General features: G+C 40.3%; 2 long non-coding RNA genes across 2 annotated transcripts; both read left to right on the top strand.

Annotated features, from left to right (window-relative positions):
- Positions 1-21,393: 21,393 nt before the first annotated feature.
- On the top strand, positions 21,394-24,668 carry LOC134163396 (uncharacterized). Its single transcript, XR_009964720.1, has 4 exons — positions 21,394-21,498; positions 21,910-22,057; positions 22,635-22,783; positions 24,464-24,668. It is a non-coding gene; the product is annotated as an uncharacterized LOC134163396 (long non-coding RNA).
- A 24,114-nt stretch (positions 24,669-48,782) lies between these two features.
- LOC134163444 (uncharacterized) lies at positions 48,783-51,885 on the top strand. The gene is made up of 2 exons (XR_009964738.1): positions 48,783-48,941; positions 51,389-51,885. It is a non-coding gene; the product is annotated as an uncharacterized LOC134163444 (long non-coding RNA).
- The last annotated feature ends 20,204 nt before the right edge of the window (positions 51,886-72,089 follow it).

The raw sequence follows: 72,089 nt of genomic DNA, 5'->3' as shown, positions 1-72,089 counted from the left end.
ACATTACACAGTGTGTGTGTGGGGTCTCCATCACTGGAAGTACTCAGAATGCCTCTGGACATGCTCCAGAGCAACCTGCTGTAACCGACCCTGCTTGAATAGACGGATCAGACTAGGCTGTCTCCAAAGGTCTCTTCCAACCCTATGATCCTCTTATCCAGTGGGCATTTTTCATACAGCTGGAAATACATCTCATAGTATGGTGTATCTTTTCCACAAAAGACAAGCATTCTTCTAAGGAGAAGTGCATAAGTTATTATGTCCTGGAGCAGAAGTAACTTCCTTGTAACTTGTTGGCAGATGCTTGACACGTCTGTTTGCTTTAGACTTCCACTGAAAAGACGTTTCTGTTCCTGCATCACATGTGTTGAATTCGGCTTCTGGGGAAATGTACAGATGTTCACACACAGAGAACAAAAAAACCCTCATGCCACAGGAGTATGTCATGTTCCTTGGTACTCATACAATGCATTAATGAAGAAAATGTGTTTCCTTTAATTAAAACGTTTTGCCTAGGCTTATGGTATGTTGTGATTTCAACAGGCTTTTATAAGTGTGTGGTTAACTAAACACACTGGATATGTATGTGCACAGTGATGCTCATATGCTACTCTCTTCATCTGCCTGTAAGAATGAGCCCAGTACTGGTGGTGGGTTTTTTGCATTTTTTTTTTTTTTCAGGAAACTGCATCCCAAGTCTTCTGTTGACTTTGATCTTCTGTTTCTTTGCGTGTTTTTGCTCAGGAAAGCAGTTAGAGTACTTATGGGACAGTCTGAGGCTTCTTAGGAATTAAAAGTGGTAAATGTCTGAAAAACAGTGCAAGTGCTACTTGTGCTGTGAGTGCTGGGAGGTGGTGGGGTATTTAGGGCTATCAGCAGGGAGGGAAAGAGGTCTCTTGCTCATCTTCAATTCGTCATTCTTGCGGAGCTTAAAAACCAGTAGCTCTTCCATTTGATTTCCATATGTTGGCCATATGATTGTGCTGTCTGTGCATATCCTTTTTCCATTTTGCTGTACTTGATTTCTATGGCAGAATTCTGTATATTTCAGAGGTGCAGTGAATTTTACTGTCACTGGGTTTGAAGGCTCGAATCTTCTCTAACAGAGTACGTAACCGCTTTTCTTTTACTCAGTTCCAGACTTATCATACTTTCTACCTGTTTTCCTCCTCTCCTGTAATGACAAGGTTTCTTTTTCAATCAAATAGGACAAAATGTTTGGTCTTGAGTGATGTCTCTTCTGCCACCACATTGGTATTTGGGGGTTTTGTAGCCTCTTGCTCTGCATCTGGGGCCAAAAGAGTTCAAGCAGTGAATAATTCAGTCTTCTTTCAGTACAACTGAGATGCCAACTACCTGGACAACTCAGGGTACCCTTGTGGTGTTTGACTTTAATCTTATCTGTGCCAGAAGTCTTACATAGTTCTAGGGAAGCTGAGGCTCCAGGTTCCAAGGTCAGGTTCCAAGCCCGAAACAGCTCTTTGGCAGGATTTGCATCAGCAAGAGCAAATGTCACTATCTGAGATATTACAGCTAAATCCTGCTCCCTCAAAAGACAAACATTGAGGCATTCCAGGTATCACACTCTGGTAACTGTTGGCATATGCATTTCCCTAAAAATTCTGACTCATGTTACACAGAGGGAACAAAAAAATCTCAGAGTTCAGGCCCCACATCTGCTTCACAGCTGCAACAAACATTGAATTTATCATGGGCTTTTGCAATGCAGGGTAAACCAAGACAAATCCTGTCTTCCTAGCTAATTAAATAAAGGTGTTGGGAATATCTCAGCTTGAGAACAGGAATGCAGGAATGGAAAAAGAGGACCACTGTGGAAATTTTTTTACAGGAGGAGGAAAAAATGAGCCTTAGTAGCAAAGAATTGAAAATAGATTTTTCAAACTTCTTTTAGAAAACAGAATTACAAAATTAGTGGTTAAAAGGCAATTTGCTGGATCTACTGTTGATTTTAGTAATGCATTTGATGTGGTTTCTCATAACAGTCTTGCTTGCAAAACGAGTTTGCACACTGATTTGAGTATGAACATTGTGTCATAAGAACGGAGAACTGGCTGAAGGATAATTATTAATAGCAATGTATTGTGTTTTGGGAAGGTGTTTAGCAGAGGTTGGCACCAAGATGGGATTTATGTTGATTTTTAGCTCCTGGTAATAATCTGCAGGAAGGCTGTGCTAATAAAAGCTTTAGATGGCAGTCACCTGGGAGATGGTGTGGACAGTAAAGCTCCCCAGATATGTCCAAATAAACCTACAGAGGCTGGGCATATGAACAAAAAACAGCACAATGCCATGCAGTATGGAAAATGAGAAGCTAATACATGAGGAAACCTCATTCTGTGGGAGACACCTAGAACATTTTGCTGACAGGAGTCCAAGTTTATAGATAAAAGAAAATGAAATACAAAGTTTTGGTGTGATGGTGTGGCAACAATAAAGTCCCAGATGGAATGAGGAATAGAGGCAGGAATTTTTGACCAGAAAAATAACCTCTCTCAGGACAGCCTGCTCCATTTTGTGCACCTCAAGAGCAGACTGGGTGGAAATTCAAAGAAAATCAGCAAGTTTACCTGTACGTATGTGGATGTGTTTATGTGCACCCAAGTGACAGTGGCTCAGTCTCTCTGAGAACTCCTGATACTGAGGGCAGGGATAGGAGTGGGTAGTGACTGTGCATAGGAGTGTGAAGGGCATTAACACCATCGTGTTAGAAAAAGACAATAGGGCAGTTTATTGCGGGATTGCAAAGAATAATAGGACTAAAACTATCAACTGGAAAATTGAAGCAGGATTTTAATGAAAGCATCCTGAATGAATTAGATAATTTAGGGTGGAACATTCTTCTTGGAGTCTTTTAAATTCAGTTTGGGGAGCATACTCTGCCCAGCGCTGTGGAGATGCAGTTTTGCCTTTGTACTGAAGGGTGGCTGAGTTGAACTGTTTATTAGATTGTATGAGCTTCTCAAGTCTGCAAGATGCTGTGCTTCCTGGGATTTCACTTTAAAGTTTTCCACAGAACAAACCCCATGTCAACCACAAGTGAAAAGTCAAAATCACCTTTGCCATTTGCCTGAACAGGACATTCGAGGCTTCATGGAGTTACAAGCTTATCAGCATTTCAGCATTTACACTTCCAAAGGTCCGCGCAAAGATGAATGGTGCAAAACATGCAGGATGGTGTGACCCTGTGCACACTCAGAGGCTTACATGACTGCTGTATACAGGAACACAGGTCTATGCAGACAAGGCCAAAGGGGTGTGGACAGACAGATTAATGTGAATTTCTGCGGTTCGTTGGTTGTGCAGGGCTTGAACAATCAAATCCCTTCAGTTTACTCTGCTAACTGGATTGCTTATGACAAAATCATAGCTTTTTCTCCCACCCTCTTTAATCTCCATCTTGAAAAAAATTGGAAATGACATGGTAAAGTAAGACCAATTAACATTAACAATTGCAGTTTATTTGCTTCCACTGTTTTACAGCATGCAGCCTGGTAGAGCAACATGCATTGCTATTTTGGAGACATCAAAATAAATAAGTAAATAAATACATAACCCTGTGGGCTTAGAGATTGAGTCTAAGAGCAGGAGATTATTCCTGGCATTGCACTCAGAAAAAATTGTTGCCTTTGAAAACACCAGACATTGACAGTTTTGCATCAGGACAAAATTAGGATGAGGTGCAATCTCTCCGTTCACATTGTGCCAATTCAGCAGATGTTTCAGACAATTCTGGAAGGTAAAAAGAAATTAATAGAGACTAGAAACCAAAATCAGCCCCAGATCCCTTGAGAGAAAGGTTGCTGTTTCTTGCCCTGTCAACTCTCCTTTTTATGTAGTGAGATAGGGTTATCTAAGCATTTACATTTGTATTTTAGTGCTGTATAGCACTTTTTATAAAGAAAGGATGCCAAAGCTTTTAACAAAGTGTGTTTGTGTCATTATCTCAATTTTACAGGTAAGGAAGCAGAAGCACACAAAGGTGCTAAGACTTGCTGGCAAAGCACACAGTAAACCACAGCAGGGCCAAGCTCCTGACAGATGATCCTATGTGTTTGCCTTTGGGCCGTGTCATCTGTCATCTTAATGGTACAAACATTTTGGATTTAGTCACACTAGAAAAGCAGAGGACTTTAAAAAAAAAAAAGAAAAAAACAAAAAAGAAAACCTGCTCCAGAAATTTGCCAACTGAACTCAAAACATCCAATTTAAAAACTTCTAAGAAATAAATGTCGTGTTATTGTTCTCTGTGAGGGAAATGCTCTCAAGTAGAGCTTTATAAATGTTAAGCTCTGCCCACCCTCATTCCACAAATTAAAACCAGCTACACTTGAGAGAAGCTGCTAAGAAGAGTTAGTCAGTAAAAATACCAGTAATTATTCTAACATCTCATATTCTTTTACCAAAACAAAATAACATAAGCTTGGAGACTGACTGACTTCTATCATAAACATTAGCATGCTCTTCTTGGACCTCTTGAGATCTGTCAAAAACCAAAATGTTTTGTTTCCATGTAGGTTTCTGCTAATGGATTTTCCATGCATCCCTTGTTTCAGTTTCTCTTACCACTTGTGGAACTCATTGCTGCTCTGGGCAGTATCAGTTCCTGCTACTACCTTAAAAACATGAAGGGCCTGATTGCACATTACTTTTTTATGACTTGCTGTGTATTTGAAGAGGAAAAAGGAGCCTTGTTTTCTACCATTTTAACTTAGTGTTTTGAGTGAAAAAAATACAGGAAGGGGAAGGAGCAAGTTTCTCTTTCAAGCTGTTATGTGCTATGCTGATGTGTTTTGAGTGTGCTCCTAATAGTGAATTTTATCTTTATTAACATATTCTATTTGAATTGTATTTAACACTTTGATCCCTGGTCCTTGAAGAGAACTCCACAGGTTTCTGTAGAATTAGTGAGGGGGTAAATACAAAGAAAAAGGATAAAAAGGTGATCACTGCCAAGGGAACTCCTACTCTTACTATAAGCACTGTCCTTGCAGGACAGAGCAATCCCAACAGGGTAGAGCAAACCCAACACGTATTCATGCTAGTCCTGTGCATTTCAGCTGATCAGTTTTCAAATGCTGCCCTGCTTGTTCTTACTTTGTTTGTATTTTAGTATTGCTTGTATTTAAGAAGCTGCAGAGATTAAGCAAAACACCTGCTTACCCCATATCCCATCTGTACAGCACAAGTAACTGGACAAGAAGGTAACACAGTGTTTGTGAAGCATGGAATAAAAAAGTCTTTTCTGTTCTTAAAAGAAGGACAGGTCTTACTGCTACATCCTTCCTTCCTTTCCAGCTCTGCTTACTAGTGAAATCGACCCAGATTTTCACCTTTGCCGTCTTCAGAAGTCTTCATTTGTGTTTTGTAAATGTTTCAGAGAGAGTTAGGAGCATGTTTTGAAGATTCCTATTTGATTTTACTATTTGTTTACCACTCACAAATAAAAAACATGCACTGGAATGCAAAAGAATAATGATTATGAAGTTTGTTTAATTACAAAAGAGCATTCATCTAATGGTTTTTTTTTTTTGTAACAGCCATACAGACTAGAAACTTGAACCTAAGCAAAAACCAACACAAAAATCACACAAGCTTATGTTCTTGTGCAGTCTCTTGATTGAAGCTAAACTGAAAAACATTAGCTGTTGCAAGACTCAATGAAATGACTAGAGGTTGCGACATACAGTGGGGCGAGCAGCTCCCCTGCTATGAATTTTCTTTCCTCCCTGAAGTCGGTAGAGTTAGGGCTCTTTGCACCAGCTGACACGTCTATCCCAATATATTTTTACTTGCAGTTGCTCTTTTTAAGGGATTAAAGGGAAATGGTTAAAGTGTGGCCGCCTGGCTCACACTGATACTGGAGAGGGAGAGACTCTCTGTTGACTGTTCCCCTTATAAATAAGTTGGCCTTTGAAGCTAATTTAAAATGTTTAAGAAACAACGCACAAATGAATAGAATGACAAAAAAAGCGAGTGAGACCCTATAAATGCTGCACGAGGAAGTGCTTGTACCTAAGGTACAGTTATAATTATGTGCATTAGAGCAACATGGATTTTCTTTCTGGGAAGATGAGGGCTCAGCCTAGCTGAGAGTCGTTCTTGACTGCAGCAGTGACTTGAGGGCTATCCAGAACCTGGGAGAACTGAGCTGATGGTCTGGGAGCCCTGGTGCAGATACGAATGCAGCTCATCTGCTGCATTGTTCCACTTTGTGGAACATAGACTTCCCCATAAAGGAGTGCTTTCTTGCTGGGTTGAAGCACCATCACCACAGTTAGTGCTTCACAGACCACTTCTTATGATTAGATCAACTTCTCACTGCCTATAGCTGCTTTTAAATATGCACAAAAAGCCCCAGACTTCACCTAAGCACTGAAATGCACTGACACAGGAAGCTTTTTTGGTACAAGATTCAGGTGGAAGTGGCATGAGTTGCCATAGCTACTATGTTTGGTAAAGGCATAAACCTTACTTCATCTTACTCTCAATCTTTCTTTCATTTTGGTTTTGACTGTTTCATATGGTTTTATTACTTGCTATACTTTCATAATTACTGTTGCTTCCTCTTTAGAAAATATATTTCTATTTTTATGAGCCTGCACTATACTCTGCTTTAGAATATACAGAATATTTGCAGCTTGCAGAATGCTGCATACTAGAAAAGTTATATGGCCTTTGTCTTAGTGTGAAGCCTCTAGTCTGAGACTCTCACCTACCAAAACTGGGGTATACAACCAAGATAATCCATAGTTAGTTGATGTCACACAGTCAAATATCACATATATTTTTGTACTATATTAAGGGTAGATTTTGCTGATCCCATTTTTGCCTGGATTTTCCTTACACTCTGAGGAACCTCATTACAAGAATTAAAGCTTCTACTGGCATGTGCTAATCTGTAAACAGGAATGCAATATTCTGAACCTTTAATGCTGCTGATACTTTTTTATACTTTTACTAGTGTAGAAATGTGTCTTACTCCATGAACACAGCACCGGTTCCAAGAGAACTGCAGGCAGTACAGTTAAGGTCATTTGAATCTATTCCTAAATGTTATTACTTTGATAAAGTGCAGAATATTTGTTTGCCATGGTCAGCAGCAATGCACCTGCCTCCTGGAGCTCCAAAAGGAAAGCTGCTCTACTTCCCCCCCACCCCCCCCCCCCACCCCCCTTTTAGTGCCTTTTTGCAGTAGATGGACAATGAGCTTCTCCTCAGAATATCCAGGCACAGCATCGTGGCACCCCACTCACTGCTGCCTTGCGATGTGAAAAGAACAAAAGCCACTAAGCAGTGATGACAGCCATGTAATCCAGCGCTTCGCTGCCCTCTATCTCCGGGAAAAAGCTGCATTCCAGTGCCACTCCAACACAGGTGAATATCTACTCCTGTCTGAGACTCAGCAGGAGGCAGAGATACTTCCAGGATGACTCTTTTACTCTGCTTTTTACCTGCAGTTCTGGTCAGGCCCTGCAGTACGCTTTGATGCTGAAAACTCTTAGTGTCCAAGTCAGAATAATGGTCCTTTTCCTGATGTTCCTCAGTGAAAGGCAGAAGAGAAGCATCAACATTGCTTGTTGGAGAGCACGTGGAAGGCTGATGTGACACACTGCTACTTAGATTAGAGAAACCTGGTTCTTCCTAGTTGTCATGCAGTCATTTACTCTCAGGGCAGAGCAAAAGCCTCCCTAATACTCACTGTCAGTCATGAAAAGCGCAGATGTAGGAAGAAATTTGTAAAAAGGAATCAGGAGAATGGTTCAGCATTTAATGCAGGAACTTAACTGTTTATTTGAGATGCATGAATTACCTCATATATAACATCCTAAAAAACTCTAGCCTCACAGGACAATTGACAGTTAAAGTGTTGAATTTATTGAGGGATGCTGTGGGGAGATGAAGCAGAGATCAGGGATCTCAGAGTGCTCCAGTGCACTATCCTTTCTGGCCAATCAAAAACCCCTTTTCCCCTGTGTGAGAAGCCACATGGTCCCTGAAAACAGCTTAGCTCTACACTACTATAGCAGCAAGGTGATGTACAACTGTAGCTGAAGGGTGAAAGTAAGAGATCTTTGCTTCTTTGTACAAGCAGCACTGAGGTTGCTGTTCCCATCATTGATTCAGAATCAGGTGGCTGTCCTACAGGTGGTTTTCTTTAGGGCAGAGGTAGCTCATAATCTGCTGCCATAAAGGTACAATCCATGATTATTCCCATGTGTGTTTCTTGCCTTTCCCTCTAGCGATAAAGTTGATTCACTTGGAGAAGGTAAGGGGGAGGTTTCATAACCAGTTACTGGTCCCTGCCACCCTGAGAATGAAGTTACAGGTTTCTTCTTGCTGCAGAAAACTGGCAGCAGAAGTTCTGATTTTCCTGAGTGATACTAACACCTCATTTCCACTTCTTTCTCTTCTACTGGTGAAGTGTTTCATTGTATGTGATTCCCTACAGCCATTCTAGAAAGTACTGCCTTCCTCTCCATTAATCTTTCTTATTGTTTCCAAATTTCTTTTGTTCTCACTATCCGCACAGACCATTAAAGTGCAGCCCTCAGCCAACATCTAAAAATGACCTAACTAGCCGTGTAGACACCTGGTTTTTGAAAGAACAATGCTGTTTTCTCCTGTGAGCCTAATTATAGTTGCTAATGTATTGATCTATAGGAAAAATAGTCCCAAATAGTAACTGTATGGTCAAAGCTGCCAAAGGGAGCTGTAAAGAGAAAGATATGCTGCATTAGATTGAGACTCATAGCACTGTAGAGCTATGAGAGATCTCAAACTCCTCTGTGTACCCCATGCTGCTGAATTGCTGTTGGGTCTAACAGTTCTTCTTTGTATCAACCTATAAATACAGCTGTATCTACTGGATTTTGCCCAAGGGCTCGTACATCATAGTTTGCTAAATTTTAATCATGCTTATGTTTGCATTTGAGTGGAGTTCACATGTCCCATAAAGCCCTTAATCCTCAGTTTGCCATCCCAGGCAAAATGCCCAGTCTCAGCTGAGGCCTTCTGAGCAAACTGCCCTAACTCCATTGACTCCTCACCACATTCTCTAATGCATTTATGGATCTGGTAAGAGCTCTGTTACAGATCTGCACTCCTTAGACCAGCAATATAAGCTGCTGTTGATACCCTTCGTTAAGAAATACTATACAAGCATTCTGTCAAGCAACTGAAATTCATCAATCTCTCCTGGTTATTAGAAAAAAGAAGTATCTTTGCATCAGTGTGCAGGCACATTGACAGCTGGAAAATGTTTTGCACAACTGCATGGAAACACTGAGTTTGTTCTAAGAGGGTTTGAAGAGCACGTTGTAATTATTGTTTGACTCCTTTGTATACAGTGTTGTAAGATTACTCCCTTAAAAAAAAAACAACAAATTAGCTGTGCAGTTTGCATCCAATTTCTGCATGCAATTACCATGATTACATGTGCAGTTCACATAAACTGCACATAGAAACTGTCAGAATTGTCCATTTGGATATGCGAAGTGGAAATGCTCTTGTCTTTTGCATGCATTGGTTTGGCAGCTGATTTGCAAATATGCCCCTGCTTGTGGCCTGCTTTCCAAAGTACTTGTTTCAATTTAAATAAATGGCATCTCTCAGTCGTTCCTTAAAATTGACAATTATAGGCTGAGGTGTGTTCATTTGACAAGGGCAGATCCTCTCCTAGAACAAATTATTCAAAGGATTTTCATTTGCTGTGTCGTCCCCCCCCCCCCCCCACCCCTTTGATGTGTGGTAGTACAAAGGAATCCAGGACATGGCTCTTCAGAAAAGAAAGACTTCTGAAATATCCTATGGGCAGCGTTTTATTCCTGTGTAGCTCTATTCACAGAACATTTCTTGAAGCAGTTGCAGATGTGCTTGTTAAGATTTGCATGTGCTAAGTGCAGTACATCAAAACTCCCACCACAATGTGTTTCCCAGCTAAAATGTAGCCTCGTTGTGCACAGGGCTCTGATGAAAATACATGCAAAAATTACCATGTGCACAGGCCCAGGATCTGCCTCTGAAAGCAGAGCAATTATGAGTACTATCACTTTTGAAGCCATTAAAGAATCAAAACAAACCAGCCAACAGTATTTTATAGTTTCCATTCTGTTTTGCCTTTATTTTTATAACTTAACAGCTTCAGGCTGCAGCAGAAATTGAAACCCCTCAAAGCCTGAAACATAAGTAAGAAGAGGGAGCTTTCAACTCGATTACATCTGATACACACGTGTGAAGGGAATCTGTGGCTCAGAGAGAAATGGCAACTTCACCACCGTCAAACACCAAGTACATCATACACCAAGCCAGTGGCAAAGTCAGCACTGGAAATTAGGCTTTCTGGCTCTAAGCCTTTTTCTTTTAACACTGGGCCAATATAATAATATATTTTTTCCATATGCTATTATATATTTATTTCCAAACTCCTCTCCCTCTTTTTCCAGTTCCTTGTAAAAGCTTTGGAAATTATTGACTTTTTCTTGAATTCCCTAGGAAGCTTTCTTAAACCCAGTTAAATACCAGCACCTTTTATGCTAACATCCCTTGGTCTACACAAGCCCTCTTTATCTTAATCAGAAGTTCTAGAGGGATATGCTATCCATCTTTATTTCTTTAATTTGTCTTTCTCTTAGAAGATGACCAGCTTCTGATTTCCTTCATTCTAAACCAGGTTTGGATAGTTCTGAAGCTTCAGAGCCTGAAGGTATGGATAGCACTGTTAAAGCAAGCAGAACTTGAAGTCCTCAGTGGAGATAGTACAGAATGAAGCTCCACCACTGCATCTGGTGAAGAAACTACAAAACTGCAGAAAAGCTTTACATCTGCTGATGCTGCTTAAACAGCGCTGGTAAAAATAGTGTGCCTATTGACTCTGAGCAAAAATGGAAGGGATTATTTTGGATCCTTTGAGTCATATACCAACATTTTCACATGATCTTTTCTGATATATCACATTCCTCAGAGCTGAGGATGTGAGAGGTCTGCGTCAGAGGTGGGAATTGCTCCCCAGGGATCCTCTGCTTTGCTGTGGGACCATGCCAATTTGTAAGTCCATCGGGGACTGAAAGGGACCTGGCAATATTGCTTTTATGGGCATTTTTGACAGTTTTCTCCCAAAGGTAGGGATTCAGAGTGCACAGAAACCCTTGGTCTAACACAGCCTTGCTGGGTCACACTATGAAGCTGGGAAGGTGTATTTCAGCTGCTTCATACAGCACAGCTACTGCAGGTTGTCCACTTGAGAAATGTGTTGTTGAGGAAAGACAAAAGGAGCTCTGTGGTAATGCCGTGTCTCAGAAACTACTGGATGACTATTTTCTTGGTTGCTAAAACAAGGCACAAAGCCTCCGAAGAAAATATTTATTAAGCCACAGATGGCAAAGCTGAGCTTCTGATTTCCCTAAATCCTTAAGAGGATTGTGGTACAGCTTATAGGAGCATCTTAGTGGCTGGATGCTCAGCTTCTTATTAAATATGTCATATATATATACACCCACAGTGAGTTGAACAGAGAAAGTGTTTGCATTCCTGCTTTGCTAATTACACACCTTAAATTAGGGCAACAGATAACTATTTTTTCCTTTCTTTCTTTATGTTTGTGGTATGCCAGGCTTCTGAATACAACACGGCAAACGGCAAACCCATTTTGTACCTCTAATTTTAGTTATGCTGGATGTATTTTCTTATTTTAATTACAAAATTGAGAAGAATCAGTAATAGAAAAGTGAATGATTAGGGCAGTCATACCTTTGTTTTGAGCAAAGCATAGAAAAGCAGAAGACCATATAAGATAAGTACAGCAAAATAAAGGAGAAGATGTAATTACTTTTATTGATGTGTCTTTTTTTCTGAGATACTATTTCACTTGCACTCCTTTGTTGTTCCCTACATTCTCTGAAATGCCTGCCTTTTTTTTCTGCTTTCATTCATCTTTATTTCTTCATATTTAACAGTTGTAGAGAGATGAGGACTGAAAATGTGGTAGGAAAAGATCACAGTAATCTCTGCCTGATCTTGGCACAGACTGCATTCAAGTCCTTCTCAGCTGTCTCCACCATGCTTTCTTACATGCTGTTAAGATTCTCCTGGTTTTTGCTGTTGTTGGTAACAGTGGCTTTTCAGCAAAAAGGGCTCAGTCCAGACAGTTGACAGTACCCCATCATAATTTTACTGATAGTTCTCTCATTCAGACTGTGACATTTCTAGAAAACCCAGATCAGCTTTTCTAGTGAACGATGTGGGGGGACAACGGTAAATGCTTTTTTTGCCAGTGCAACATATTCTCATGTTTGTCAGTTTTTAGATAAGGGCAACTTTCACATTTCCTGAATGAAAGAAACCATAGGCCAGTGTGAGAGGGAGCCGCAGAGGTGTACAATAGTCCCATGGTGCCACCAAACTGAGCAGAAATGGTTATCCTCTTCTGCTTCCTCAGGTTAGTTTTCAGGGCTCATCCTCTTTTTTGCCATACATACGTTTTAGTACTGTGAGAGAGTTTGAGCTAAGTGCTTCCTGGAAAAGGACTTGAAAATTTGGCCATGTAAGCCATTGTCCCTTATTTAACTTCTGCAGCATAGGGAAATGGAACTGTGTATACTGCTTGACAAAAGCAATTGGGTTATAGGGAAGTAACACTTAAATTTACATAAGTTTATCTTCACACTGAATTAATAAATTCTGAAGTATTGCTAGCAGCCAGACCCAAGGAAGACAGTCCCTTCATAAGAAATTGTGCACTAGATTTTGACAAATTGCAGTTGATTTTTGAAGTTCACCATTTTCAACAGATTCCCAGATTAATTTTGAGATATCCACTGAAAATTGTAAGCAGCACATTATAATGGCTGTGCTCTTGTCTATTCTATGTTGTGGAGAGATCAAAGAAACAAACCATGGCAGAGATTTAGTATAGTCTGGTGCTGCTGCTTCAGAATAGATCTGGAGACAGTGCCGTGAGGGTGCAGGGTGAATGATCATAAAAATAAGATCTTGGCTTTGAATGGGGAGGGAACAAAATGGACAAGGAGAATTCAGTAGTGAGAATATCCATTTTTCAGTTTCTGTGATACTAAACCCCACAGTAACAATGACTGTGAAATGTAATTATAAATAGCTGAAATAAAGTTAGCTGGTATAAAACCAAGGCACACTATAAAGCGTGTAGGACCATGATTTCCACTCCATAATGGACACATACCTACTAAATTAATAACTACATCAGAGGAAACATTAGCTCATAGAACGAAAGATGTTTTCTTCTTATTGACATGCCAGACTTCCTAGTTCATGCAAAACACAGAAATACAAAGGGGAGGGGTTTGGGTGTTGACTTTAAGAATACATTCAGCTTTTTAACTTCTGAAAGTCCACTGGAAAGTGAGTCCAACTGCCCTGCTCAGGTTGGCAGCTGAAATATGTTGGCTGTCTCGGTAGGAAAGTGCTGCATATTTTTGAATGGTGAAAGAATTTTGTGGTTTCTGGTTAGCTCTGAATAAGCCATCAAGGATGGATGAGTTGTTCCTTAATAGCATGATTGATTATTTCATGAGAAAGTATACCATGCCAGACAGAGATCATCTGTGATACAAAGGGACCATGTAATAACTGCACTGAACTGTGCTGTGAACACAGGCTACTTTAGCATCTGAAGGGGAGAGCTGATAAAGTTGTAGTGGAATTTAAAGGCTGACTTGTGCAAGGCTGTGTTCTGACAGCAAACCTGTTCTGTTGGGTAATTTGCACTGTAGAAAACCCTTTGAATATTTATCGGAGGTTGGAGTGGTCTGGAATTGGGAGTAGGATTCCTAGATCAGCTGCTTTTCAGCTTCATTTGAATGATTGTAGGATAGTCTGTGTTCCAGAACAGCCAGGTGAGACTGGAGAGCACACAGGAAAAGTTCTGTCCCTGGCAAAGGTGTTGTTACAGATTTGCTCAAGACCTTTCTCCCTAATTAAATGGGTGTCTTCCTTGACTTTGATCTTATGAGTCATTCATCTAGAAAGTACTTAGGTTCTGCAAGACGTCCCTGAATAAGTCCCTCAATTTATTTATATCTGTAAGATGATTTAATACTAAGTTAATGATCTAGGGACCTATCTGATTCCCAGAAAAGCTAGTCAGAGACTCTCACTGTCCCCATCTAACCAACTGGGTATAATACCTACTTAAATTAAAATATCGTTTACATTTCCACAAAAGAATTTATATTGCTTTCTAATACCTTGGATGCAGAGCTTTTTACAGATTTCTATCCATAAACTGTTAATCCTTACTTTTTAAGTTATCTTTCAGTAGAAATGGAACAGAAAACAAAGCTACAAGTACAGACCTAACCCCTTCACGTTTTGAGAGGTTCCAGATTCAAGGTGCCTTGAACATAAACTTCATTCTGTGGCTATTTTCAGGGTCCAATTTGAATGTATGGTAAATTCTTAGGAGATCAGTTGTCCTGATGGGTTTGTGACACTGGAGGAAGGTTGAAATCAGAAAAGATAATTTCCTTGCTCCCTGCTGAAAAGCAGTAAAATTGATTTGTTTCTGATATTTTAGGGAGATTTGTTTCTAGAGACAGCAGAGAAAAGCTAATTCAGCCAGAAAGTCTTCCTGTTTTCCAAGACAAATCTGTCTGTTATTCTGCTACATTGCCATTGCCTTCAGCAGTTGGGGAATTAGTAGCCAAGGAATACAGAGGCTGCTAAGATATTCTGTCCTTGACTTTGGAACTCTGATGCATGGAAAATTCATTTTTGACTTGGGAACTGCTGGGTTTTACAGTCACTGGTGGCACATGTCTGCTTCGTGAGGGAATCTGGGAAGAAGCTTGGGGAACTTTTAGAAGAGCAATGTGTGCTGTGGTAAGCATCTTTGCTCTCTTTGGCTGTTCACGTTACTGAGGCATCAGTTCCATGGTCTGTAGTACCTGCCTCACAGGAGTGGGTGCTGAGCTGGGATGATGAAAGCATGGCTTCTTGATGAACACATATGACAGCAAAGATAATAATTAGTGTAAAGGCATGTGGTAGAACATCTAGCTCACACTGAGGACAGAATGGAGCCATGCCACCCACGAGGGATCTCAGGGATGATAGCTTAATTGAAAAGAGTTGCTCAAGCATGTACCACACCTGGCAGAGTTAGAAACTTCTGCTTCAGGTAATGTTTTAACAAGTTGTTTTATTTTTCCTGTTGTCACCTGAACCAGAAGATTCTGGTGCCTGCTTATTGTGGCGTAGATGTACCTCAGGTTATGCACCAAACCTGTTCTCTTTTTTCCCCCTCCATGTTTTGTTTTTTAAACTGGTTGCATGCGTGTGCCTAGGCCTCTTCTGCACTTCAGATCCTAATTCAAACCGTAAATGGGAGGATGAAGAAGAAAAACACTGTGAGTGCACAGATAAGAGGAAGAGAATTCTACTTAATTCAAAAGAACAGGAGTCATATCTGGCCAGTCAAGCTTTTATTCTGGCTCCAATTTTTATAGAAACTATTTGTAGAAAAGAATAAGCATTCAAAATTAGCTCCTAAATCTAAATTATATGGGCTGATTTACAACAAGAATCAAAAGCACATCCTTATTGATTGTAATTTAAGGTTATATACAAAAAAGTAGCAGTTGTAACAAAAGTATGCACCAAAGTAAAAATAGAAAAATGCCCTACTCTGCTTAATGACTCCTTCTGTTTTGAAGACATTCCTGCCTCTTTCTTTCGTCCAGAGAAGAAAATTGCAGCATATCTGTAGAATAACTAATTTAAGCTATTTTGGACAAGGAGGATAAAATCAATTCCTGTCAAGTACCTTCAAATTACTCTGAACATCCTACCCTTAAGTATGGAATGTTCTGTAGGTTGAATGTTTTGGGTAATCAGTGCTGTGATTCTCTCTGTGGTGATCTGAGAGCTTGCAGATAGGCAAAAATTTACTGCACTGCACTGCAGCTGTTGAGTTGTGGGTCTGGTATGGGTTGGCTCTACAAGGGACTTGTAGCTGAGAGTTGATCATTTTGCACCACCTTCAGTTTCTGGATGACTTCAGGATGGGACTCCTGACAAATCACTGCATGGAACATGGTCATGATGGCAATAGAGAGGAGTATTTTATGTCATCGTTGATGGAGAAAAGTGAATAGAAACTGGGAAGCTGATTGTCCAAAAGAGATTGGGGATCCTATGAGATTCTGTGAGTTGTGAAACTAGGTGGCAGTCAGCCTCCAATATCTGAAACAGATCTTAATGCAAGTCCTCTCTGGGTGCTGTTCACAGTCTGTACCACTTCCAGACCTCATCTTACCCTGCCAGGTCAAAAAAAGACACTCTTGTCATCCTGACATCATCAGAATTGGAGCTGTCTCACTCCTCATAGCCTTTTGTGTGCATGTAATGAAAGGAAGCATACACTTGGAACTTTGTAAAAACCCCAGTTAGAGCACAGAAGAGTATACGTGTCAAATACCTACTGGCGACCTGTTAGTGTTTGGATATTGGAAGGTGAACATCCTTCTCTTCTTAACACTACTCTAAGAAGAGATCATCAACCATCACAATTAGCATAGCCTGTATCATCCTCATGTTGATGCGCAGATTGACAGAGGTCAGGGTGATCTGAGCCACTGGAATGTTGCTATGTTTTCCATAAGGGGAAAGACAAGAGCGAGTTTAAATGTCCTATTGTCCCTTATCTACTGCTATTCCAAAATGAAATGACAGACTTGTTTATTTATGAAAGCACACAATAGCATTTCATTTCAGTGACCCGGCAGTCTTCTGCCCAGCAAGCTGACTCAAAGGTAGGCTATATTCAGCCTAATCCCCTGAGCCCTAACCACTTTTGGGAAAGTTAAGCACTGCTGAAAGCTTCTGGTGTTGAGTAGAGAGCCTACAGCCGTCCAATAAAAACCACTAAGCACAGAGGCTGGGAGGGGGTCTGATTGCAGCCCCTTGTGTGTTAAAGCTGCAAAGTCTCCAAGTACAGTCCAGTTGGATGTAAACAGCATTCCTCTGCTGGGGTGGCAAACGATACCTTCCTCCCTGCTGGGCCCCAAGATGTAGCCAAAACTTGTTTACTCTGTAATTTAGAGTTCATTGTAATCTAAATAGGGATTTTTGCAATGCAAATAGGGCTGTACAGAATGCAATACATTTTATTTATCACCACTGTTAATTATGGCTATATAACTTATCACTCATCACATAGACTGGATTGCAAAACACAATGTTTCAAACACACTTTTAACTCTCAGATCATGATCAGTAAAGAGAATATATTACACTTTTAATATGCTCTTTCCCCCATATTACAATAGCCTGCATAAACCCCATTTTGTAGAAATGGATTACAAGAAATAAGAAAAAAAATAATCTTTTTTCATTTTCAGAATTTGTTTCTGATTACAGAAAGTGGGCAGATGCCTCCTGGGCCCTTTAATTTGATTTGCTGAAACTCCCTATTATACTGGCTGATTGCACATATATGGGGAACCCTGCTATTAACCCAAAAATTCAAACCGTTAGAAGATAATCTCCTATAATGATCTAATGCTCACATAAATAACTGCAGTTTAGCCTAGCTAGAACTGTCTTTTGATCTTAGTGCTTTTTAAGGCTGCCGAAACTTTGTCCTTTGCAGGACAAAGGTTTAGGAGCAGTGATGTTCAATTGAAGGAAAAAGTCATCTCTCTCTTTGGCCAGTAGGAGGTGATCTAGGTTTGCTGCTTGTATCATTTACAGCCTGTTGTAAACTAATAATCGGGCTCAATAAAAAATGAAGTTAAAATACTGCCCAGGGAAGTGGGATGAAGTGGTTAATGCTTGTTACATAACCTGATGCTGGACCTTGATCTTCTGACAACACCCACCATTCTCCAGGTGACACTGCAGATAAATGGTTCTCTTCAGTGAGGAAAACAAGTGGTAAAGTGATAAATGCTTCAATCACTGTCAATGAAATACCATGCCTCTTATGCAGCTCAGAGATTAGAAATATTTTATTAGCTGATTACAGTTCTCAGAAAATGCATTTAGACTGTGTCTAAGAGGCCTGGTGCTATGAGCACTGCTGAACTCCTCAGTTCCTCCTATAGCTCACTGCATTTGGGAGGGCAGTGCAGCTGGGGACAGGTAACCCAGAGAGACCTGGGACCTCCATCCAAGGAGGCTTTCAGGACTTGGACAGACAAAGCCAGGTCTGATCTACAGGTTGCACTAGCCTTGCACTGGGAGGAAGGTGGAACTGGATGGCAGCTATAGATTTCATCCCATGTGTCCATCTTCTTCCAACCCCCAACTTCAATAATGCTGTGATAAGTGCTGATGTGTCTTATGCAGCACTCATCACCTCATATCTGAGACTATGTTCTGTACTGCAAGGACTGCAAAAGTAGTGGCAATGTGCCAGGAGATCCCGGTGCCGCAGGCATCCGTTTAAGTTCCCATCCAGCACATGCACCTGGGTTCCTTCCCACAATAAAAAGAGCAAGAGGATTAAGTTGTGATATGTTTCTGGATTTTGGCCTAAAATGGAATTGTGGACATGGCTGAAGAATAGGAGTAGACTGAGGAAACACCTCTTCTACAGTTCAGACACAGCCCAAATGCCTAAAGACAATGCTGATTCTAGCTGAAATGTTGTCACAGTAAGTTGTTTTTCAGAAATAACATTAGTATTGAGAATGGTCACTGTAAGACAGGGTAATGCTGGAGGGAGACACTCAGAAATCCATGCAGGTATTTGGCAAACTGAAGTATCTGACAGAGCTGGAATTAGCAAAGCTGTTCTAGAGTTTCCCCTGCCAGTATCCACTCTTCTAAATAAGAATTTCATTTTTGTTGATAGAATTGCAATCAGTAAAATGTTTTGTAGAAAGACAAGTCCTGTGGATTGTGCACTTCTGCAGCATTTTCTGATACCAGAAGCTCAGACTGGACGTGACATTGTCTTGTATTTAATTTGAGCGATATGATAACGCTGAAATAATGAGTAAGCGGTAGCAAGTAGTCTGTATTTGAATACATTGTTTTAGGTTTCACCAGCACCAGAAGTTACATTTATGTAGATAGATGGTAGTATAAGAGCCATTGTTACTGACTATTCCATAATGTAATCAGTTTTTCACTGTCTGTATGTAAGAGGCAGTGCTTATTGGGTTAAGAGTACTGGCAGCAGCCTGTTTTGTTTCTTTTTCTTAAATAATCAAAACCCCCCAACAACTCCAAAAATAACAGTTGCTGTGGAATAGCTGCTGTAAAGATGGTAGCAGTAAACCTGTCATTTTTGAAAATGCCATTTGGGGATTTATTTGCTGAATGATTAGGGAGACTGTCAAAACGTAAAAGATTTGGAAGTATACTGTCCAATGTTGAAAGCTGCACAGCTTGTCATAAGAGCAGTTACACTGCAGCTAAATCCTTGGTGATGTAAATAGCTGTCAGCTCTCAATTAAATTGGGATTGCTCCATACCACTGTTTTACCCTACCTTTAGTCAGCGTCTTGTTTTCAGTGCCAGAGCAGCTACCAGCGTACAGAGTGCGGCTCATAGCATGTTGCTGGTACCAGTTGCTTTGAACATACAGAGTAGTGAATATTAAAAGGAAAGAAAATGCTTAATGGTTCTTCTTCTAGCTTAGATGTGTTGCTGTACAAGGGTCACAAAAATTGAAGTGCAGGCAGGGAACAGCCTTGCTCACCGTGGCCAATGGCCAGGGGAGGTGTGTCTGGCACTGATGGCAATGTGGCCTTTGTCAGTTGTGGTAGCATCTAGTAGCACTTCCATGATCTTGGTTGAAAAGAGGCATACTGCCTTATCTGCTGCTCTGTCTCATACTTTTTCCCTATGAAGTAGTGATGAACGTAAATGTTTGCAGCCACGTACATGCGCACAGGCCAGTCTGGATTAAAATATGAATTATACAAGCTTTACAGTATTTTCTCCAAGAATCCGATTAAAACAATGTGCTTTCCATCACAAACATGCTATCAATCCAAAAATCATACTTTGTATTCCCAGGACAGATCATTAATAGTATTTCAATCAAAACTTGATTATAATAATCCTAACCTGTTTAGTACAAGTCCTGCAAAGCCTTTTATTTTTTTTAACTGGATGAAAATAATAATGATGCCACCATCAAAAAAAGTTAAAAAAAAAAGAAGATACATTTGATACTTGGATAGTTTAAACTCATTTTAGCAGAGACTGTGGAATAGGGGCAAATGTTTTCTATAAAGCTGCTCTTTCTGAACACCAACATTTATGAAAGTCACATCCACTAAATCTGTGGGTCTTTCTCATGAATGTTTTATCTAATTCCAGTTTTGCTAGCATGTCAGAGGGTTGTGCTTTTGGTATGTTTCCAGTTGTCTGGTAGAAATCCAGTTGCTTATTCATGGATGAAATCTGAACAAGATGGAAGATAGTGCAATGAATGGAATTACCTTTTGGCTTTGATGAGCTGGCCTGGAACTGGAGGGAGAAGCAAAATTCTATTATATATAATTTTCCCTCTCCAGTTTTATTTATTTCCTTTCCCTCTACTCCATCCTTGCACTTTTCTCTGGGCATATGGCAAATCCACAAATGCCGTTAATGTTGCTCCTTGGCTGAACATTAAACACATATTTCTGAACACGACTGCTGACTTCTCCCTATCGTGCACCTCACTGACATGCCTGGATCCTTCTGGCTCAGAGCCTGGGTTTGTACATGTTCTTGGAATATCCCAAGGGAAATCCCATCAAACTTCTCCTGTTCACATGACCTAATGATTGTTTGAAACTGCCTGGTTTTGCATCTTCTTTCTTTTAAGATCTGAGTTTTGAAGTTCATGTGTTACATTGGACTTTGGAGAACTTTACTTTGACCCAGGTAACTTCTTGCCTGGGCATGAAAAACTTTACTGGAAACCATGTGATGTCCATGTAAACACTGAGATATTGTTGGTCACTGCACGTTTGCCTTCAAGACAGTATACAAACAATGAAAATACAGCAACCTTTAGCCGATAGTCACTAGGTATGTGGGGTACCTCTGTTACAGATGTAATGCCTCGTGCAGAGTTCAAGGCTTGCATATATGAAGACTGAGGGATTTTTTTTTTTTCCCAAAGAGTTAAAACCCAAAATGTTAGTGTTGTAGCTAAAGACAAAGTTATTTTTAGTAATTTAAAAAGTGTTGCAATGTAAACAAGTACAAAAAAAGCCCACAGGCAAACCAGTCAATATAGGGTATTTTTGTCTACCATTGTAGGCTACACCACTTCTGTATTAACCATCTTAAGCAAAAAATGTGCCAGACCATTTGGGCTTTAGTATAATGATATTGTGATTTATTGCACTCAGTTTCCATTCTGCAGCAATTACCAGAAGAGCTGATAATGGTCTGCAATTTGTTTTCCAGACCAGGGAGTAGCTGCCAGCAGGAGCTGCTCACACAGAAAGACAGTAGTTGTTTACCGGCACTGCAGAGCCAGACCAGGGAGGACAGGTCAGTGACAATCCTCGGAATACACGGTGCCAGCCTGTTGAACTGATAAGAGCTGGTTATTCAGGATGGTGCATTGGGACCCAACAGTGTAAAAACTGGCTTGGTATTAAATTTCTATGGAAAAAGATGAGACCTGACTAAAATAATGGACAATGTGTCAGTCTTTCTCCCCTCCAGTTCACTCATGTTGATTTAAGAAAGTCCTCGATTCCAAGAATCAAGTGACACACCCCCTGTTTTTAAAAGCTTACAGCCCTAGCTGTTGGTGGCATTTCCTTATAATGGAATTTACTGTAACCACTTGTTATATGGAATCTTTATAATCCATGGGGCTAGAGATGTTTCCTGTTTTCAACTGGTTTCTTGGTGACCTTGGAGTCAATGTATTGAAGCTCAACATACTTTTCTGAGAACCTGATCCTGTCCAGCTGTGACAACTGTTTATCAGCTGCCAAGAGAGATCCTGTGAATCTCACTGCAAAAGACATATATCCCTCTTCAGATATAAGATGATTTCATACTAACTGTAAACTTAGGGGTTTCCCTAACTATCAACAAGGTTAGTTTAGTTCTCTTTTGCAGGAAAGGGATTGCAGGCTAAAAAAGTATTGCATTACTAAATTTAGTAATTGCATTACTAAAAGATTGCATTACTAAAAAAGTAATTTGGCATAAGGTGTCATGGCCCAGATCTTAACGTGCAGAGTAGTTAATTTCATCAGGTAATCAGATGAGGACATCACATAATACGCAAGTATTTAGCAGATTGAGAAAAAACTTTGTCTTCTCTAAGGAAGGAAAAAGTTGTTCAGTATTTTGTCATTAGAAAATGAAACTGATTTTTTTTAAAAAGCTATACTTGACTTAGCCTGTATTCTGTCTCCTCTTCTAGTTCTCCTTGTCTGTTTACACTCTTTGCTGTACCTGTGTTCAGTACTTAGTATTTTGGATGAACAATCATATAAATAACTGTGTGCTACTTGAGCATAATGATACTGATTATGTTCTTCTACCTTCATTAAGCTCGGTGTCTGGAGTTTTAGAATAGTAAAATGGACTTTTACTGTGCTTTATTTAAAGGAGAACAGTTAAATGGTTTGCCTCCCTCAAACTGTACCCTTTTTTATTCCTGTAAGATGGTCGGAAAGAGAGGAAGGATTCCTATTGGCAGTCTCATTTGTGAAAGCTGTAATATAAGGATCTGGATCACACCCAGTAAGAGAACTAAAACCAGTACTATGTCAAGACAGTGTAACAACCAGGGGATTGTAGATGCCAAGCACAAGTAAGGACTCTGCATTATTACTTCTTTTTGTCTCTGCTTTCTTTCACACATACGCTTCTGGTTGTGAACACTCTCTTGCAATCTCTGGAGGCAGTGGAATTCTTACGAAGTTTTCAGCAAGAACAGGAATATCAATGACTGCAGCAGGCACTTGGCAAGGAGGCATAAATATCTCCTCACCATCATTTTCCCCATTAGTAGCAACTGTTTGGTTTTTTTTTTCCTTCTTTTTTTTATTTTTTTATTTTTCCAGCTGTTTTGCTCCTAAACACTTCAGAAAGGTTGTAGTTTGTACTGAAGTCACTTTTCAGTAAGCAGCCAAAATAATCAGGTACTAATTATGGCTAAGAACAAGGTCCAAAGTGTGATTCATTATAGTTCTTTGGTTCATCTAGAGTAAATAGGAGCTTATCTGTGGGGCTGCCTATTTTTTTTACTTCAGTGATACCTGGAAACTATAGCTCAAGATCTTGGAGGAAACTTTGAACCCTATACTAGTTTAAACAGGTTTGTGGCCTTTGGCTTTTTAACGTTTCCCTTGGTTCACTGTTAGATTTGAGTGATTGCCAAATAGTGTGAAAGCCTGGAAATTGGATATTAATCTTGAAACTCTTCTTTAGAGTCTTTTCCCAAGGAGGATGTTACACATTAAACACTGTCCATCCAGCTGGGCAGAGAAGAATGTTTTCCACTTTTATTTCAACTCTTATTCTCAATGAGAACAGAGAAGCCTTGGTACTTTGCAAGAGTAGACACTGCAGCCACAAAGCAATAGGAAGATGTCTTTGTTTAAATGACTGTATGGCTTATTTTCATTAAAAAAATTGCTTTGCAGTCATGTTAAACCTTTCTGGTAAAGGTATCAAAAAGTTTTGCAACTTTAAATTCACAATGAGAGCACATACTTGTATCATATTATTGTGGCTTCAGAGGATGCTTGAGGTAGGAAGAGATGATGATATTTAAATGTCCCAACTGGCCTAGGAGAAAATATTGACCATTTGTCTACTCTATTATTTTACTCACTATTACATTTCTACCATCCTTTTGAGGAAACAGAGATTTTAATGATTTCATATAGTAGAGAGATGTAATGTGGAAGAAAGTTTAATTCTGAGTAGATATATATTAGTATCTATATTCTATATTATCTGTGGAATAATATGTTGTACTTAAGAGTACTTTATCAAAAACATGACTCTTCATAGTGGTAGTTCAGCTTGTATGTCACATAATGCTTTTGAAAACTACTTTGCATGCCTATCATTCAGTCTTTTGCCCACATAATTCCTGTTGGTTTAAGAATTCCAGCCAGTGCTCAGTTGATAGAAAACACAGACAAATAGAACAAATAAGTGATAGAACTGGTTCTTCCCATGTATGTATGCATATATATGCCTAAGATTTAGATATAAGCATTAAAAATTTAGGTAAATACTTAAGACTAATGCTGGTAGCACTTTTTGTCTTCAGCTATGGTATATGGAGAAAGTGGGTAGTATAACCAGACCCTGCTATTTAACTATATTTCCTTTTTGCCTGTTTATGTAAATGACGAAAAAAGCTGCTTCCATCATCCGGGTGGATGCAGTTTCAAGGGATTCTCAAGGACTCCAGAGGCCTTTAACTTACTCTTATTTTAAGAACAATAGGAAACTTTTATTTCTGAAACATTTTAAGATCTGAAGAGACCTGATTCCAATACATTGAGTTTGGGCCCAAGTCAAACACCGATGATTGCTATGAGATGGCCATGCAGGAAAGCCTGATGTAACTCCTGACTTGGGTGAGCACACCAAAATGGAAGCTATGTACATCTTAAAGGTGGTGTTTTCATCCAGTGCATATTGGAGTAGGTAGGTACAGTTAAGGTTTCCCACCTACTTTATTGAGTCTGTGCTTATTTACCCAATTTTGGGTCTGACCCTGTGCTCATGACAGGCTTGCAAAGAGCAAACTCTATTTGCAAGTCTAATAATGTGGCTGAAACTGGTAATTACTATACATACTTCTGGAAGATCTATAATATAATTAGCAGCTTCTTTGAGTTGCAAGATGACAACAAGAGAAGATTTATGTGCTTCCTTTTAACTTAAGCATGGTTTACTTTGAGAAATACAATTCTGAGATAAGAATAAATGTATATTGCATTGGCCAATCTTCTCTGTGACACAGAGATATGTATTACCTCTTTGCTCAAATTATCCAAAATGATGTTGCTTTCCCTTTTTCTCTGCTTTGATTGCCTTGTGTTTGATACCACCCTTGCCAAAGGGGTACAATTATTCCTACAGGTTAAATCTCTTGATTTTGGGTGGAGAAGTTGTGTAAACGTGTTGCCAGTGTGGCAGTTGGTGAATCAAACTAACTGCCTTACATAACTTCTTCATTAAGAGTCTCACCTGGTAGTATGAGGAATCACAGAAATAGAATCAGCTGGGTTGGAAAAGACCTTTAAGATCATCAAGTCCAACCATTCCCCCAGGACTGCCAAGACCACCACTAAACAATATAATTTGGGGCCTCATCTACACTGTTTTTGAACTTTTCCAGGGACAGTGATTCCACCACTGCCTGGGCAGCCTGTTCCAATACCTGAGCACCCTCTCTATGAATAATTTTTTCCCAATATCCAATCTAAACCTCCTCTGCTGCAGCTTGAGACCATTGCCTCTTGTCCTATTGCATGTAACTTGGGAGAAGATACTGACCTCCATCTCACTATATCCTCCTTTCAGGTAGCTGTTGAGAGTAATAAGGTGCCCCCTGAGCTTTCTCTTCCAACTCTTCAGACTAAACCCCCCCAGTCCCCCAGCCATTTCCCATCACACTTGTGCTCCAGGCCCCTCACCAGCTCCGTTGTCCTTCTCTGGACCTGCTCCAGCACCTCAATGTCTCTCTTGTAGTGAGGGGCCCAGAACTGAACACAGGATCAAAGGTACAGCCTCACCAGTGTCCAGTGCAGGGGGGACAGTCGCTGCCCTGGTCCTGCTGCCACACCAGTGCTGATACAGACCAGGATGCTGGTGGCACAAGCTGCTCATGTTCAGCTCCAGTAGACAGCACCCCCAGGTCCTTTCCCACTGAGCAGCTTTCCAGGCACTCTTCCCCAAGCCTGGAGCATTGCATGGGGTTGTTGTGGCCCAAATGCAGCACCGAATGCATTTGCCTTATTGAATCTCATACCACTGGCCACAGCCAATTGATCAAGCCTGTAAAGGAAGCCTTGGTTGTTTGGGTAAGAAAATGGCAGAAACCAGTGAGTAGGAGAGCTCTTATTATTCATGTGTGCCTGGTCTATCACTACTGTTGTGCTGCCAAAGCTTGTTGCCGGTCTGCCTCTTTCTATCTCTGATGTTCTATCATGGAGATAGCGTCCAACATATGTAAGTGACAGCCTTTGGACAGTCATTTACTATTTCTCTAGACTTCATTAAGCAGAAACTAGCCTAAAGTACTGGTGAATGGACTATGATCAGGGCCTTCCTAGACCTTGAAATTCAAGGCAGGAGCACAGCTGACAGGTCCAGCTTTCTTATGATCTCTCAAAAGCCCAGTGTATTCTCACTTAAAGGCCAACTCCACCACAAATGAGTCCACCTTCTGACACAACTTTAACAAAAGCCTTAACAAAGAGAAGGCCCTTGCCAAAATGTTATCCTTTTCAGGCATGGTTTCCCCAGCAGGACTAATGATTTAAGTTCTTCTGCTGAGGTTTAGGATTGTAGCACTCATTACAGGGGTGTAAACTGTATATTGAGGGTCTTTCTTGCTTTCTCCCCATGCCTAATATGGTGATGACAGATTTATACTGTTACCTTTCAAGTCTTCCCTGCTCAGAAGGGATTAAGATTTACATCTTCTACTGCATCCACCAAGGAAGGTGGAGTGAACATCAAAACATCCATGCAGCTGAAAATATGAGTGAAGCTAATAAAACCCCATTCTCCTGAAACATCCTTGTTACTGAGCTCACTGCATGAGGAATACTTCTGTAACCTGCCAGCCTTTGGCATAGTTGTACTTATGTGCAGTTCACTGATTAGAAACAATACTAGATGCACTTATGATAAACTCTTTGTTGGACCTCTAATCTCTGCATGGCTATGCTCGCTTGAAATGTGAAAGCAGAGTACGTGCTGTGCGGCACTATACATCTCGGTTAGGTAATAACTAAAACGCCAAAGAAAAGATCATGACAATAATAATGATGATGATGATGATAAAAATAAAATGATGTAATTGGAAAATCTTTTGTGTTACTTCTGCTTAGTCTGAGCAATTTAGAGAAAAACTCCTAGTTCCCAAATGTTGGATTGGGAAAGAAACTCCCAGACAGCAAAACTAGAGGCAGAGTTATAATTTATTTCATAATGAAGCTGCTTTGGGGGGTGGGGGGAGAGAAGAGGAGATACTTCAGATTTGAAGCATTAAAGCTGCCTGAAGCACGGAATGAATGAAATGGTGATAATGGGGAATCTGGGTTTGACTCTTCAGAGGTATAATGGCACTAAACACTTGCTGTTTCAGCTGTTTATTAAAACATCTAGGTTTCTTCATGAATTTTTCCCAAATGCCACAATTTTAATCCTTATTCAGAAAGAATTTAACTGGTTTTCAGACAGGGATTAGACCTAATGAAAGCTTTTCTGCTGATTTTATTAGGATTTGGAAAAAAACCCAAAAGATAATAAGCTCTAACCAGTACATTTTCTGGTTCGCTCTTTTAGTAGTAACACTGCTCTCCCTAAACACTGCAGGATGATCTGGGACTTCATCCAACTCATGCTGAAGTCTTTCCACTCAAATAGAATCCTCAGTGAAAAAAATTAGAGGTGATTACTGAGTAAATACAGCACATTGTCCATTATGGGCTTTTCAGTGACTCTTGTGTTTGTTCCAAAGCCTGGTACAGGATACTCAGCAGAACTGTGCAGTATTGCACGCGTTGGTTTGAATTTTGAATTTTTTTTTTTAATTTATTTTAATATTAAGAAGCAGGAAATTTATGAAAATGCAGGCCATGTCAACAGAGTTCTATTTCTCAACTTGTCATCTTGTCTCAGTTCTTACTGGAAGAGCCTGAAGAAGGCCCTATGGCCAACTTGTCAGCTCTAATCTCCCCTTCCACTCTTAGCGGATATTTTATTAACACTTTTAAAGACTGTTTTTTATTTATTTTGCAGCCTACATGCTGAGGCAGCAGCCAGTTTGTTTCTCTTCATCTTTCTGTCTTGTTCTCTGCTGCTCGAGAGAGAGGTTGGCTCTTCTGCCATCAGAGTCCACAAATCACAGCAAAAGGGATCATTGCAGTTTTCATAAATGTGGTGTTACTTGAAAATTATAGACTGCAACTGCTTATTGCAGTCCTGTGCGATGGCTTTAAATTGGGCCCTGTATCTTTCTGGTGACAGTCATTCCCGCAACAGGCCTTTTAGGAAATTGGAAGGGAAATTAAACAAGAGCAAGGGGTAGCTTTCCTTTTATCTTTGACATGCCTTCCTCAAATCCTTATCTATCATAATCAGGCAGAGATGTTACTGAAATGGTGGTGGATTTAGATGTTGTCCGTTTCTGACGCTATAGACTGCTGATACTGCATGGTCTTTAATGCAGATCTGTTGACAGGGTCTAGATACACATGAGGTTTTATGAATGATGGAGCAGGATGACACAGCACCAATGGAATGTGTTATTTCTCCATATTCACAGTTCATCCATTTATAAATGAGCTTTCTCAAGCCCTTTTTAAGAAGAGCTTGAAGTGAACGTGCTGTGGCCATAGGTAGGGAATGGTTTGCAGAGAAGATTGAGTGGTCAGTAAAGGAAGGCCACATGGTGACTTCATTTGTCTTGTGCAGGAGTTAAAAGCAAATGAACTGAACACTCTGTTGTGCGCTTGGTTAGCTATCTGGACCACGGATCCAGGCATGCAGGAGTAAACAAGCCTACCTGCTTGGTTGCCCATTTGCAGGATGGACATGGAGGCAAGGGAAATCATGATTATCTGCTCGTTTTATTCACTGGCCTTATTGCCTGAGCCAGTGCATAGGATGGTAGGTATTGCATGGAAAACGAATAGTCCCACCTTCCCATCCTGTATGAGGAAGGGAACTTCAAATGCAAGGTGTGTTTCTGAGGCTCGATGCCTTCTTGAGGAGATGTATCTTACTCACCACCCTATGTGCTGGGATGTGCCCAGTCCTAATCCAGCCCTGCGGTCCTGGCCTTCCTTCAAGTTTGGTTTGATGGGTAGGGCTCCTCACCTAACCTTACCTTTCTCTTCACCACAGAACTTGCCTGAAATGAACTCTGTGTTGACACTCATGCAGGGGAAAAATCTCTGTCTGGAAAGGCCTTTTTATATCTGTTCTACAGAAGAAGAACACATGTTAATTCTGGCTATGACAGATCCTCTAGGCCCACACCTCTGACACACCCAATACAAAGAGAGTTTAAACAAGCACTTACCCCTAAGGGTGGGAGGGATGCTCAGTTTTATCACTTTACCACACCCTAGATGCAGTCCTGGTTTCCTCCAGGCCCTGTTAGAGCAACCAGGTTCTTTCCCCGTGTGCGACAAGTGGCCTCCATGCTGTGGTTTGTGTCACTTAGCAGTCTCCTGCTCCCTGCTGCAACAAAACAGTCAGGTACAACTTGCACAGGCTGGAGAGAATCGGTGCTATGAATACATCTAATGATGGATATAACGCTCTCATGCACCTCAATCCAAACCAGCAACCTGACCTGGAAACACCTGTGCCTGTGCGGCGTTCCTGGTGTTAGTGCCAGTGGAGCAATGCCGTACATAAACCGCAGCATGACAAACCCTCAGACACACCTGGTGGGAACTAGCACAGGTCTGTGGTTGCACTCGGTGCTCTGTCAGGGCAAAGCCTTTCTTACTTGCTGTGCCATGTTTAAAGGGGCACGAGCAAATTAAAAGGCACAGTTAAAAGCGCTGTTTCCCTTATCTTTGCTTATTAGTTTTGCTTTTGGTTGTTCTGAATGATAGATCTCAAGAAACCCAGATTCGCTTTTGATCTTTAATACCACATGTTTACTTGTCAGTAAGCCCCAAAAAGGAAAAACCTATAACTCAATTTCACTTTTCTCTGTCCTTTTATTTGTTTTCATGTACGAGCACAGTGCTGCAATGTTCAGGCTGTAGATGATGCCAAGGGAAATTGAAGTCCAAACCAAGAAGCTGTTTTCACTGGAATTTAAAAAAACAAACGCAGAAAGCTTTCTGTTGCTCATTTCATTTTTAATAAATCTAAACTTCGGGTCAACTTAACCTGACAGCGTTTATCTAAGTAAGAATGCAACAGTTATGGGAATGAGAGCTGAACCTTAAATCAGAGGAGGAGGAGCCTGATTAGTGTTTGGCTAGGAAAAAGGAAGGCATCTAAAGCAAGAGGATATGAAGGCCTTGCCCTGTTCCCGCTGGAGTGTGTATAAATTTTATCTCAGCGCCTTTGAAGCAAGCAGAATCAGACTCTAAATTAGTGATTCTGTATTACTTTATAACTCTTACTCAAATCTAGTGCTTCTAGCTAACTTAAGTTTTTAGCTGGAGAGCTAATCGGAGGGGTTATTTGGAGTTGCTTTAAACCTATATGCTGCTAAATGATTTACTGGATGTTTAGATACCTATAATCCTGGAATTAGACCTACTGGGATATAAATCCCTGAAGCTCACACGCAGTTAAATAAGGACTAAAAGGAAAAAGAAAAACCCATCTAATCCTTTCCGTGCTAAGGTATATAATAGCACAAAATTGAAAAAATCCATCTTCCACACCGAATAAAGAGCGATTACAAATGAAAGCAAGAACATTATCCAAAAATATTAGGAGCTGGAGAAGTACTGTGATCAAACACAGCAACAAACAATTTCTAAAAGAAAGGGAAACTACATAAATATTTGTGTATGTGTTTTAAAGGGTCTGCACTGGCTCTAAGTAGGGCTCCTTTTGTACGCACTTTTATCAAAACTTAGCTAACCTAATTCCATACCTTCATTGCAAAGTTTTCCTTTTTCTTTGCCAGGAGAGCATATACAAAGTTCTCATAAAGAAAGTAAAACCATGGGCCAGATTTGCTAAGGCTGCAAAACTTCTGCTTTATTGTGAGCAAAATATGGACTCAGTTGCCTGAGATGGAAGTTTAGCAGTCTGCCTCCAAAACCTACTGTGGGCAGGCGAACTCTGCTTCGGACATTAATGGCCCAAGAGCCAATCCCTGCTAGAATCCTTATTGCTCTGTGTTTTCTGCTACAGATGGGTTGATAATACAGTTCTCATGTGCAGCCAAACTCGTGAGCGAGATCCACAGTTCTGATTGTATTGTGCAGGAGGTGAACTGACCACATATGATTGAGGTTTAAATACGACTCTGTGTGATCCAGAAAACCTGATTTTGAAGGACCTCGGTGTGATTTGCTGCTGATACAAAATGCTGCACAGTGCTGAAGAAATGAGGAAAGAAAGTTTAAGCTTGTAGAATAGTCTTTTGCACAGCTGTTGCTGAAAGGGGGCAATTGATGCTCATTTGATAGAGTGTGTGAGGCAGTATCTCTTGGAACAAGGGTTATTGTATTCACTGAAGTTATCCTGTAGGAAAAGAAGTAATATACTTCCATCCTAATTCCTGAAGTGGTCCTGTAAGAGCCAACTAATGAACTGACTGTACTACTTCAGTACCTTGTCTGGTCATTCTGAAGTGGATTTCACAAATATTTCATGTGTGTCAGGGTGGGCCGATGGGGGAGAGAAGGAATCTAAGAACAATTGATTGTACCCATGCTCTTGCTGTATAAACTTATCACCTTAATATTGCAGGAGTCTGGCTGCATCCTGCAGTCCTGATGCTATGTAATGGGAAGCAATTGCTGCAGTGAGGTGACTTGCATGTGAATAGTGACAAATACTGCAGGATCTGGCCCTGCACCGCTACTGTATATATGTAATTTTATACAAATAGTCACATTCTTGTGCTACCGGTGGATGTATTACTTTGATCATTTAACAAAACGAGCAGAGGCAGGTAATTAATTGTGGCTAGTAAGTGTTTGCCCAGTATTCACAAGTAGAAGCGGATCATGGTTATTCTGCCTCTGGGGCTAACTTTGCATAATTTCCTTTGTTTGGTAACATAATGTGCATTCCAGACGCCAGGGAAGAGTCATATAATCTCTTTATGGTGGAACCTGTGTGTTTACTAATACCCATGTACAGTTTGTGTGAATGTATTTGCGGTCAGTTTCTGCCCACTGACCTGGGTTGTGTATGCGTGCTGGAGGAGCAGTGGGCACCTGCCAGTTTCAGGAGTCAGTGAGAAGCCTTGGCCACATGTGGTATGCTAAAATCATGCGCTTCCCAAGAGGCTTCAAATCTCAAGGCAATTTCATGTGTTTTGCCTTTCAACAGATGATTTATGTTACTGAGTTGTGGAGTCAGTGTTTCCCGTGATAAATTTTTTTCTACAATAGACGTTATTTAAATGGAGAAGGTTTCTGGGTTCACAGACCAGAGGTTCTCATGTACCACGCTGCAAGGTGCGTGTCCTCCTACACTGGCGCCTTAGTGTTATTCATTACAGACTGGGTGTTTGGTGAGCCTGGAGGATACGTAGCAAAGCCGCCACTGACTCCAGCCCTTCTGAAACTTGCTGATAGGTCAAAAAAAGCTTCCTTTGAGGTTTTTTCCTTGGAGATTGACATTTTAAGTGCTGTTCCAACAAACAACAACAAGAGCAAAAGCAGATAAATGTTAAGCTTCCCTTGGATTCCACAAGAGGTCCCAGCTGGTCTTTCTCTTCTAGCAGCAACCCTGGGGCAGAAGGCCCTTTTTATTTGCTCTCACAATATGCAAAATGAAACCTTAATAAGGCTGGACATAGCCATTCTTCTCCATGTGTAGTTCAGGGGGTTTTCCCTAAAAATTGCACTGGGTGCAGGGTGGTCTAAGATTTTCTAAGCACTTTGGCTGAAATTGCATGAAAAGATTTAATCACAGGGCTTTTCATGTGGATGAATCTCAACCATAGTTTCCATTTCACCTATATTACTGATTTTTAACGCCAGCAAGAACCATTAAAATCATCTTGACTGACTCCCATAAGCTAGAGGATTTTACTTAGTAATTTTTTCATTGAGCTTATGGTAGAGCTGGAGCACTTAGTTTAGAGATACATTCAACCTTAATTTAAAAACTCAAGTGACGGAGAGTTTGCCTTGGATAGTTTGCCACTCATCCTGACTTGCTCTTGTGGATTGATTATCTGACTTACAGAATTTAGGTTGTACAGGAAAAGGAAGCAAATATAGTGGTGTCTCTCTTCACAACCCCCTTATTACCTCATATGAGACTAAGAATTGCATATATTGAGATTTATTTTTTTACAAATCAGTTCACAAATATTTTCAAGATTTCAAAGAAATAGCACATTAAAACAAGGTACCCTTGAGAACTAGAGCTTTTCCTCTAAAATATTTGTAGTGAAGTTCCTATATGTCATAAAACCCATCATTTTTCTGGCAGTTAAAGATTTTATTTATAAACTTAAAGGCTTGATTCTGGGAAATAGTGAAGTTGAAAAAAATTTATACTGTTTAGCAAGCCGACATAGAACTAAAAGTTGACAATTTGCTTTCAAAGGAAGATAAAAGTGTATTGTGTGTGCTGAGAAGGTGTCTTGATTTATGCCCGTTTTGCTGCAATCAGCCTCTGCCTAGTTAGACCTGTAGCTTTGTTATCCAGTCAAACCCTTGTGAGCTTGTCCTTCTGAAGGTTTGTTGAGTCCACCGAACTCACCTCTGTTGATAAATCACGCCCCAATATTCAGGTTTCATGCCTTGCCTTGTGCTTTTTTGATCATTCTGGGAACACATGGCACAAGCTGTAGGGCAGTGGTCTCAGCCTTTGCTGACCCCTTGGCAATAGTGTTTTGGCAAGTAGAAAGTTGCAGGCAATGTCATTTTTTGCATTCTGTGTTACCTTGGACCATTGTGGAAGCATTTCCTTTGGTCACAGGGTGGGCTGAACAGCTCTTTGGGTGGTGTGCTGGTCCTAGGCCATGAAAGCAAGTCTGTGCTCTCACTACTAGTCATCATTAAACTGTACAAACAGGGTCAGGGTACCAGAAGGTTATGTAACATTCAGCAAGTCCAGGTTAAGGTCCTGTGATAATGAATTAAAGGTTGTTTGTAGCAACAATAATTATTTTACTCTGTAAATGTCTTATCAGGGTTCAGAAGGGAAGTGTATGCAAACAAGCATGGGGAAGAAACCTTATCAGCTGGAGCCCAAATTAATTCTTGACCATTTATTTAAGACTTTCCTTGTGGGTGAGAAGAATAATTGCAGTAATAGTAATTGATTAGCCATTAATATCTGTAACAGCTGTTAAGGTATGGTGAACTTGTAAATAGGATAAGTGATATAAAACTGCGAAGTGCTGTTTGATTTCCCCAAGCCTTAAGAAACCACCAGGAGGTGGTCAGGAGCACAGGAGCGCTCTGCAGGTGCTGCTACTGTATCTGTATGACATGCTGAGCCCTTAAAAGGGAAGTCAGTTAACAAGCATTTTCCTAAATTTCCCCTATATCGAATCATAGAAGTCATAGAAAATTTGTGATTACAGAAAATGTTCTGAAAAAAAATTACCAGCCTACTTTCTGACTGGATCAATTGTAATGATTTTTTGGGGGAATTTTAAGCCTCTGCTCTGCTTTTTTAGCCCATTTTTTACTAAATGAAGATTTCTTTCCTTCTGAAAAATGGCACATCTTTGGACTACACCAACTTGGACTGGATTCAAGTGTCTTGGTGTTGCATTGGAAAGAAATAAAAGAAAAAAATATTACAGCCTTTGTAGGTTTATCCGACACCTAAACATGCAATATTTCAATATGTAGCTGATATTGGGATTATAATATTCCTGTATCTTTAATAAGGAGCTTTTTACTTTTTATGTAGGGTACTTGCCTTTAAATTTTTGTCATTTACTAATACAGTTGTTCTCTATGCTTACAGTAGAGAATATCTGAATCAGCACATGATACTAATTTACTTTTAATGATATGCAAATGTTAATATAGTATATACACACATATGTACACGAAGAAGTCTCTAGGACAGAAAAATAGTGGGAAGAATAGTCTTCATGTGGAAGAAATCACAAGGAAAAAAACTCTTTCCCCTGTGTTGAATTTCAGCATTGATGTATGTCTTAGATTATGTAGGAACAAGATTTCATTGCCTCTGAAAATGTTCACTGCTGGCAATAGATAGCCTCATCCTCAAGTTCTACAACAAAAGTCCCATTGACACTAAAGGGAACATGATTCTAACCAGTATGTGGTGGTCTGTGAGATACACAGTGCAGCTCTGCTGCAGGTGTGATTCTCTTCGACCCATTCAGTTGACAATAAGTGAGAACTTTCTCAGGGCTCCAACTATTTCCATCTGGTAAAGGAAGGACGCACTTCACACAGGTGTCTACTGGCCTTTTCAACTCTAAATGGCCAATCTCCAACTGGCTCAATGATGGGACTATTCACACAGGAAGGTGAAACATCCCTGCATGCACACTTCCTTTCACAGCTAATCCTCATGCCATGAAGAACCTGTCCATTTCAACGTGCCCTAGATTCAATTGTTTATTTAGAGAAAAAGTTTGATGGAGATATTTGCTGCCCATTTTATCATAAACAGCCTGGAAGTGCTGGCTGTCGTTTGCTCTGAACTCTGAAATCAGTGGTCCTAGACCAATGTCCTCTAGTTTTTTATTTTAAGCTGAAAAAAAGCCCCAGAATGCTCTAGTTTTGCTTGTCAGTTTTTGACCTTTCATTATTTTTTTCCTAACAGGGACAAGCCTTAAGCACAGGTGGCTGCTGCGGTTCTTTATTTGTGCTGATAGCTATTGACCTGCCAACTGGCTATTCTCTTGGTAATAGTAAACAGGTTCATAATGGTTAAGCTTCCTTCCATTTAAATTCTGTAGTCCAAAAATAATCTAGTATTTTATTAGCCAGGGAACATATTATTAAACACATACATCATTCTTAGCAGACTGTACCTCTGTAAACCTAACTAGTTTTAAGTCAATATTTTAGTTTTTTTTAGTTTTTTTCTTTAGAAAAATTTGGGGATAGGACTCCAAACAATGGGAATTAAAAAGTGAATTGAGTGATTGGTATGTGTGTAGAAGGCCTGGGAGCTTGAAGCTATACACAATTTTGACAGTGTGTTTGAAACTATGTGAGAAAGAGTGTCTGACAAGTAGCAGACTCCTTGCTGGTTGTGATACTCAGAAGTCAACAGCTGATTTCAAGTGGTGTCTTTCTCTGGATTATCTTGGTTTATATGAGTTATGACACCTAGATTTTTTATTGTTTGATATTTACATTACTTTTTTAAATTTTAAAAATGTATTGTACTTTCTCAACTATTAAAAGAAAGGCAAGATCTTCCTGGCATCATCTAGGTGAGCCCTCCAGTTAGCTGATTATGAAAGTATCAGAGCTTTCATATGTTAATGTGATCTGGGCAAGACCCCTTCTGGTGTAGCCAAACCATATGGAATTTATATCTCAGTCTGTACATGGGAAAACGATGTTATTTACTCCAGGATACGGTAATGCTCTCATTGACCTTCTGAATCTTTGTGAATGAGTGTTAATGCTCGTGGAGTTGACAGACTGCTATCACAGGCTTGGGTGAAGTACAATCCAGCAGGCTCTGGGCAAGCTCTTGCACACACTGCTCTGCCAAAGGACTTCAGCCTTCACCTACAACACCCTTGTTTTTCCATTACTAAGACTTTCCTAAACATACAGAGCCAAAGAGACATATTAACACATGCATGCACACCAGAAGGCACAATATGTCTCTGTGACCAGGAAGCACTCTTGTTATTTAACAATGGATAGAACTAGCCTCATTTGTTTTTCATCTGCGTTAATCTTAGCCACCTTAGTTAATATCATTTAGATCACCTAATTCATTATTTAAGTGAGCTGTAGCTGGCCAATGTGTCCAAATTTCCTTTTCCCACAATAATGGGAAAAGACAGCTTTCCTCTTCCCCTTGTTGCTTCATTTGGATGTCACACAGGTCCTGTCCTATTGTGCTCTTTTAGAAAGGTCTAAGGGTTCAGCATTGGTGGTCCCTCTCATCTTAACATCCCCTTCCAAGGCTAAAAAAAACGTGATATTACACTCAGTAGCTTTTACCATTGACATGGCTGCTACTTCTCTTCAGTGGAAGTGTTATTCCCTTTGTTTTTTAAAATAAGTCCCTGCTCTGTCTTGAGGGACATGTATTGTTCTATTACCTATACCCACCACAAAAAAAATCAAAATTAAAATGGGATTTTTTCTGGCTTGTTCAGTTCTTGAATCAGTCCGTGGCCATGTAGTCTCTTTTTTCTCAATGGAGAAGAAGGCTCAAGGGGAGGTGGTGAAGGAAACGGCATAATGGAGGTCTAAGCCAAAATGTGGTTCTTGTGTTGTTTGTTGTTTGGTTGTTTTGTTTTTGTTTTTTTTTTTGTGACTTCTAATGACAAAAAGCTGCTTATTCTAAAATCTTGCTTTCTTTTTTTATTTATTTTCCTAAAAAATTGTAATGTGTTTGGAAATATTCTTTGTTCTTTTTCAAGCAGTGGTTTTCAAAATCCAAATTTTTTAGTAATTTGCAATATATTCCACTCTGTACAAGATTTATTAAGTGTATTTCTGTTTGACTGTTTTTCAGTATAAATCCCAACTTTTCAGGCCACATGAGCTATTCTTGTGAATAATGAAGGCCAAACCCAATGGGGACAAGTAGAGAAGAGAGAAAACAGGGACATAATTGGTTCAGGAATGGGAGAGCAGAGCCAGAAAATGGACCACTCCAAAACCCCTGCCTTTACCAAGTGTCTCCATAGCAGAGCTTTTCCTCCTGAAGCCGTCCATCAGATTGTGCTGGTTTTCACAGCTTCTGTTGCAAGGGTCATGCTAGGGGGTGTCTCTCACAACTGATTTGAGGAAAGTAGATGCAGTGTTGTGTTGTATGGCTTCCACCTTAAAACTCAGCATGGAATTTGGGAGCTCTGTGGGGCACCCAGTGCTGCTCATTAGCCTGTCCTTACATCTCAGCAGCAGCCTGGACAAACCTCTGCTCTTCGTGCCTCTGCTATGCCCCAAGCACCACAGGCACAAATAATTTTGGATAAGTCTGTACTGAAGTTTGATTTAATAAATCCCTCTAATAAGTGCAACAAGAAACAGAAAGGATCCCTTTGGTGGCTGAGCCAGCTTAAATGAGCAGAATGCTTTATAATTAACAATCCAGTGGTTCACTTCACATGCTTAGCTTTATAAAGAGCAAAGTGAAAAATACTTCTAAAGCATTCAGAGACATCTTTGTTTTAAAGAAGTATAGAAACACTGCTCTATCCCTGACCACCACTGATGATCATAAGGCCATACAGCTCTAGGTCACTCTCACAAAATGGTTGCCAATATTTTCTCAGCAAACTCTCTATTGATTGCATAAATACAGTACAGTACCCATGAGGTAGTGTTGACCTGTCACATAGTAAAGATGTGGCAAGCCCCATAATTCATTACCAGTTGGAAATAGAACATCATTGGAGAGATAAGGATAACAATGACTTTCTATCCAATGATAAATTACTAGCAGCTGCATTATTTTCCCTCACTTATATATGGCTCTCTTTATTGAATTTAGCTTGAGATAAATAAATGATCTGCCAGGAGCCTGGTTAATATTATTTCTCTGGGACCCATTTCAGGCCCAACTAGGCTTTTGCTGATAATATCTTTAAGCTTTTCAGTAGGGAGAGACATAACATTTGTTTCTGACAAGAACCCTATGTCGCCTTATCTGTTTCATTTGAGAGGCTGTCGACCTCAGCTTCTTTAGTTAAAATGAGAGCTTTACTGTAGAGGCTAAGTTCTTGAACTTGACTCTCTTTTTAGAATGAGATTATATGTCCTGGTTGTAAATTTGAAGCCACACATGATATACAGTTATTCTTAGCATTTCCTGTTGATCACAGGGTGGTATTGATTGCCCCTGCTTTTGGATCTTTCTCCTATTGGTTTGAAAAGGAATTCCATCTTCTTTATATTATTATTTTTCATTCTGTGATAATCTGTGAGCTTGTCCATGCACATTTATATTTAACTTCATGCAATTGTTCCATGTGAAAATGACTGTTTTTTTCACAGCCTCTGCCTCCTCCTTCAGCCTTAGAAAAGACAGAGCAACAAACACACATCCACTTGGTTGGAAAATAAAATGGACAGTCTAAGAACAAAAGATTAACTCTTTCTGCGAGTCAAGATGCCAAGGAAGGTACTTGAACTCTAAAAAGTCTTTTTATTACCAATAATAGTTTATGTACTGCTTCAGTGATTCTGGCCTTTGCAGATACTGTTGAAGAGACAAGACAGGGAGGAGAAGGGGTGGAGGTGTGAGGCAGCAGGCATAATCAGCCTGTGCTACACTCCTACAGGAACTGTTTGGATACCTTGAATGTGGTATTTTTGTTATTTCTGGGAAGCCCTATCATCAGGTTATAGATTAAAATCAGAGAGTTGCCATTTTTCATACCGTGTGATTAGAGGAAATTAAACCAAACCACTTCTGATAAATCCTCTTATAAGCAAACTAGCTGGTGATGTTAAATTTAAGTCCAGCCACAGTTTGATTCACATTACCGAGAACAAAGTTCTGCCTATTTTAACACTTCTTCATCATTATTGTTATTTATATTATAGTAGTGCCTAAAGACTCCAGCTGAATTTAGAGGCCCCATCTGCTAAATAATGATTTGCATAATCAGACTTGTCTTGAAGAGTTTGCAATAGGATAAGACAGAAAGAAAATAGAAAGAACTATTATACCTTCCTGTCCCTTTTGCTTTACAGTTAGAAAACTGAGGCACAAAGAAGAAAAGCAATTTGCTCAAGGCAGTGAGGAAAATCTTCAGCAAGGTTGGCAACTCCCAAGAGATCATTAGAGTTTCTGCCAAGTGCCTTGATGTAAGATCGTTTTCTACACTTTTTGAGGGGTCACCTGTGTCCTTTATGCTTTCCCACTAGGCAAAAGTTAGCAGATAAAGTGGGAATCTGACCATAAATCTCTTTTATCTGATAGAAGAATTCGCGGTTAGGAATAAAGGCACACCCTAAATAGCATCTTGCATAGATTTGTGTAAGAGAAGATATAATCTGTGTGCATATTAATTTTAATTTGAAAAATGTCTTGTCTTGAAATGAAGTAAGGAAAATTTGCTTTTTCATATAATAGGAGTAGTTTTGGCATGTACCAGCCATTCCCATGTCAAATCAGAAGATAAAAAAAATCTTGCACAATGCTCCTAAAAGGCAGAAAGATTAATATTTATTAAATCAGAAAAATAGGATAATCATGTGACACACAATCTATGTCAGCCAGAACCATTTCTTGTTTATCTCGAGAGACTGACAGGATCTTCTCACCAATAATTATTAGCGAAACTCTTCAGAAATTAACTTCACATACAATCACAAACACAGCCAGCAGGGAAAGGAAAAAGAAGGGAGGATATCAAATAAATTATTTGCTGCCAATGAATGAGAATGCATTTTCCATTTCTGCCATGCTTCCATTCTAATGTTTCCCTGAGTACCCTGGAAGTATCAGGATGAGATTCACACACTCGCACAAAGCCCAATTAAAGAGGCTTCATGCAGAGCTTTTGCACAGAAGACTGAATTAACTCTTGTGCCCTTGTGTATACATGATGTGTGAGCAAAGGGAGGAAGGAGGACTGCAGCAGGACGCTTATGTTATAGTAGTCCCCTAAGAAAGCTGGGACAACATTTCCAGGGGTTTCTGTTCACACATTCCAGTGGCTTTGTCATGGATTACTCTATTACTCTACACCAAATCTTCTATGTGACATCCTGTTTGGGTCTGGAGGTGTATGGATTGCTTCTTGGAGTGGTAAAAACATCAGACACCCCTCACTTCTATCCCAGCTGTCACTGCAGGAGGAAATGGCAATACATATCACTGGAAAAGTGTCCTTGGGTGAATTATTCTTACTAAGATCCCTGTGCAGTGGCGGGTAAATGCAGCCTCTCCATTGTGTGAAAACAACACACAAGTGGCTCGACCAACATCTAGGAAGACTCAACTGGAAATAAATCCCTTTTGGACTTGAACACCCTTCCTTGCTAAGAAGTGACTGCTCTTTCCTGCAGTACGGGCAGTGACTCTGTATTACCAGCCACGTAGCAATCATCTGTTCCTCTCTACTTTTTTTGGTCTGCCATAAGGAATCTTGATCCATACTGCCTTTTCCACAGAATTGTTTTTTCTACACAAACCATGCCTGTTACACAAAGTAGTTTCTTCATCTACTGTGAGGCTACCAGAGAATTTAATCTTTAGCATCCTGCTGAGAGGTTTTACAGCATTGCTGTCAGTACATCTTTGACAAAGATATTTTGGGAACTTTGGCAGAGGAAGTATAGCTTCTCTATCTACCCCTAAATCTAGTTTGGTTCAGTTGAACCAGACTCCTTGTTTTTTGACACTTAGTCAGCCTTGACTCTGTCCACCTGTGTGCAGGAGCATGGCGGCGACTTCCTGCCCATCATCAGATGTCATCTTTACACGAAATTAGACCCACACTTAATACTTGTCTGTGGTGATTATTGTTATCCCTCCTGCTGGAGTCACCACCTTCACAGCTGGTTTACAGTAGCAGATCACACCAGTGCTCCAGCTCACTTCAGTGTGAGGTTTACAGATCTAACCTATCGTCTTCAGTGGTGGTTCAAGAAGAGTGGTGTGGTGTTAGTCATTTGGAGTGGAACTCATAGGGCCCTGGGCTAATGCCAACAACTCAATTCAGATGATTGGCTGAGCAAGAAACATGCCATTGATGCTGACTTTGTCATAAATTCATGGCCCATGTCCCTGTGCTACCAGCTGTCCAGACTAGCCTTTTAAAGATAGACCGTATCTGCATTCTGGTTGCAAAAGTTGTTTGGAGTTTTGTTGTTTCAACTCTGTGGTCACAGAGGAGCAAGTTTCTCAGTGATTTGGCTTTCTTATCAGCCAAAGGCTCCACTCTGTGCTGTGCACTAACAAGACTGGAGAGCAAGGCTGTCTTTAAATGAAAAAGCCCTGCCTTTTCCTCCTTGCATTCACACAAGTTAAATATGACTTCTTGCTTCTGTCATTCATCCCATTAAGAAAACCCCAGACTGCCAAGTACAACTTTATTTGCCAGTTTCCAGTGGATGGCAGGCGCTTATACCTGAATCATAAACCCTGAAGGAAGGGCCTTATCTGATGTGGTACACCAGGCTTAATGGGCTGGTATATGCAGCTGCATCACCTTGGGTAAGAACTTAAGCAGAGCCTCTTCTAACTAGCATGCTTGATGTTACATGCATTAGGCTGGAGGACACAGGTGTTTATATTTACAGACTTAGTACTTAAGTGGTAGGATCTAACTGAGCAATATTCTAAACTGGTTTGATTCAGTTTGAAATCTCTGCAACAAAGATTTTGGATCAAATGTGGTTTGACCAGTTACCATCTTCGCTCAGACTTACTAGTAGGATGGAGATGCATTAATGTGTTGATGATGTAAGAGTGAAGGAAGACTTTCTTCACCCGTAGACATTACTGCTGAACAAGTTGTTCTGGTGATTTACCCAGAAAGCCCTAAGTGTCCTTATAGATGTAAAATTTCCTTTTTTTCTTTGTTGAGCAGATGGAAGACTTAGATGGAAAGGAATAAAAACATAATTTGCCAGAACCCTCAATCATAATCAAGTTTGTGCAAGTTATACTCTACAAGTGTAACAACAATGAAACACAAGGAGAAAAGGATGCTTTCCTCAGGCAATTCTGAAGACATAAAAGCAATAAAGCAGCATACTTCAAAATAATGTGGAGATACATGACTGCGCTAAATAAAAATGCTTCTTTAACGTACTATAAAAAAAAGATGTTTAGTTAGATTTATCATTCTTGTTACAAATGCAAATTCACTCCCTGGACTATGCCACTGGCTCTGAAAACATCCAAGGGATGTTTGGGGCCCACTGTTTTCTGTAATTATTTAGCTGTAGTTTCATTTGTTAAAGATCTAACTAGATGATTCCTTCTTTTTGCTCCAAGGTGGTAAACGGGACACCTTGATCCCTCAGATAAGGTTTTTGACTTTTAGACTATATTTAAGCCATGTTTTAACTGGGTATAGTGTGAGGAATTATTTGCTTATTAGTTGGCATGAGTTGCATTCAAACCTGTGAAAAGACATCTTTTAAACTAGTTTTGCAAATAGCAACACATGTTAATTGAAAGCAACCCCACTCCCCAAATCCTCACTTGATTGGCTTGGGAACATTCAAAACTAGTGAGTTTCATTTCTGCAGCCTCATTCAACCATTGCAATGAGCAAATGAAACAATTGTTTTATTTGTAAGAGGAGATTATCCCTTGAAGGCAGATAGAAGGATACTGCCTACAGAACCCCATTTTCAGGCACAAAGAGCGCTTAGTCAATTTTTGGCAGTGATACTGAAGCTATTAGTTTTGGATATGAGTTCACTGATGTTCAGTACTGTAGATTTCCAGTTAGTTCATGAAGGGCCTTTAAAATTACACACAGAGCTTCATTAATTGCCTCAGAAAAGAAGAAACAAATATCAGGCCTTTAAAGTGTATGTGCACAGAATGGCCATTGATTTCAGTGAATATTCCCCACTGGAGGATGGATCCTGCACCCTGGGAAGGCAACTACAGTTTTACTGGTTGTTGCAGCAAGCACTGGCTTTTACAGGATTGGACCCCATTTGCTGCCATGTGGCTATCTGTCTGTCTACCTATCCATCTAATTATCTATATAAATGGTTTATGTACACATGCTTTACATGCCTAAATGTAATCCTGATTCATTCTACTGAAAGTTAACAGCCATGGTTTTAACTCCAATTGAAGACCAATGCAAGATGCTGAAGACAGTCTTTCAAAAGAAGGAAGCAGAAATCCAGCTTCATAGTCTTGAAGGGTTTTTTTTTGTCCTTTCTCCATTTGATAGAGTAGTACCTGAACATTTGTTCTACTCCAAACTGTCCATAAAGGAGAAATTCCTATGCCTTCCTTGCAAACAGCATGATCCCTGATCACAACAAATTGATTTATTTAAATAAAAATAATGATCTTCTTTCTCTTCTTCAGCCCCAGCAGCAAAATCCCATGCAACCCCGATCAGCAAATTGATATACTTATCTTCTTTGCCCTCCTTTCTTGAACCCAAACAATACCACCCTGATCTCCAAGTAATAAGAAAATGATTTATGCAAACAAAAATAATTATCTTTCTTTGCTCCCCACCCTCTGACTGTATAATCTCAGCAGCTCCTTGCTTAACAAATTGAATTATTTAAATTAAACAAATGATGATCTTTCGACATCTGTAGAGCACCTTTGTGGCAGCCCCCTACCACTGCCACCACTTTACCCATATGCTTAGAAGGATTTATTTTAAAATATAGCAGTATTTCTAACTAACCTTGATACTTTGTGATTGCATTAGTCAAGCTCATGGGAGCTCTGTTACTGTGCCATGAAATTAGGACACATCTCCTCTGAAAAAATAATAAAAGTAAGTTAAATAAGTTACCTTCCTCCATATTTTTTATGGCAGGGATAAATATTCATTTAATTTCCCAGGAGGAACTCTGCCGGAGGTGACTGTATATGGTTTACCTATACCCGTCTTTATCACTGTGCTGCCCACAAGGTTGTTTGCAGGCAGACCTTTGAAGCATTTGGAAACTTGGTGCACAAGTATGTGCTACACCACCACCTCACCTAAAACACTGGTAGAGCCACCTAGTGCCAGTGCTTCGTGACAAACACCAGCAACAGCTGATGGGTGAGATCATGAAATCCAACGGTATCATCCATTATAGAACTGTAGAATCAACTAGGTTGGAAAAGACCTTTATGATCATCAAGTCCAGCCTTTACCCCAGGACAGCTTTAAGGGTCTGTCAAACCAACTTTGTATTGTAAGGACTCTGGCCTGTCACTGGCAAAGCTTTCATAGGCAAGAGGAGAGACAGAATCCTACTTAAGAACCCTTGATGTGGTCTTTTTGTAAAAACCTTCCATGTTAGATAGTCCTGAAGGTATATAAATGCATTTATATGTATATATATGTGCATTTTTTACTGTGCTAGTTTTATTTAAGATTGTATTTTCTGTGCTGTCCAACCAGTATCTCTGTTTTGTGCAGCTGCTACTTAAACAGTCATTTTGGCATTATACAGAATTACATAATTATATGTGCCATAAGCAAAAGTGCAAATAGTCCCACTTAACACCTAATCATATGATATCTGTTGAGAAATGCTGGCGAAGATATGACTGTTACTTTGCTATTAGCTCTGGTTCTTTGGAGTATGGGCTGCAGCTGGGATTTGGCATAGATGGAAGAGGGATTAAGTGATAGTGGGAGCCTGAGTGAAATGTATATAGAAACATTCTTTCCTCGACCAGTTTCTGTGGTGTGCAATACTCTGAGAAAGACACTGGTGTTAACCAGTCTTCCAGATTGTGAAATACTTGGTTTTCTGCAGTTCTTTCACACTGTCTACTTTTCTTTCAGATCCACTTGTGTTCTCCAATGGAAGGCAGTGACATGACACAAATGGTAGCATGAGATTCTTACTGTTCCATTCAATAATTGATTCTCCTGGATGGATTATAGCTCCTCAAAGGTTGCAAAGAGAAGTAAGAGTGATTGGAGAGCATCAAAACCATTAGTTCCTTACCAAAGCCAGAAAGTTTTCACTCACTTGGATTCTTCCCCTTCAAGGTCTAGAGCTCCTTGTGACTGGAAATTCACTGGAAAATTGTTGAGGTACTATTAACAACTTGTTTTCTTCTTTCTTTTTCAGTACTTTTAAGTGGGTTTTGTAATGTGAACACTGAATTAGAATTCACCATGTGGAAAAACAGGTTGTGTCTGTTTATATGATTTCCACAAACTCTCCATAGGAAATCCAAATGACCAAAAACTGGTCATGAAGTTGCAAAATAGAAATATAGATACATCTGAAGGTTCTCAAATCCCACCTTTATATTTTAAATATATTATTAATTCTTCCAAAAGCTGGATAATTAAGATTTTTTGCATCTGAACACATTTGGAGATAAGAGTCTCAAAATATACTTGGATATTTGATTAAGAAAATTCAATCTCGTGAAGCTTTGGGCTCTGATCCTCACCTTGCATAACCTTTACTCCTGACTTGGAGACTAAAACTGAGGTGAGACTCAGTCTATATGGTTATGCAAAAAATGTTCCCATGAAAGAAAATAATCATCTTGTTCTGAAATTATATGTGGAAGATTATGGCTTGGAGCCTTTTAAAAAAATTGGCCTGTGCTTGCCAGAAAGGCAAGTATTTCTGCAGATGGCTTTGAATTAGTAGGACATGAAATAATGTCAATGGTACTGGTAAGAGGATTAAACTACAGTTCTGACGTTATTGAACAGTTTGCAGAGACCATATTAAACAGCCACATCAGTCCACAGGTCAGCCTTGCAGTTCCTCTGCTAAGCAAACACAGATGTGGAGTTCCCTTTCATGGTCATCATTTCATGCCTTTGACAGATGTTAGGCTCCTGGGACTAAATGGCATATTTACAGCCTGAACATTAAAGATACTGTTGTTTTAGATCATTAGTGGACACCGACTCTTCATCAGTAGTAAAAGGAAAAAGCAGGAACTCAGGACACTGGGATGCACTCCAGTGCAATACACACGTATAAGTGGAAAACTAAGTTGCTAGAAAGTTCCCTGGTGAAATATTGGTGGCTTTTTCAACTTGCTGACAAAAATCCTCCTTAAGAATCCAGTAGGTTTTACATCTCTTGTTCTTTTGGGTTGATCTTCCCTTTATTTTGCCAAAGCTGTCTATGGAGTTGCAGTGGTTGAATTTCACAAAGCAAGAGCTGTTCAGCTCATGTCAGCACTGCCAGGCCTCTGTGCTTGTTCAAAGTTTGTGTAAATCTGCTGGGACTACAAATTGGCCAGAAGAAATTGAGGGAACGGTCTGTCTTACAATATTCCTGTTCCTTTTCTATTCCAACAGAAACTTTGGCAGTTCTTTAACATTTTCCTCGGTTTTTTGTTTGTCTGAAACCAGGAGTGTGAAATGAAGAAAATAAACAAAGCGACTCTGTGATAAGCAGGGGAGGGTTTATACACACATAATGCATATTCTTGTGTGTGCGTAGTGAGGGCAAGGTGGGAGAGCTTCTTGTTTTTGTGAATGGTTTTGCCTGGATCAATCCTGAAAACTTGTGCAGTTTTCAAATACAGGTAGAATTACAGGTAAGCTATGTGTCAGGGTAGAGCTCCTGAATGTAGAGGTTATTGACAGAGAATTTTTATAGAAAGGGGAAGACAAATCAGCTGATAAATTACAGAGACTTTGGTCAATAATTGTTTCATATGATGCAAATTTTGAGTGAAATTTTCAGCATACAGCTGCTCTGTGTGCAGCCACTTCTTCCTGCTAAAGGAAATAAACACGCAACCGGAGAGTGTAGCAATGAATTACATTCCACCTCAGAAATGCTTTAGCATGTCTTCAGGAGCGGCTGCCTGCTTCAGTGATGGATTATAGCTTAGCATGGGATCCCACAGGCATGGCAAGGTATTTATGTAGTGTTCTGTTTGCTCAGACACTTGGAACAAATGTACAGTCAGTGCTAGCAGAAATCACAGTATCACTAGCTCCCACTTTATTTCATTTATTTATATTTAGCAAGTGCTGGAATATTACAAACCACCAAGCGCAACTGGAGCTGGAATATAGCTTCCAAAGCTTATTTACAGTAGGTCTTACTAACAATGGTGAAATGGTATATTACTTTTTAAGTAGTGCCATTGATTTCAGGGGGTCCGTTAGAGGGAGGTTCCATTCCTCATGTAGCTGAGCGTATGTTGATTTGGCCTCGTGTGAAATGTCAGAAGAACTCCTTTACTGCTATGCTCTTAAATGCATGAACAGTTTGAAAAGAGCCCTACCCCTGGCCCTCACCAAGAAGCTAATAATAGTGCAAAATATGGATGGGGCTGCCAGGGTGCTGGTTTTGCAATATTTCGTGGCTTTGCAGGAAACAGCAATGCATGCTCCTCAGTTAGTACATAGATGGATGTGCATTCCATGTGCTGTTTTCCACTCTGTACTTAAACCAATACAAAATTCCAAGGAGAAGATTCACTTCAGTAGCAAAGAATGTCAGGTGATGTTGATTTAAAGAAAACATTAATCAATCCAGATTTGCTTGGAACTGGGCCCAGGTTCACTCAACAGGTTGGTGAACCTTAGCAAATGTTTCTGTGAATCTGTTGTGTGTTTTGACTTTGTAACATGATCTGAAATCATCTGAGTTTCATGTGGTTTTGTTGCGCATGTTTTGGAGCGCTTGTGGGTGAATTTAGGGAGATGTTGTATTTTGCATGATGCAGTAAGGTAAGCAGTATTTCACTTTTAGCGACACTCCCTGAGACCAAACTGAACAACGGTTGATGCTGTCAGCATAGTTTTAAAAGAGATTACCACTGTCTGTCAGTGTTCCAGTGTCTACGGTAGTTTTTATTTCAGAGCCAAGAGACAGTCTTCAAATTGTATTGTAAATAACGGTATCATTAGATTTAGCTGTTACAATTTTTTCCCTGTTTCTGATAAATGTCAGAATTTTTACTGCTTAGGCATGTGCTGAGTATATTAGGTTTCCTGATGTATACTGGTTTAGAGAAGTTATACAGTGCTAGAAAAAAAATTGGACTTTATTTTGAGCCTGTGGATGAGCAAATTGTGTTCTAATTACAGTTTGTATCTGAATTCATAAATAGGTATACCCATCCTCCATAAATGAACATAGTTTAAGATTAATCTTCCCCAATCAGGTGAAAACCATTATGAAATGACCCTTTCTATTCATTTTTTTTCTAGTCCAAGCTAGAGCCCAATAGAGGTGTGAGACACTCAGCACAAGGAACAGAGTCTGATTCATCAGAGGATGTCAAATTCTGCATTCCACTTCAGAGTGAGCAGCAGAATCTTTTTGCTGGAGTTGGGATTTTGGAGAAAAAGACTGGTGGGAGGATCTGTTCATTTTCTTTTTACACTGTTTTACTGCCTCATAATTGAGACATATTTGTAGATCAGTGTTATGACAAGTAGCTTAGAGAAAAGCAGAAGGATTCATAGAGGGTGGGTCAGTGAGTGTAGCTTGGCTTGGCATATATACAAGGTCAGGCTAGGTAATTTCACTGTCTCTTCTGGTCTTAAACTCGAGGAATCTCTGAAGAAGGAAAAATCAAAGTCTGCAAAGGTAATGAGTAAGAAAAAACCATAACAGGCTGGAGTGTCCTTTAATACTCCCAAGGTTCTGCCCCTCCTGACCTGTCAGACTGTGGCACAGCCATGAATTGAACAGTCCTGTCAGTCCATTCAGAAGTACAGTAGGAAGGAAGAACAGTTTGCCAATAATATTCAAGTTGAAGCTGACATCTTTATTCTCCTCGGGAAGAGTTGTGTTTGCACCTGCTTCTATCATTGCATTTTTCCACTAAGGTTGTCTCACTTATTTAACTTGACACATGGAGCACCCCTCAGAGGTCTTTGAGATTCAAACCAGCATCAGAAGTGACAGCCCAGATAACGTAGGTAATCATATCGGAGCTTGTGGGACTGCACTGACTATTTTTTAATTGATAATTCCAAGTTTCTATAATAAATTTATTTCTTAATTATGTACGCCATGTCATACATGGTAGCTAATGATTACCAGTAGTTTTATGTTTGCAGCCTAGAAGATATCCTCTTCCTTAACATGTAATCATGACTTTCCTTCCAAATTAAGATTTTCTGAGAAAGAAAATAAACAAAGCCTACACATTAAATACAATTCCTTCCAAATAAAGGAAGATAAATTTAAGGTATTAAATTAAGTGATTTTAATTAGCTGATCATTTCAGGAAGATCATAAAACGTTTAAATAACAGCAAAGTTATGTATATTTAAGCAGTTTTATGGAGAATTAAAGTCTTAAATGGTAAATATAAAATGTGAATACAGAAGTCGATAGAGGAATGTTAATTGCTTTTTCTAAGTTTCTCACATGGCCTGGGATGTTATGAGAGGTATCGAGAATTACATTTGTAGTAATAATGTGCTCAATCCAAAGCTTATTAAAGTCCTTGGAATTTTTCCCTGGATTTTAGCAGTCATTGTATGAAAACAACAAATGTTTTCAAATGTCTAACGTCCAATACTGTGGAAGTGGAAGTTACTTACATGCCAGAATTATGTATGTGATGTCAGTATTCTAAAATAATTGTAAATTTCTAATTGAAGTTTCCTTTTAGAAGCCAAGAAATTTAAACAAACTGACCTTAAGAACTTACCCAGTTCCCTTTTAAGCAAATAAAATTACATTTGCAGTTTACATACTAGGAGAAGCTGCAATGACGGCGCAACAAAATGTGTCAACGAACTCTATTTATCATGAACATGAATTTGCATGTCTGTTCATAGCTCACTAGAACTCTTCATTAGAGTACTACATTATAGTTTGATAATAATCAAATGCACAATGTTTGAAACTAATCAAATTCAAATCAGTTGTAGTAAGGCTGTAAGTCAGTCATGATGTATACATTTGTCTAAACTCATTGTAAACCACTTGGAAATGAATATCCCATTGGAAGGAGAATCACAGAAAGTGGACATCAGCAGAAGGTTTCCTTAATTCCTTGAAACTATTTGTTGTTCTGGGAGAACCTGAAAGAACCATGGCCACATCTCTTCCAGCATGAGTATCAGGATTTGGATGGAAGTGGTAGCTCTCCATGCAAGCATTTTACTCCATGTAGACATAGGAATCACGTTGCAGGGACAACTGTTCCACCAGCAGTGAAAAAGGAGTGGGATTGCCATCATCTGGGTTTCCTTATGACTACATTGTTGTAACTGTACAAGGAACAAATAATTTAAGGGACTTGTAGTTCCGACTGCCCAAGGGAAGAACCAAGAAGAAACAGTTTTTTTCTCCACAACAGGTTTACCCCCACCACTGGAATGATTTATTTCAGAATTTAGTAGTAGATCAGAAAGTGCAGCGTTTCATAGAACCATAGAACAGTTTGTGTTCTATGTTTAAGGGACCTTAAAGCTCATCCAGTTCCAACCCCCTGCCATTGGCAGGGGCACCTTCCTCTAGACCAGGTTTCTCCAAGCCCCTGTGTCCAACCTGGCCTTGAACACTGCCAGGGATGGGGCAGCCACAGCTTCTCTGGGCACCCTGTGACAGCACCTCAGCACCCTCACAGGGAAGAACTTATTCCTAATGTCTAACCTAAATCTCTTCTTTGTCAGTTTAAAGCCATTTCGCCTTGTCCTTGTTTGTTTTTATTTGATCAGTAGTGAGACAACTTCCATTGCTCTTTATTGTAAAAAGGTGTCCTGACGCAGATGAATGTGCCCTGGCAGGTAACCTGGGGTGAGGTACCCATGTGTCTGGTGTCTCAATGGCTGGAAGAGGTGATGCCTGACCTTAAAGGCTGTATAGAGCCACCACAAGCATTTCTGGGACAGGGACGTGCATGTATCATAGTTCAGCCTTATGGAGAAGCTGCCCTGCCAGTCTGCGTGAGAGAAAGGATGAAGCCATTGTAAACCTGGTCTTTTCTTCTTCAAAGCATGTAACATTATGCACAGTCTGAGGCACGCGATCTAGGATGTTGCTATGCCTCTGTTTCTTCAGCTGTTGGATGGGGATATTATTATGCTCTTGTCTCGGATGCTGAGAGGGTTAATTAATTATGCTTATGAAACCCTTTGAGATTCTCAGATGAAAGGTGGCTTTAGAATTGTTAGGTGTTATTATAAGAAAAAAGAATGATTTTATTGCTTCATGTTAATGGTTAACATCTGCACCACAAAACCTGCTTGATCACATAAAGATTCTGCTAAGCATTTAATCCTAATTTGCAGGCTGATGCATATTCATTTTATTTAGAAGATTAATTTAGTCATCAAAGGTTAATCTGCCTCGGGTTTGTAATTAGACAGAGCAGTGACTTGGCGTCTCTGGGCTCACCCTGGTTGCACTGGGTTTTTGGGGTAGGCAGGGCTGTAACTGTCACCAGTTTTCACTTCCAGCTACTGCTTGGTGAAGGCTTAGTTTTTGGAGAAGTTAAATGGTGAATGGGGAAAGCGTTGGCCAGTTCAGAGATGAAAAACAACAGGAGATGAACAGGCAGATGAACAATCCCCGTGAAGTGAATCTCAGAATGCTGGTGTTTACTCAATGAGATGTCAGGGGACTAAGTGTGTGTGTGTGTGTGTGGGGGGTAATATCTGTATGTAAAAATGTTTAACAGATTTCACAATACTTTGCTGTGCGAATCCTGCCCCTTACACAAAATTACTGATTAGCAGTATGCAGAAAGTGTCTGAAATGGAAAACTGTGAGGCTTTCTGCTGAACATGTCAGATTTTAACGTTTAGCTGATGTTAGGAGACACTGTTAGAAGGCTAACGTGGCGTGTGACAATATGACCTGTATCTGCTTGTCCCCCTGAAAATTAAGCCTTTTGTGCTCAAGGTTGGCTCCTTTAATCAAATGACACTAAAGAAAATGTGGTCTTTGTGGAGAATGAAAATGATGTTTCCTTCGCAGGTACACCAGAAGGCATCTTTAATTACTGTTTATAAAGCTGGCTGTTACTTAAGTGTGAAGGATTATTAACGGCATGGAGTTGTCTTTTGAAGTAAGGAAGAACAGTTGCTGCTGCTTTGTCATGCCCTTACCTTTCCCCCGTTGCAAAGCAGAGGAGGGTGATCCAAGAGGGTGTGTGCTGCATGCTGCTGTGCTTCAGCAGTGTTGTTAGACAGCGAGGCAGCCTCCAGCTGCAGAAACATTGGGTGATGGAAGGCCAGCACAACGCGGAACGTGCTCAGCCTCACTGTACTAGTGTGTCTATAAAGATGTGATCAGTGGAGATAGGGTTGTCAAAGGGCAGCTGTGTGACTTAGTGATCCAGCTCAGGCTGGGTCCTTGGGTGGGAAGTTCAGTGTGCTGGACAGGAGTGAGAAGGTGCAGGTGAAAACCCTGCAAAGTGAAAATTTGTCTTAAGAATAGTGCTTTACTCAAAGTGAAATCAGTACGTGCTGTGAAATAAGTACTGCAAACGAAAATCGTGATACTAGAATTTAGGAAGTTGGCCAAACTTTTACATTTCAATGCAGCTTGGCGTTGTTTGAGTTCAGAATCCAGATTCTAGGAGGTTTTTGCTTCCCCCCCAGCTCAGTTCTCACATCTCTATTATTATTTGCCAGTTTCCCCCTCCTCTTTCTGGTGCAGAACCTGAGAAGCATCCAAGAAGGGATTTTGGAGACCATAAACAGATTCTAATTGAGAACAGCCCTAAGTCAAGTTACGTGCCAGCTTGACTATCAGAATATAAATGAAACCCTCATTGTATTGTATTTTAATTACTGTGAAGAACAAGTGGCCTAACATGACAAAGCTTTTAACTTAGCAGTTATTTGATAGCTGGTAAGGTAATTTTAGATGGACGATTACAGCTGTGTCTTCTTGTCTTCTTTGCTTTCATTTTTACTTACCTAATGACTGTTCACTGATTTGTCATTTAGACTTGAGGTGAACTTCTAATTCAGTTGCTTATAAACTGAGAGGCCTGTTATTGAAATCAGACTTGCTATTTCCAGTTTAAAGGGCAGAGAAGTTTCTGGTGTTTTGAAGGAAGTTAAGTGTGTTTTGGATGATTTGCAAGCTGCAGGGTGACCCACTGCTGGTCAACTGTAAGCACTTGTCACTTTGTTCTTTACAATGAAGATAACCAGCCATGCCATGAGAGTGTGTGGTGGCAATTCACTGCAACTGGGGGGAAAAGAAAAACCCAAACAGCAAGAATACTTGTCACTCTAAGCAAATGCTGGAACAGTGTTAGTTACTGTTAAATCATTCAAGCCCTTCTGTTCTATGTAAGAGACTTAGAGTGAAATTAAACACACGTTTGCCACAGATTTTAGACTGTTTCTGCTTAGTTGCCTCCTCAACCTGAGCCTTTAACAGCTTCACTTGCATCTTAATCTTGAGCTGATTTGTATGAATGGTAGATAGGTACTACGAAAATGTGGATTGTGAGCTTCATCTGTCATCCCTGCCACTGTATCCCTGACTTCAGTGAGCTTCCAGAGGAATGAGTCTGGCCCGCAACACGATGTGAACTGTCAAGAAGACAAACCTTGTTCTCATCCATTTGAAATGTTTGTGGGAAAGAATGCCCTAAATATTTAGCAGGTTGTGTAATTTGAGAGGCAGTGCAGGTTTTTTTTTTAATTTTATTTTTCCCCCTACCTTTCCATTTTCTTTATTAAATAGAGGAAAACCTTGCCTTAGGCCCAGTGTGCTTATGACAGGGAAAAAAATACCTGCCAGAATCTCCATTATTGCTCAGGCCTGTATATATTGTTATTGCTCTTGTATTTGTAATAGCAAAAGGTGACTATGCCTTTTATGAAAAATTCTGTTTGCAGAAAAATAGCCTCTTCCCTGCACCTTTCCCAAACCCAGCACAGTGCATAAAGAATCCGGGAGGGTTTCTGTTTGCTCAGTTAATGCAGCAGGGCTCATAGCAGCATGTGTGTAAGGACTGGTCTCGTGTGCAATAGCTGGCCACTGGAGTGACGTGCCTGAGTGATGCAGAACTTGGAATCAGGAGGAAGCAGAGATGTTTTAAGCCAGTTTGGCTTCCCTTCACTTGACTCCTTTGGAAGTCAGTGCAGCTGCAAAAAGAGTGTCAGTTAAATCTCCTAGAGACCACCCTATTTTCTGGTGATCAGGAAACCTAATGTGGAACTTGAGTGCTTCAAGCTTCAGATGTCCCCGCTAAGGTCCCCTATTTCAGCACTCCTGAAATGCAGCCAAACTGATTGCTTGCAACAACCACCAACAAAGATCTTGTCCCTTCATATTTAGACTGCAGGGAGCTGCAATGAGTCATCCTTGGGTGGAGAGGGAAGATCCTCCACCCAGATTGCCAGCTCAAGCTTGCCACTGGTTTATCTTGTGGTCTTAGGCAATGTGTTAAGTTCTGCTTCTGGAAGACCTCAGGGTTAAACTCTTAAATCAAAATTGCATCGCCCATCACCACTATATATTCATGTCTGGCTGCTACCCATTGAAGTCATATATGTGCTAGGACCCTGAGAGACACCCATGTATGTACGTTAGCTGAGGGTTTTTACATTTGACACATAGAAAGGCATAGCACAATGCTCATGAATAATGCTGAGTATGGGGATAGTCTCTCTGCACTCAGTGGGGCCATTCATATGTGTGCTTAATGGAAGGTCCCAGTCTGTCTATGCAAAAGCTCACATTTATGCACCATTGAAGCTGCATAGCACTGCCCACGAAAGTCAGCATTTTTTAAATGCCTTTTTTTAAAAGCCTTCTAAAAGAAGGCTTTTAGAGCATTCTTACCATTCCTCCCTTGTGCAGGATGATTTTGAAGCAGAGTTTTTTTTTCTTTTTTGAATAGGATAGTTTAGGCTGTAGGTCCCTGACAGTGGTATCTTTCTCTCAAATAACTATGCCAACCCCAAGACTGGTTGCTGGTACCTTCAAAGGATGAGAAGCCAGCACCTCTGTTGGCTGGCAAGCCTTCTGTGCTACTGGGTGCTTCTCTTTCCCAGCAGAAAGAACTGTGCTTTCTGCCTTTGCCCTTGCCTAAGGGTGAGTTGTCCTTATTTACAGTTACCCTATGGGCACAGGAAGTGATATTATATAAGAAATCATTTTGCAAGCCTATTTCTACTAACCATTGCCACTCCTACCATAATAGCAGACAGTTTCAATATACACGATTCATGTTTCTGTTATTTTTCTGCTACAGTTTGCATGTGTTTTCCATTTAATTACAGTATATGAATTTTGTGTATCTCATTTTTTCCCTTCTTGCATTCAAAGTTGAATTTGATATCTGTGATATACAGATAAGCCTGTGGTAAGTCGTTTGATGCACTTTACCGTCTTAGGTCTGAGTCTCTGCAAATCTCTCAAGTGTTCTGAATATTTTCCGGCTTTGTTGGTGATGCAACAGTATCTGGGATACTACTGTAGTGGTTTCATTAGAGGGAAGAGTATCTCAAGCATTTAAAGAAACTTTGCTTAACAACATTAAAGACACCGAAACTTGTCATAACCTTTTAGTTATTAGAGAACTCTGCGTCATTATATCTCAAAGCAAATTGCAAAGGACTGTGGAGAGGGAGAAAACTGAGGTGTTATGTTAAGAGGTGACCAGGATACTACCAACAGAGTAGTTACAACACTGAAATAGGACCAGACTTTTGTGACTGAAACATTCAATGAGAAGCATGTCTCAAAATAATTTTTGCTTGGTGAACTTGTGGTGTGCTACTCATTGGATTCTTTCTTTATCAATATGTATTACCATGTTTGAATTGAGCTTGTTGTAAAGCTTTAAAAAGGAGATTTCAGTTCAAGTTTTGCATGAAAGAGGCCAGCTAAGATGGACAGAAACAGGATTTTCTGATAGCATTCACTCAATGTTTGTTCATATTGTATTTTAAACTGAATTACTGGAAATCTTGCTAACAGTGAGCTCTGCCTTCTCTGTAACTTTCCATGTGTTTCAGAAAGAGTTGAATTATTCTGCCACTTACCAAGAAGAAAAAAAACAGTATAAGAGCATTGCCTTAATGTATGTGTTTGGATTTACATTGCCATCCTGAAAGCAGAATTTTCCCATGTGAATGTAGAAGTATCATGGTGACTCTCCCCAGCTAATATTCAAGTCTCACTTTTTCTGAGCACATTGTCTGGGTGTAATGTCTTCTATGAATCGATCAACTGCACAAATGACACGTATTAAAAAAATGGGTAAATGCCTACTTAGTTAACACATAGCCCACAAAGGTTTTGAAGGCTTTATGTACTCTATTGAGTAAGTAACTATAAATAAAACAGACTATTAAGAAATCTTTAAATGTGCATTATGCCATCAAACTATGCTATTTGGAAAGAGCTGTGGTGTTTGAGAAAAATTATACATGTTTTTAACAGCTGTCCAAATGCATATTTACACATACTTTAAGATGTACATAAAGCTATCCCCATGGCAATTCCTGGGCCCGCAACAAGCTTTATTAATCATTCTTTGAGTACAGTATTTTTAGTAGCCTAAACAGTATGAGTAGACAGGAGGCAGCTAATCATAGGGAGAAATGCTGATTTCAAGGGAGCGACAATACAACAATGTCTTTGAACTTAAAGGTCAGGATGTGTAAAGTCACTTTCAACTTACTTCTCACACAACCGTCAGTAGCAAATGGCAAAATATTGATATGGGATGTATGAAATATCCCTGTATGGTGAGTGGACAGGAATTTGTGGAACATACAGGTTTTTAGTACTGGTTATTCAGCCAGGTGACTAAAGAGATATTTCTCTTGCTGAGAACTCATAGCAGCCTTCCAGTATCTGAAGGGGGGTCTATAGGGATGCTGGGGAGGGACTCTTCATTAGGGACTGTAGTGGTAGGACAAGGGGTAATGGGTTAAAACCTAAACAGGGGAAGTTTAGATTGGATATAAGGAGGAAATTCTTTCCTGTTAGGGTGGTGAGGCACTGGAATGGGTTGTCCAGGGAGGTTGTGAATGCTCCATCCTTGGCAGTGTTCAAGACCAGGTTGGATGATGCCTTCTGTGATATGGTTTAGTGTGAGATGTCCCTGCCCATGGCAGGGGGATTGGAATTTGATGATCTTAAGGTCCTTTCCAGCCCTAACTATTCTAAGATTCTACAATTCTAACTCTCCTAGGCCAGTTCCAGCTGGAATTTGCACTAAGGCTATTATCTCTGAAGGTTGCTTTTTTTTTTTTCATTACTTGATGTCATCTATGACCTGCAGATAAGTTTTGGATTTTGGATTCCCTAGACTCAGAAGCATCTAGTGTCCTAATTCCTGTTCAGTCCATAAGGACCAGAATCTACATGCTTCTTCTGGCTTCGTTTTTTAACAGGGGTATAGTACGATACTTGAAAGGCAGAATTTCTTTAGATAAGATGCTTCAGAGTAGGGACCTTACTTTCCTGCTTGCCTCTGATGTTATCAAGCATTAATCCTAGTTAAGTAAGGATTAATGTTCAAACATGAGCAGGCTAGTGAAGTATCTTTTTTGGCTGCAGAGGAGACCTGGCAGTCTCCCTCTGCCTGCCTTTGGATCATTTTATAGACCTCATTTACATAAGCCGCTTTACCTGCGAGTGGGGTGGAGGTTTCTGTATGGGATTATTAGCTTCTCCCACTGTCACTGAGGAACAGGACTGGGATCTCACCTGCATCCAAGAATAATGCCCTGCAAAATCATTTTTTAGTTGCAAAGCTATGGAACCAAGTTCTCTGACTCTCTATCAGCTGGAAAGTTGTTTTGGATTTCACCAGCTTGTTTTATCACGTTAGAGAGCTCCTGTGTTAAGAAGACTTAGCTTAAGCAATCCTCTTAGTGTTCCTGTGAGACGTGGTTATATTTTAAATACAGTAAGTCAATCTGTTGTCCATCTCTCATGGGCAGCTTCATCAGGCCCCATGGGGCAAAGTTAATAGAATCTTGTAATATCTAAAGGCCCCTTTACAAGCAGCACCACTTACTTTTCAGCTGTGCTGCTTATTTGCTAATTCCCATCTTCTTGCAAAACTTTCTAGGTACTCCTCTGGCACTCTGATTTCTTTATCTGACTTTCTGGGAGTGAACATGGCCCATAAGGACTCTTTTCCTTTTGGACATTTGTCAATTTTACCAATGAAAAGAATGTCTTTGGATAGTTATCAGAAGCTGGAGCTGAAAACATGTTTGCAATTACTGATGACATAGCTGTTTCTATTTGCTGCTCTCTCTTTTAATTCCAAAAAGTGATATTTTATTTGGCAGTAGATATAAGAAAATATGTCACTGTGTATAATTACAAAATGCTGTTCATTTCTGTCTTGTAACTGTGGGGGGTTAGTTGGTACAATACATTTGGTTCATTCTTGGCTCGCTCAACTGCATGACACACATTTAAATGTATTATTAATTATCATGTTAATATTCATCACCATGTTAATTGCCATGGGATCATATAATTCTGCATGCCTCCAAATTGATGTTCAAATGTATATGCAAGCATGAAAAAAAAAACACTTAATGATTTCTTAGGACTCTTCACTAGGCCTGACATAAAATCACGTTGCGTTCATTTTCTTCCAGGAGACTTGTTTTTTTTCAACAGACTTTAACCCCACCATGATATTTGCTACAAAACAAGATTCATCCCTGTGAATGGGCTTTGCAAAAGCTGCTTCAAACGTTCCTTGTGCTTTCAACCAGATTCTAAATACAAATCCTCAGCACTAGCTTTACTTTAATTTCCTAGGTTGCATCTGCCATCTCATCAGAGCAATCTGACTGTACACCGCACTGAAGAAACTGCATAATATGTCTAGTGGCTTGGATTTTTCACTTGATATAGAACAAATACATGAATAATAGCTCTATAAGTATCTGTGATTTTTTTTAGTAGATAGCAAATTGTTTTGCAAGAGAAAATTCTACTAGAAACAGCAACTTGGAAGCAGCAAATTTGTGGGTTAAAAGGTGAACCTCGATTTAAATGCTCATTGCCCAGGGATTTAAAAGAAAAGGCTTGTTACAAATATTTTGGGCTCAACCTCCTGTAAACACAGACCATCCTTACCTGAAGCCTAGTGAAATCAGTGGGAATTTTTCACTGTCTGTAAGTGCGTATCAGGTTTCTAATGCATGTGTCTGTATGAAAGAGAGAAGGCATATAGCAGCTGTAATAATACTCTGTTTTTTTCCATAAAATAGGCTCATCCAAGGCAGACTTGTCTGTTTCTGAAAATGCCTTTGGTTCTAAGGGACTGCATCTGCTGCGGTTTGTAGATGGTTGGGTTATTTTCATTAATCCTGGTGAAGTTTTCAAAGGTTTTGGATACATTCATTATCCACTTACCTTAGAGAACACATGGCATTCAGGGAAGAGAGGGTGGCTTTAACTTCTTACCTCAGAGCAGGTGTAAAGGCAATGTCATGAAACCAGTGTGGCACCACAACACTGAAAATGTTATTGTAGTGCAAGAACAGCTCCCTGCCAACGTCCCTGTAGAGCAGTATATCTTGAGGTCAGGTACGTTCTGCAATCGTCACAAAACAGGCATGTAAATGAATTGTATGGGCCTAGCTCTGCTGTCATTGACATTTTTTCCCAAGTAAATACTAAGGCTATTTGGAGAAAATTCCACTGAGAATTTGGTGGATAAAGAACTGGCTGGATGGCCACACACAAAGAGTTGTGGTCAATGGCTGAATGTCCAGCTGGAGACCAGTAACGAGTGGTGTCCCTCAGGGATCGGTGTTGGGACCGGTCTTGTTCAACATCTTTGTTGCTGACATGGACAGTGGGATTGAGTGCACCCTCAGCAAGTTTGCCGATGACACCAAGCTGTGTGGTTCGGTTGATACCCTGGAGGGAAGGAATGCCATCCAGAGGGACCTTGACACACTTGTGAGGTGGGCTGATGCCAACCTCATGAAGTTTAACCATGCCAAGTGCAAGGTCCTACACCTGGGTCGGAGCAATCCCAGGCACAGCTACAGGTTGGGCAGAGAAGAGATTCAGAGCAGCCCTGCGGAGAAGGACTTGGGGGTGTTGGTTGATGAGAAAATGAACATGAGCCGGCTTCAGTGTGCGCTCACAGCCCAGAAAGCAACCGTATCCTGGGCTGCATCAAAAGGAGCGTGACCAGCAGGTGGAAGGAGGTGATCCTGCCCCTCTACTCTGCTCTCGTGAGACCTCACCTGGAGCATTGTGTGCAGTTCTGGTGTCCTCAGCATAAAAAGGACATGGAACTGTTGGAACAAGTCCAGAGGAGGCCACGAGGATGATCAGGGGACTGGAGCACCTCCCGTATGAAGACAGGCTGAGAAAGTTGGGTCTGTTCAGCCTGGAGAAGAGAAGGCTGCGTGGAGACCTCATAGCAGCCTTCCAGTATCTGAAGGGGGGTCGATATGGATGCTGGGGAGGGACTCTTCATTAGGGACTGTAGTTATAGGACAAGGGGTAACAGGTTCAAACTTAAACAGGGGAAGTTTAGATTGGATTTAAGGAAGAAATTCTTTCCTGTTAGGGTGGTGAGGCACTGGTATGGGTTGCCCAGGGAGGTTGTGAATGCTCCATCTCTGGCAGTGTTCAAGGCCAGGTTGGACAGAGCCTTGGGTGAGATGGTTTAGCGTGAGGTGTCCCTGCCCATGGCAGGGGGGGTTGGAACTAGATGATCTTAAGGTCCTTTCCAACCCCAACTTTTCCATGATTCTCTGACTATTCTATAAGAATCCCCACACCTAAACAGACTTAGAGCTACTTTTAGCTAGGATTTACTACTCTTGGTTCTAGATGGCAGCATAACCCTTCTCAAACTATCCGAGTTACATGGGGTACATCTACCCTCTGTAATTAAGTGCAGAGCTACCTGAGTTACTTCTAGATAGGCTAGACCTGGAATCAGTGCAGCTGCATCAGCTTGTTCAGAAAGCAGAACTGCTAAAACAGGGCCACTGCTGCTGCTGGGGTGTGAGTTGGTGTCCCTCCAGGGCTGTGGAGACACATTCGCTTGTTCAGACATTGTTCTGTCTGTTCATGTGCAGTCGTGTGTTTTTGTGTGCCTCAGCTTCACTTACTAGGATAGGACTCTTTTTCACTGGGTCTTTCTCTTTGGGCATAGTGTAAGCACTTTTAAGGCATAGATGAACACCTACCAATTTGTGTATTGCCTGTGATAGTGAGCTCTGCTGGTGAAAGACACCAACATTATTGCTGCTACATTATTATCATTATTACTATTATTATTATTACTACTATTATTATTATCATCATCATCATCATCAACACATATTCAAAAGCCATAAAGCTAATATTAGGATACCTGGCATATTTGAACACAACCATTTAGAAGTGTGAGGTCTAAATTAATATATTGATATCATCTTAGGAAGGATATTTTGAACTTCTTTTTAAGCAGAAATTAACATTTTATCTGAAAATAGTAGTGGAAAGAAAATTGTGTGATCTGCCAAGGTTTAGCATTTAGACCTGATGATAGAATAATTGTTTTCCATCAAGCAAACCAAAGAAGAATCCATAATAAAATTTTACAAGTTAGCTGCCACCAAGAATAAACTCAAGAGCACTATATGAAATGAATTGGGTGTTTTAACTGAATCTTCTCTCAGGACAATAACTCTAATGTAGAGCCAGGGTCTGAGGAGGTCACCTGCAGAAAACCCTCCTGGGGCATTTCTGAGGAGAAAGGAAATATTCTTCTCCCTGTCAGGTTCACTTTGTGTCCTAATATGTCTGAGGATGTGCACTGAAAACATAATACACAGCCACCATTCTGAAGAGGGGTTTAGATAACAAGGGTCATTAAGAAATCTCTGAAGATGATGAACTTAACCCTGTATGAACTTCAGGATCATATCCTGCTACTAATGTAAAGAGTGAGTCTGGTTGATTGTAATTGTGACTGAACTAAAATGTCACTTATCATTAGAATCAATTTATTTATTTTCTTTTAAATTACATCATTTCTCTAAAATTGTATGTGAAAGATTGTAACTGGCATCTACTGGACATAGCCTATAGTGATCATTTCTAATACTCTATGAGAGAACATCTCCAAGTATTTGACATAGCTCAGATTGCATTTGCAGGACTGGGGTGTGGTAATCCAGTGTAGGATCTCAAATTAAAATTCCTATTGAGAAATCACTCCGTTTGTCATCACAGGTATGTTTCTAACTCCACAGCTTCTGCTAAGGCCCTTCGGGTAAACCAGGGTGTATCACAGCTCTTCCTGAGTACAAAGGATGAGCTGTGCTTTCCGAAGAATGTGCAATACTCCTGGTTACGAATAATCATGGATCTTGTTTTGTTTTCAGCACTTGGCCTCACAGCTGGATGCACTAGGGCAAGGTGCTCCAAACGTGTTTTCAGGGATTCCCATGTTAGCTGTGCGCAATATACAGTGGGTAAGCTTTGAAGATGCCCTGCCAGTGCCAGTGTGAAAGATTCCTGATTGTTGGTGCTATAAAAAATCATTCCCTGGGCATCCTCAGACATTTTGGACACAAGAGAAAAATTTCCCACAGTGAGAATAATCTCCTTGAGGAAGTGGTGGGCTCCCCAGTGTTGAACGCTTTAAAGATTCAGCTGGTTAGGGTGCTGGGACATGTTGTCTAAACTGAGCTTTTGCCACGAAAGGTTGATGACCAGATGATCCTTGAGATCCCTTCCAGCCTGGTATTCTATGATTCTGTGATTCTGTGTTTTATCAAAATGTCCCAATTCAAGTTTGCCTGTATCAAGCATGGAGGCCGCTTTAAGTCCCCTTGCCCAGATCCCCATCTCCATGCTACAGGCATGCCTTTGAGCCTTGAGCCTCAGCTCATGTAAATTTTTATAGCTCCATTAACTGGGATGTCATCAATTTGGACAATTAAAAATTACAGTGATATTAAAGTATCCAGGCAGCACTTGCCAGAAGCCAGCAAGGACAGGAATTATCACATTCTTTGCTCTACAGTCATGCTGGGCCTCTTCGCTCGGTTCCTGTGCCCCATGTCTTGCATCAGGGAACTGTGCTGTCAAAGATCTGATTTGCATCTTTGCTTCCTTGAACTCCTAAAAGTTGCTCATACCAGTGCAAGAGCTTGGCAAAGTATGGAGTTTCCATTATGTTGTGTTTACTTAAGGGGATTTAGGTACTTACAGAAAACACTGTGTAGATAGAGACTAACTACAAGGATTACGGGTGAATTTTTTTAGCTCTACTTCTAACTCAGTTCAATTCAGTGAGGCTTTTTGGCTTGATAAGCTGTGGAAGTCTTTTGTTCATACTGAAAAAAAAAAAAAGATAGGTCCCTTGGGTATCTTTCATAGACAAGAATGATAGAAGGAGCCTCCTTTTCTTTACAGCAGACTCAATTCTTTGTGCCCATTTGTCAGTAGTGTCCATCTCTGCATCTCTGAGCTAGTGTCAGGGTGCTGCATACAATGAAGACATCTCCTTTCTCCTGGGATTAGGCAGAATATTTGTCTCATTGGATTTTTTTCCTGAGAAGCCCTTTTTGATTCCTGATGATTGGGTGAACAGGTTTTATAGTTCCTCTTCCCCTTCCCCCCTTCTTCTTTTTCTCTTGGTTTGGTCATAGGAAACAATTATATTCATTTTTAGTGTGGTCCAAACTGTAGCAGCTAACTGAAGGAGCTGTGCAGCAGAATGTCTTTGGGATGTTAATAGACACATAATCACCAGGGAGGGACAAAGTTGAGTCCCTGGGAGACAGGAAGTCCTGTTTCTTGGAGGACCTGTGGTCTTGTGATGAAATAGACTCGGACTAATTCTCCTCTCAGTACAATAAATCAGAGTTGATTTCTTTAAATTAAAAAGAGGTCACAAAGAGATAAAAATAGTGACAAGAGAATCATTACCCTTCTTTCTTAAGAGCAGTCAGTTGGTTAAATTCCTTTGCTCCTCAGGTAGTGTTGAATGTTATGCAAGTGATCATTCAGCAGTCTGTGGGGAGTGGGATACAATCAGGATGCTAATGTGCTGTGAGTGCAGCTGCTTCTTCCTCGGTGTCACGGTGCTTTGGCTCACCTTTGCTGCCAGAGTATTTGTTCACCACACTTCATTTGTAACTCAAATCTATACCTACACACATTTGCAACTGAGATTTGTAAGAGACAATTTTATGCTTGAAAAGGGAGAATTACTTTACAACTATACCTGTTGTCCGTGCAAACGCTTGACAACCTCACAAGAACTCCTTTCACTCTGTGCCTCCAATTTTCTTTGTCAGTAAGAAACAGAACATGTATAGTTCTAAGTGTTGAAAATCAAATACTGATGTGATATATTGGTTTCTTCTCCCCCTCACCCCCAGTGTTCTAAATATGGCTCTACTTTGAAATTAAGTGCACTACAGAATATTCGGTTGCAGCACATTGCTGGCATACAGTTTATAAATTGTTAGTGTTTGGCAGCCCTTGGTTTTTAAATTCCTACTGATCACAAGTAGTTGGCACTAATCAGCTCCAATAGAGTTATGGTACTGTGTACCTTCTTAAATGGCTGGAGTGGAGATATACATCTAAAAACCCTATATAAAATAGCCACATGCCAGAAACACTTTACTCTGAGAAGGGTTTTTATTTTACTTCTTACATCTCTTACATTTTACATCTGGTTCAACAGTTCTGAAGGAAACTACATCTGATGTGATAGCAGAAGATCTATATCACACATCTCAAAACCTGCCAGAAATGCAATTTAAATATAGTTTTGGACAGAGTAAAAAAGTATTATTGCTATCAGATGTCTGGGCAGTGAGAAGTTGAGCTCCGTCTCTGCTTGAGTTTTTTTCGTACAGAAGGAAATCATAAGGTGAAATCCTAGTTCTGCTAAAACCAGTGAGAGCTTTGCCGTTGGTTTCAGGCATCAGTTTCACCTTGCAGCTGTAAAATAACTGCCAAGTTCAAGCAGAACTGTACAGCCCAAGCAGTGAAGGCGGAGTTCAATGTGCCCTTTGACAGAGATGGGCAGGGTTTGGACTGGGTTATTTTTGGTGTGGGCAACTATTCACAGACTTCAGAGAGTTCTCCTTCAGTGTTTAGATTTGCCAAAAATTTGGGCAGGGAAGGCTGCTTCTGGTGTGTGTCACTTTATTCCAGTTTATTTTCACAGTATGGCTGTGGAAATGTCTGAAGTTTCAGACAATCTTGTTCAAAGCAGTAGAAGTTTTATGCCTAGGTCATCTGAGAGCGCATATACCACCTGAACTGAGCTTCTGTCACTCATCAGTAATGGATGGCACATGCAATCTGCTAGCTGCGTCTGTCACAAATTAGCACCTCCTATGGCTCGAGTCTGAGGGGGCTGCCTGCTCCTTGTCTGCACATGGCAGTGAGGTTAGATGCTTGGAAATAAGATAGCCTATGCATTCAAGAGGTATAATTTTAAGACTGTTGGTACTTAGGGTTTGCTGAAAAACAGACCTTGCTGATCCAGGACACTGAAACCTGCCAGTAACTGCTGTCAGTCAAAGTCTTGGGAACGCATTCAGCACTTCTGTGTCAGTGATGTGCTGAAGCACCTATGCTAGTAGACCAAATGCATTTTGTTCTTGTGCCGAGTATGGAAGATATGTCATCGTGCAGAGTCTGGCAACGTCTGAGCAGACAAACCAAGATTTGCTTTGTTATTAGGATCACAATTGTTATTATTTTATCATTTGGGAGCCCTAACGAAGAGCGGGGGACCCAGCGTGATGGGCTCTGTGAGAAGACAAGCTTCAGCTCTTGCTTTGAAACACACTACTTTTTTGTCTCATTACTTCTGATCATAATCCAGCACTAAAAGAAATCAAAAGCTGTCTCCGAATTCAGCAAGAGCTGAGGGCACACAAAAGCTCTCAGGAAAGGCTCAGTGTGTTGTCAGGATCAGGCCTGTAATGTGTAACTCCAGCCTAGAAAACTCATTTCCTTTGAAGCTCAGTTGAGTGTTACTACTACACATCAGCATGTTGCACCACACAGAGTATATCAAATTTGATGTCATTTTTTTTTCTTCCTTTTTCCCTGGGAACCTGTAAATATCCTTTGGTAGCAAAACCAGAGAGGAATAAATTCTGCTCGATGTATTTACAAATGTGAGAAGCTTTTCAAGTTGTATTTGCAATTCTCTTTCTTGCAATGACCTCTATTTTCATAATCCTTCATGGAATATCATGGTTTAAAGAGCTTTCTCTCCCTGCTGTTTTTGTTAAAAGGTTTTTGGTGTGATATTTGTAAAGTCAAATTCTGCATTTAAATGTTGTGTTTTCACAGATATAAATGAAAGAGGCCATATTTAAGGTTTTTTCCCTCTTTTTCCCTTTTCTGAGAACATCAAGCAATTCAACTCTTCTGCATGTATTGTTAACTAAACCATGACAGCATACAGCAGCTTTAATAGTAAAGCAGTTGCGATTACATCTTGCTTGTAATTACATTTATTTCCTCACATATGTCCAAAAAAGCAAGCATTAGTTTGGCCTGTATAGGCATGTGCTAATAGCAGGAAAATCATCTGGCAGCTTGACAGCCAGGAAAATAGCTTACAGTCACTTAAAGTCTTTCATGTCATGGACACTTGCAAAGGCTCTGAGTGCCCAGTTTTGTGCCTGCATGCTTTTAAAATCGATTGAATTTGAGAGAGGGGGAATTTGTTATGTGCTGTGGATTTGCATCTAAAAAATCAAAATATGAAGAGGCACAAATGGCAGGATATGAGGGTATGATCACAAATATGAAAACCAGGTAATGACACTCTATGGGGCTGATGTATGCTGCCATTCAGGAGCAAGATGGCCAGGGCAATGGGCATTCTTTTCACTCTTTAACAAAGGTCTGGCTAGAAATTTGACAGACTGAGTTATGACAACTCTGAAAACACATGCATATTCTCAGTGAAAAAAATATGCTTTTTTGACAAGATACACGTAGTTTTACTTTTGATTTCAATCAGAAAGTTACCAAAGATCTTCATAAGCTGAACACAACATTCAGCTGAGAACTGTCTATGGCAGAACCCAAATACTATCTGGGAAGAGTTGAGTATTTTTTAGTCTTTGTATAAGCCATGAACCAGGCCAATTTGCAGTAAGATCTTCTGACATTAAAGGTACATTTCAGACTGGTCTGCTTGCCTTCTGTCACTCTGGCAGTCAAGGATCTAAACCAATTCGCTGCTTTCTCCATTGGAATAAGTGAGTATCTGGGCAGAATAAGGAAACTCCCAAAAGGCATGTCTTGATCCCATGTTAGATATTTCCCAGATTTGTGGGCACACACAAGACATTTGATTGCCAACAGCCATGGTCTCTGGGTACGCAAATTACGGCCGCAGCTGTAGAGATCATTACTGAAAACTTGCTCCTAAGCAGGCAGATAGATGAATAAATGTTAGTCTGCACACACAGTTCAGCAAAAATCTTGCAAATGTGTCAAATTTGGTATTTTTCTTGCTTATTTAGAAAGGGGATGCTGCCTAAATCCCGTAGCCCTGTGCCAGATGATGAGATGCAGATACAGAGACAGCTGGAGCAGGACTGGTACAATACAACTAGCTTCACTGGCAGGGTTCACTGAGTTACAGATGAGGAATCAGCCCACTGGATTTTTGCTGAGTAATTAAGCTGGGCAGCCAGGGTAGCTAAACAAATACACAAAGCTGATTCTGCCCTCCAGGCAGCGTGGACAAAGAAACAGCAAAATAATAATAGAAGTTGTTTACTGGATATGTCGCTGCTGTCTACAAGGATAAGGCAGTTTCTAGTGTTCTTGGGGCAATAAGGCTCCTAGCGAACAATGAGCTCACTTCTGCTGGCATAGTTCTGGTTGTGTTTGTAGACATCCCCATCCTTTAACTGCTCACAACATGGACAGTCATTAAATGTTTTAAAATGGAATTTGCAAGGGTTGCTGAGAGCCATTATAGGACTAAAATCGAGGGGGAGGTATTTAGTTTTGGTTTTGGCTAATCTGTAGCTTTGCTGTGTTTATTCCCTGTCTCTCAAAACTCCTATTGAGCTAAAAACATTAATAGCGAGAGCAGAGTGGCTATCTTTATAGATAGTAAATACCTTTTTCCTCTGAGAGAAAGAGCCCAAGCTTTCTACTCCAAACACTCTAAGAGATGGTAGGATTATTATTTGCCATGGCAATGGGAGGAGGAGGCAACAAAGGAATTAGTGTGGATACAATAAGAAAATAAAGGCGCATGATCTGTGTTACGCTACAGAAATGAGGGTTGTCTTCTGGCTAGAACTGAGGTTAAATTGCAGCATCTGAGCACTGGGTGAAGAAAAGCAGAAGGCTGGACTGGAGTTTTGGTAGGTTCCCCATGCCAGAATTTAGGGAGTGCTAAGAAATCTGGCTTTAGATCTATTTCTGGATTTGTATGCTGTGTCTCTAAGAGTGATGCTAGCTTTTTTCATTCTGCCATCTGAAAATGTTAATATTTAGGGTATTTTTTTTTTTTCATAAAACCAGCAACAACATGGAAAATATTAACAGGAAACATTTTAGATGCTACAGGAAATTACAGCTGTGAAGAGTGTTTCGTATTGTATTAGCAGAAGATTGAATGTCCTATCCAAACTGTGAAAAGGGGGAATGTTTCTGACACCATGTACCTGCTCTTAAGTGGTATGAAATCTATAAAGAACAGGTGTTTATTGTCTGCTTTGCTTTCACTGGCAGGGGATGGTTCTGGGACTCAAGAATGACATGCATCAGTCCCAGCTCACAGTCTACTATCCCAGCATGGACCCTCCACCGCAGGGGCTGCTGTCAGTGAAACACAAGTGTCTGGTCTTGGTCCTGTTAGGATCCTGCTTTTGGAGATGAATGCTGGTCTGTCCTCTGTCCCTCACATCAGAAAGGGCAGTTAGTATTTCAAAGCTATTCTCATGAGACAAATGGGCTGTAGAGCCATCTGAGACTCCAAATCACTACCAACTTAGACTTGGCAAGTCCAGTGAGCAATGAAGCTGCCTGGTCAGCCAGGTGAATGAAGCTGTGATGCTTTGTTTTATTAGCTAGCTGACATCAGCCTAGTCTGGTTATTTCAATATTAAATTTGCAATTTCATAATTTACATCCCTCAAGCATTATTGTGACTCACGTTGAATGACTGCTTTAGTCTTAGATCCTGCCCATGTTTCTACACATGCGGTTTATTTTCTGACTTGTTGACCTAGAGAGAACATTGCTGCTCGATGAGCCTTTCCATGGGAAGACAATGTGCTCGCTTCATCCCGTTCAGACTCTCTAGACTTAATGCATGGAATAGCAGCAGCAACAACAATAAAATAATTTATGTTGTCATGAGAGAAAGCCTCTATTTTGGAAAATGCATCAAATCAGAGATAACCTCTGCTGCTGCTGTGCCTCTCCTCATGCCTGTGTGAGTGTAGGGGATCAACAGAAGGGTGTCTGTGAGCTCAACAGCTTTGCTCTGTTTGTAGCCTCGAGCCAGCCACTGCACTGGAGCAGTCTCCCCTGGCAGTGTGGGAGTGTGTACAGTTCTCATCATGATCGCCTGACCTCGCTGAATATCCACTTCCCACACCCACAGGATGGCATCCATTCTACACACGCTTGAATCCACAGAACTGCTGTGCTCTGCAGTCTGCAAGGGGCGGATAAACCTGATCTTCCTCAAACTAACAAATCCCCCTGTGCTTGGAAATAAAACAAACCTCAGAAGGGGGAAAAGTTCCCTCTTCTGAGGTGATCAGATGCTATAGTACAGTTTCTTTTGAATCGTATCCTGTTGGGCAGACAGCTATTGATGTAGTCCCCATTGTCACTTAGGTATTTGGTCTATTCATTATTTTTGTTTATATTGTTTGTGTACAGCACCTAGAGGCCTGTGATAAGCAAATTTCACCAAATAAAATAAGCCAACTTTAGTAGGTCAATTAGCATTCTCCAAAGATCATATGTTTTAGCAGGGAGTTTTGCAGTTTACTGCTGTTGTCTAAGGAGAAAATGGAAAGTAGACCCCTCCCCTCTTATCCAGTGTCAAATATCAACTCTAAATTAGAATGTTACTTATTCTTACTGAAACTGGGAATTCATTGTATGAGCTGAGTAATCACAATACCGTGCTCTGATTTCATTTCTGGAGATCATCCAATGAAAACAGCCTGGTTTTACCTACTGGGAAGATATAGGCAAATATAGTCATGGCTCTTAATGTGTGTACACAGTATACCAGCACTTTCCAGGTTGCTTGCTAAATGCAGCTTAAGAATGTTCTAAGACACAGACAGGGAGATTTGTAATGAGACCTATCCAATGTACTTCTAGTGTCCGCTGTTTGCTTTATAGTTGTAAAATCAATAAAACTTAGGTGTACCAAAGAATATAGCTCAGTAATACAGCAATGCAGACTGATGGAAGTTGTACTGATGGTGAATTTATATTAAATTTGAACATTATGAGCTTCTTCTTTCTGGTTTATTGCCCCTTTCCTTTTACACGGTTGTCCTCTTTAAGGAGTCCTTTGAGATGCTTTTTTCTTCTGCTTAAGTTTTGCTCAGCTCTTTCATGATGGCTCTCCTTTCAAAGCTCTTTTCTCATTCTAGGTATCTTTAGCCTATGTTTTTTTCACTCCTGAGAGTCCTAACATAAACCCAATTAATTAGGTAATCCTGCCATAGAGAGAGAATACATACATATTTTGTGTGCTGTGCTAAGATTGTGTCTTTCATCTCCATTTACTAAGGTCAACCTGCCTAAAGTTGGGTATTTTACCTTTATAACTCTTAATGTCAGTAAGTGGTCTAATTTTTACTCACAGTTTCACTGACTTCTAGTGCTTTGACTTGAGAGAGCCTGTTGCTGTGTTTCTGGTTTAGAAATTAAGGCTTAAACTTCATGTCATACTCAGCCAGACCAAACCATATGAGCTGTCTTCCTAGTCTGCCTCACGTCTATCCTGTATTTGTGAAGCTGACATTCAGGAATCAACCTGAGAAAACTGATACTTATTTGGCTGAGCTTGTTCTGACCAAAGGGAACAGGAGAGGTGTATGGGTAGGCAGAATGGTTGGGAGAGAAGAACAGGGAATAGCAAGATTGGTGCTGTCTGGAATCCTGTGCTCAAGACTCAAATTCCAAACACACACAGAAATAGAGTGTGGGAGGGATTGTGCTAGGATGCAATCAAATTCATATGCTGGAGTTCAGAGGTGTAGAGGTTTGCCCTAGAGGTTTCAGAGTAATTGGTCAGTTGGTCTGTGTGTGGAACGAGACCTTTATCTTAGCTCCGGCACTGCAGAGACAGACAATGATTCTGGGCCCTTCAGCCCAGGTCCTGAAAGGTATTTAGGCTTCTGACTGCAATTGATTTTGGTGTCTTCAGTGATGATGCAAATATGAATTATTAATGAATAAGTGAAATTAGCACAGCTTTTGTTGGTCAGAGTAGAAAACAAGCTGAAGGAAGGAAAGCCACTCTTTTAA

This window comes from Pezoporus occidentalis, unplaced genomic scaffold (genome assembly GCF_034315485.1).
Source record: "Pezoporus occidentalis ecotype Australia unplaced genomic scaffold, CSIRO_AGI_Poc_V1 ctg20, whole genome shotgun sequence".
In the NCBI taxonomy this organism is placed as follows: domain Eukaryota; kingdom Metazoa; phylum Chordata; class Aves; order Psittaciformes; family Psittacidae; genus Pezoporus; species Pezoporus occidentalis.
The sequence above is the reverse complement of the archived record's forward strand: the minus strand, read 5'-3'. Positions and strand labels throughout refer to the sequence as shown.